The sequence below is a fragment of the Salminus brasiliensis genome, chromosome 8 (genome assembly GCF_030463535.1).
Source record: "Salminus brasiliensis chromosome 8, fSalBra1.hap2, whole genome shotgun sequence".
NCBI lineage: Eukaryota > Metazoa > Chordata > Actinopteri > Characiformes > Bryconidae > Salminus > Salminus brasiliensis.
Window position 1 is genome coordinate 41,167,022 of NC_132885.1, and position 71,930 is coordinate 41,238,951.

Here is a 71,930-nt window from a genome sequence, read left to right on the forward strand (position 1 = left end):
TTCATAAATAAAGTACATAATAAATAAAATAAAAAAATAATTGCTTGGCTTGAGTGACGTTGTTTGAGCTTTTGGAGCAACCTGGAAGCAAAAGAGGCAAAAAAATAAAATAAAAAAGAGCTTCTTTTAGATTTTTATTAGATGTTTATTTATTTCGATTATTTAGATGTTAGCTCTAAATCATACCACCTAGCACATACCACCACTAGGTCCGGAATTCCACACTACCAGAACCATTTTAAGATCATCCCATCCAACCTGCTCATGGGTGGAACGTGGGCTAGGTGGGTTCCAGGTGGGTTCCAGGTGTGTTCCAGGTGGGTTCCAGGTGGGCATGGGCTCTTAATGGGTTTGTACTTGTGCTTTTTACTGGGATCCAGTTAGGCTTCCCAAATGGGTCCCATCGTTACAGCCCACCTTTATCTTACACAGGTCCCATCTAGGCCCATCCCACATCACTGACCCTGGTGGGCATCCATATGTGGGGCCAACATGGAATGTGGGGTACTCCTGGAACCCCTGTACACAACGTTCTGGATCCCAGTTGGGCATGCTAGCTGGAATTCTGACCCTTTGAGGTCTGCATGGTGAATTATAGAATAACCCAGAACAAATAAACATTTTTATCACTAGAAAACATGAGTTTTGTCAGGAAAGATCTGTTCATCCTCCAAATTCACATTTTTTTACACCTCAGGCACTAAATCCTGATCAACATTATCCATTTTTTTCAGTCATGGGAGCGTGACAGGGTGGTAAATCTCACACAGTTCTTCATGTGGTAGAATTTCTAACCTAGCAAATATGCTTATCAATTTAATTAATATATAATTTTCTTTGCATTAAAAGAAGAAAAAAAAGAAGCACATTTCCCTTTGTATTTTTGCGTGACGGGGTGGTTGGGTTAAGCTGGAGCTAACGTCTAAATAATCTAAATAAATAAACAATCTAAAAGAAGCTCTTTTTTGTTTTCTTTTTTGCCTCTTTTGCTTTCAGGTTGCTTCCAATGATGTCACATACTCTTTATGATGTCATTTCAAGCCAAGCAATTATTTTATTATTTTATTTATTACGTACTTTATTTATAAACAAACAAAAAAAGTTGGTAAGTCAGACTAAGAGATGCACACACACCATTAAAAAACACTTTTTTTGCTGATTTTGAATAAATATATCTTAAATATATCACAATATGTTATATAATAAATAAATATATAATAAATATATCTTAACCAAACAGGGACACACTTCTAAGTCAAACGCTGCGTAGCGTACATGTGACATTCGGCCGTGGCGAACGATACCCGGATATGGTTCGACACGCCCATCTACAACCCTGTTATTTGGCTCCACAATAAAACAGGCTGTTGTTTCCTTTTACGGTGGGCTCATGAATATTTGACAAAATTTACCAAGCTCTGCTCTGATTGGTTGGTGCACAGCTAGGCACTGTGATGGACTCAAAGGATGGTGGGAAGTTCCAGAGCTGCCGATGTATTGAAGGTGTACCGAGAATGGACTCCGGTATGTTGAGCTCCTGCTGATGGCATGGCAGTGGTGGTCCATGGGAGGGGGGCGTTGATGACTCCGGCGAGTGGTACAGAGCAATCGAGGGTCCACTGTGGAGCAGCTAAGCTCTATAATGACCTCCACCACAGGAGGTCATTCCTACCTGTGGCCATCAAACTCATAACTCCTCCCCTAATGTGTGACACAGTGGTTCATCTGTCCAATAATGATAATAATTCTACCGTTCATTTGTGTAATAATTGCCTAAAAAAGCGTCTATATTTATGATCACACTTTATTATATTCACATTATTCATAAACATTGTTTCTCCTTTTCTTTGATATTTTATTTGATTTTATAGAGTGTTTATTCTAACATAAACAATTGCAACTGTAACAACTGCAATTTCACTCCTGGGATCAATATATCTGTTGATACAGACAAATTGATCTATTGATATTCTGATTCTGAACATCTTCCTTCGCCCATGCCACGACGTCCCGCTAGTGTCATCCGAGCTAACGGACGGTGGTGACTGTGTGTAATTTGCCATATATATGATTTATAAGTGGAAACCCACCACAGATGATTGTATAAAGCCACAACGGTTCCGGCTCTAGTGCTAATTAACCAAATAATCCATGCGGCTCTAGCTATGGCTGTACATTCTCACAGTTAAACACTGAACAGTGAGCCTATAGGGTTAAAGGAACGTGCATTATTCCTGCCAGGCCTTCCTGAAAGTGGTGCTGTGCTGTGTTTGTGAATTGGGAAGAAAAAAAAAAAACACGATCCTCATCACCTCTAAAAATAATTCTCATTCTAACACCCTTTTTGCACTCTCTCTCTCTCTCTCTCTCTCTCTCTCCCTCTCTCTCTCTCTTGTTTCTCTCTCAACACTCAACATGTGTGTGATAGATCTGCCACGTGCGACTTCGCGCTCTACCCTTGCGTTCCCGGAGCCGCGGGCACCCGCTGTGCGAAGCTTCTTAAAAGGATGCTGGAGACACCGAGTGTGAGCTAAGGTCACACAAAGCAGAGGGAGGGGGCAGGTCGCCGTGATGCCAGCAAGGCTGGGGCGGAGGAGCACTCTGAGGGGGGTATATGTGACGATATATGGCGTATATACACGTATATACACGTATATACATCTGGACAGGGATATCCCACCAGTGTTGCATAAGTTCGGACCTCAGAGTGGGCTTGGTGGAAAACGCTCAGCTCTGGAGAGTCAGCAGCAGTTTCCAGTGGTGGTGAATGGACCAGGCACCTGGACCAGGCTACTAGATCCCGCACAGAAACCTTTCCTGAGGCCTGAGACACTCATGAAAGAAGTTTACGGCCTAAAACATCAAGTTAAAGCCACTCATGGTGGAGGGATACATGTAGTCCCTAAAAAAATAGTCCCTAGACCCTTGTTCAGGTTTTCCATCCTCAGCAATGCATAGAAAATCTATGTAGGAGACAGGTGTAGGTGTGAGGATCGGTGGATTCGGATAGTGAATAAAATAGCTATATTCGAGTTGTAACCATGACGACTGACACCTGTTTCCAGACTTCTAGACGCCACTGTGTTTGTTAAATGTGGATATTCAGATCAGCTAAACTGATTACCAAGCCCATCCCTAGTAACAGGGCCTTCTGGGTCTTCAGGTAGGCCGGCTGGGGGAATAAGGCTTACGGTAGGGTTGGGGGGGTGGGGTGATGAGAGAGGCAGGAGTGGCGCCAGGCTGCCAGGCTTTTCCCCCTGTGTGAGGCGGTGGGGTGAGGCAGTGGTTGAACAATCCGGGCGCTGCCAGGGCTTGTGTCAACCCACCCCCCCGTCCTCAACTCTTGGTCCCACTGGGTGGATGAGGGAGCTAAGAGAGAGAGAGAGAGAGAGAGAGAGAGAGACATGTGTTTACCCAAACACATCAGTTACCATGGCTATTCATGCGAAAGCAGCATTCACAGGATGATGATGTCACCCTGGGCTCAACAACAACAACAAGCGGCTCGCGCGGCTAATTAAAGAGCACAATGCAGGATTACCTGCCGCGCTCGCCTCGAGCTGATTGCAGGTGATGCTTCGTCTCTAGGCCCTTTGTGCAGCTCCTTTGCGTCTTAGCATTCGGGCTAATCTTATTGACATCTGCGGGATAATCATTAGCAGCAAGGCCAGAGTCGGCCAGGTTAGCCCCTTCGGCCTTTCCTCTGTGCCAGCGTCCTCGTCCTCGTCTGGGCCTCTTCTCATTGATTAGCACTGCCTTTGAAAAAGCCTATTTCTCATCATAATGCTAACCGTACAGGCATCTGGCCCACCCTCCACCAAACCGAAGACCCTCCCGGGCTGAGAGCAGGGCCCACACTGTATTTCAGACCTGCACACGTTTTGGGAGACATTGAGCGAGACAGACCTAGTGAGTGACAGATGTAGCAAAGGTGTGACACAGAGGGCATCCTGATATAAATGGCACCACCCTCCCATGTCCCCACCCCTCATCTTTTTTTTTTAGGATTTTATGATTTACTAGGCCCTCATCATGAAGGCCGTCAATAGAGCAGCACAGCTAGCCGCTACTATATCTAACAGCAGTTATACCAATGAAAGAATAACACCTGTAGTGGAAATCCCGCCCACAGAGAGCACTGATAGGTCTACTGAGCACCAGGACAGACCAATCAGGTTGCCCTTTGTGCCACACTCCCGTTACACCTGTCACTCACTCACTCGATTAGCCAGCGGTAGCCTTTCAGCTCCGATACACCAGCTATACTGGGAGAGATGTGGGGACGAGGAGGTGGCATCAACCCACCAACCCCTGAGAGAGCAAGGCCAGTTGTGCTCTCCCTGACAACGGCTGCTGATGGCAAGCAGCATCACCAGCTGCTTGGCTATATTTTCCCTCATAGGCGTTGATCCTTTTCATGTTCAGATCTTTAGACTCCCGCTTTTGTGCCGGCAGGGAAAGGTGTTCAGGTGACTATTAGCTTCTCGAGCTACATTAGCATTGTAAGCACAGGATTTCTATTTAGCAAAGCTAATTTAGCCATTCTTTTCCGGCTCCAGCTAAAGCTTCGGCCTTGAGGCTCTCAAGGACACCACTGGCACCGTTTATGAGAAAAGGAACTGCTCTGTCATGTTGTCATGGCAATGTCAGAAAATTCTGAAATTAGGAAATTGAATATAATCAGAATTAGCATATTTGTTTTTGTACCGAACCGCTAATTTCTGCAATTAATGCCCGAAGATCAGCACTGAGGAGCTGCACACTATGAATCACATATGCGTATAAGTGTGTGTGTGTGTGTGTGTGTGTGTGTATGTGTGTATGCTCTGTCCATGGCCCACTTTGCTAGGTCCAGGGTCCAGCCAGGCCAGGGCCCGGCGCGGCGAGGCCCAGCTGTTCCGGACACGGTGGGACAGAGGGTTAGCAGTGGGAGACGAAGCAGAGGTAACCATCCAGCTGTGGCGCACTCGCACCTGCCCTTAACCTGCCGTGCTGCACGGACACACACACACACACACACACACATACAAACACACATACACTCATAAAAACACACACACACACACACGCACCTGCCTCCCACCATCCCGTTGCGTACTTCCTCCTCAGCCAGCAAAGCTGAAGCTAGACGCAGCTGCATCTCCCACGACATCTGAACCCCCTCCGAGTGTGTGTGTGTGTGTCGAAAAAGCCCACGGCTACAAGCGCCCAGCTGCAAACAGCTGGTATCTTCTAATGCACGTTTCTGTCAGAGAGAGCGAGAGAGAGAGAGAGAGAGAGAGAGAGAGAGAGAATAGCTAGGACAGCCAGGATGAACAATACACCCCCACAATACACACACACACACTCTCTCCCCATTCTGTCCACTACCAACCCCCACTCCGGCTAATTCTCACTGGCAGAAAGACCTGTAAAAATCAATAGGGAAAATGTCCTGAAACAGCCAATCTAGCAACCATCTGCCCCCGGACTCCGCTGAGACAAAGCCCCGCGTCCCCCGGGAGGACGGAGCGAGAGAGAGGAAGCACAACACACATACAAACTCAATTACTCGCCACCACTAAAACACTCCATCCTGCTGCAAAGTCGAAGCTCCTTTTTTGCAGGCAGCCACTTTATCATAATGGGGCACTAATTAAAAGACGGTTAAATTCACATTTGGTCACGTCTCTCTTTTTGTGAGGGTGCGCGCCGCCCCGGTTATATATTACAGCCAAACATAAAGGTAAATGCAAATGTAGGAGAGGTCATTCATCACTGTGAGAACAGCCAGCGACCACGTTCTCCACAACTGCACTGGAGTATTGGCTTTCGGCAGGAAGCTGCCCAGCGGAATCTACAGTAATGCACCGTGTTCAGACCAGCATAACACTTGCAGCGTGAGGTACGGCCCTGTACCGCCGTCCAAGCTCAACTCTGGGAAAACACTGACAGGCAGAACTTATCCAGCCAGAAGCCAGAAAATACAGCATGGGACAGACATTCTCTCCTGAGGTCATGGACTCATTTGTTTTGGTCATATACATCTTTACAGGCGTGGACTGGCTATTGGGAAGGTTGGATCTTGTTGGAAGGTTGGTTCGTTGGTCGTTTATCCCAAACACAGCAGTTTATTACATATGCATATGTCCCAATACTTTTGTCCATTTATATACTGTATGTATGAGCAGGGGTCCCAATACTTTTGTCCATTTATATACTAAATATATTACATGAGCAGGTGTCCCAATACTTTTGTCCATTTATATACTGTATGTATGAGCAGGTGTCCCAATACTTTTGTCCATTTATATACTGTATGTATGAGCAGGTGTCCCAGTACTTTTGTCCATTTCTATGCTGTATGTATGAGCAGGTGTTCCAAAACTTTTGTCCATTTATATACTGTATGTATGAGCAGGTGTCCCAATACTTTTCTCTATTTATATACCATATAAATATATATAAATATAATATATATATATGGACACAAATAATGAGACACCTGCTCAAACATATACACTATATATGGTATATAAATGACAAAAGTATTGGGACACCTGCTCATACATACACTATATATGGTACATAAATGACAAAAGTATTGGGACACTAGCTTATTGTTCATTGTTTTTTCTGAAATCAAGGATATTAAAAGAGCTGATCCTGCTTTTGTTGGAGTAACTGTCTCTACTGTCCAGGGAAGAAACCTTTCTACTAGATTTTGAAGGAGCACTGCTGTGAGGATTTGATTGCATTCGGCAACAATAAAAGTCTTAGTGAGGTCAGGATGTCGGATGATCACCACCCCACCCCTCCATCATCCCCAATTCTCCAACTAGTAGGTCGTCATTGTCACTCTGTGATGATGTCATAGGGTTGCACAGGCAGCTGAATAATATAATTGAGTTACATTAGATATATAGTGCAGTGGGCGAGAGAGCGAGAGAGAGAGAGAGAGAGAGAGAGAGAGAGAGAGAGAGAGAGAGAGAGTGAGAGAGAGAGAGAGAGAGAGAGAGCGAGGGAGAGAGAGAGAGAGAGAGAGTGAGAGAGAGAGAGCGAGAGAGAGTGTGTTTATGTGAGTATAGTATGTATGTATATATGTAGTGAGTGTGTATATAGTGTGCGTATAGTGTATGTATAATGTGTGTGTATAGTGTGTGTGTATATATATTGTATGTATGAGGTGTGTGTGTATAGTGTGTGTACAATGTGTGTATAATGAGATCCTTTCCTGACACAGATGTGCAAATGCACACACACACACACACAAAGCTTGTCTGGTCCCTGTATAGAAGTACTGCCAATAGAATAGGACTCCCTTAAGCAGATCAACATGAGACGTGGGCTAGAGGGGTATAAAGCCCCCCCAGCATTAAGGAGCTGTGGAGCAGCGGAGGAACTGTGTTCTCTGGAATGATGGATGGTGGTGGAGCTCCATCCAGTCCTTTTGGGATGAGTCATGGTGTTGGGGATGGGATGGGTGAGGTGGGGTGGTGATCATCATCCCAACATCCTGACCTCACTAATGCTCTTTTTTTTAAATACCCTTGACTTCAGAAGAAACAACGACCGATCAGGTGTCCCGATACTTTTGTCTTTCAATAGAGGCTGAATATGATAGAGGCTGAGCGATTAGCAGCTGTCAGCTAAAGTGATTGAACATAACATTTCCGCCGCTGATCAAAACAGTCGGCCAATTAAAGGACAGATGCTTTCTTACCTCCACCGCCCGTAGGCAGTATTAATGGCTTTGCCCTATACTGCTAATGGATATAAGGGCTGAAGTAACAATGAGCGACACCAGGCCTGGGCGGCGGCGGCCGAGGGGTCATTTCTCTCGTTCTGATTCTGGCTGGGCTGTATAATACACATTGTTGGCTGCGGTTACTGAGAGATTATAGAGTTTACAGTGGTTTAAAGAGAGAGAGAGAGATAGAGAGAGAGAGCTTGGCCTAGTTTTACTGAATGTCTCGATCTGTTAGTCAGTTTGAAGTGAGATACGTGGCAAGGCCTAACAACACCCTGATGCGTATATACGCCTGGCCTATATAGTCACGCAGGCATGCGCAAAGCTGAGGACTGGCTTGAAAGCCCACCGTGTCACTTTTTTTCCCTTTTTTTTCGTAGGCAACATATCTTGACAAGACATTCAACACGTACCCTTGCTTTGTGTGTTTTGTAAACACGGAACTCTAAAAACCTTCCTATTTTTGATTTGATGGCGTGTGACAGTAGGACTGGGCAACACAGGCATCCGCAATGTGAAATGTTTCACCTAGAAAAGAAGCTGTGGATACACCCTCGGAATTCGACACCGTGTAAAAGTCTCAGCCAGTCACGAATCCGGCTCTAAACTCCGCAGAGGAGCCTCGAAAAGGCTATATAACAACAAACCGTATAACAATAAACAATAAAAATTCATCGTAATTAAATTCGGTTTAAAAAAATACGCTTAATTAAACGGTTAATACAAAGTCAACATTCGACTGGGTTTGGTGGGTGACTGGCTCATAGTGGTGGTGAACGGAACTACGCCTCATAAATGCACAGTCTGATGCTGGAGACCCCAGGTTTTATGGTAAAACGTGGCCTAAGACGACTTATATCCCCGCATACAAGTCGTGGCGGAGGGATACATCAGCGTGACGCCCCACAAAATAGTCCCAAAACTTTCTTATAACTTAAAGATTTTCCATTATTTCACCAAACCATCAACACCTCATATATATATATATATATATATATATATATATATATATATATATATATATATATATATATACATATATGAAACGGGCCCCGAGCGGTCCAGCAGACCAAGGCACTGGACTGCCAAACCCCTGGTCCCATGCTCTTTAGCCGGAGTCAGAGAGAGCACAACTGGCCTTGTCCACATGTCCAGTCTTAACCCGCTTTTGCAACAGCCTGAGACTTTGACCCGGTGTCAGATTTAACGTGTGTATCCACAGCTTCTTCGGGATGGTCGGCACAGGTGCTTTGGGAGTTGCGTTTTCTTTCCGAGGGCGCTAGCTACTTAGCAAAGCAGCATCAGCGGCAGGCTGGCTTCGCATGGGGTGCTGGTGTCTTCACCCTCGTAGTGTTGGAGGCATTGCTAGCGATAGGTGGGAGGTTCACATGAACTGGGTAGGTTCACATGTAGGCGGGATTGGATAGTGAATAAAATGTCTATATTTGTGTTGTCGCCATGGCGACCACCGTCTGGTTCAATTCGACATTTACACTGAAAGCGTTTAGCAGACGCTCTTCTCCAGAGCGACTTCTAAAGCTGCAGAAAAGACCCTTAGCTAGTTATCTGTATCGGCCAGGATCTAATACTCGGGACTCTGGATCTTCAGTCTACCGTTCGGACACCCAGAGGAAGTTCCAGCCAGGCCAGAAAAAAGCCTGGACGCTGGTCTTCCGTGGATCTTAAAGGATGGCGGGTCGAGCCGAGCCGTACTCGAAGCTGGAAGGGCTCTCGGTGCAGATCAGGCCCCATCTTGGCCCCATTTTGACCATCACCATCAAGTACGGAGGGGCCGGCTGGTCCAGTCAGTCTTGGCGTTGTAGGCCAGCGTCAGGGGTTTGAATCTGATGACCTGGGCAGCAGCTACAGGAAGCTACAGTGAAGAGAGAGCGCAGCAGCAGAAGAGGAGGAGGAGGAGCAGCTGAACATGGCTGAACTTAATGGTGAGTGAAGGGAGACCAGCCAGTGACGAGAGACTGAACATATGAGCACCTGGGTGGCCTCTCTACAGAGGAAGGGTCAAAACTCGCCGCAGCGCAGTGCTGTAGGCTGACAAACGCAACCCTCATCGTGGCCGTGCGCTTCGGACAAAGTCGTTAAAGTTTAGGATATATTGATTCCCGGATGTATTGTGGCCTACGGGTGTGGTGGCTTTGGAATTGTCCATTACAAACCAATAACCGGATCAATGTGATAGATCAATACGAGCGATTATGCAACACTGACTTAATGAAGCCATATGTGCTTGCAGTGCCACCGCCCAGCCACGGCAGCATTGTGCTCGGGTCCATGGCCACAATTTCTGCCTCCATTCCCATCCCTCCGTCTCCAAAAAAGCCCTGACTTCTCATCGCAGAGAGAGAGAGAGAACCTCACGGATGCAACCCTCTCCTCAATAATGCCCATAACTGGGAGAAGCAACTTTCCCTCTCCCTCTCCCTCTTCCTCTCCCTCTCCTCCACCTCCTCCTTCTTCTTCTCTGCCTTCCCTCAGCCCGTGTGTCCGAGTCCAGCGAGTCGAGCCTGTTTTATACCCCTCTAAAAATAGCTCACCTTTCACTGCCATGTACGGCCGGATTGGCAGGCGCGCCCGGCCAATGGCTGCGCCGCGCCCGGCCCCTCGCCCTGCCCACCCGGCCACTCTAGCGCCGCCTTAATTGGACGCCAGTGAGCTCATCAACCCTATTCGCCTTATATGGTCACGCACGGAATTGACTGACAGCTGGCTCCGCCCTCTCCACCCACCCCTTGAGAGTCCCCCCTCAGCTCGCGAGCCCCCCGCCCCTTCCTCCCTCCCTCCCTCTCTCCCTCCCTCTCTCCCTCCCTCTCTCTCTCTCTCTCTCTCTCTCTCTTCTTCGCTCGCGCTCTCGCTTCTTTCCCCCAATCCAAACCAAGTCGATGTGCAGAGAGAGGCTCAGCAGAGAGAGAGAGAGAGAGACGGAGGGAGAGACTGTACCTGGATTTACGCACGCACGCACGCACGGAGAGAGAGAGAGAGACTGAAAGCGAGAGAGAGAGAGAGAGAGAGAGAGAGACAAGCAGATGAGGATATAGGTGGCTGCTTCTCGTCGCCACTCTTTTTTTGCATCCTGAGCGCGGGACTGCAATTAAAGTGAGGCTCAACATTTTTTTTTTTGGGAAACAATCACCTCCCCCCCCTCCCTCCTCTCCTCTACTCCTCTCTTCCCAGCACATACATCGCCCCCCCACCCCCTGTGATCTGCATCACTACTACTACACTTCCAGGAGCAACGGATCTGAAGAGTTGCTGTTCTTCCTCTTCCTCCTCCTCCTCCTCCTCCTCCTCTTCCTCCTCTGGTTTTTTTGGTTCTTACTGGGGTGCTTTTCTTCTATTGCTCGTTTTTACGCACGTTTTTACGCACGTTTTTACGCCGAAACCAAAACAACCCCTCTGGTTCGCGAGCCTCAGGATGGACGTGTTGGCGAATTACAGTATCTTTCAGGAACTTCAGCTCGTCCACGACACCGGCTACTTCTCTGCGCTCCCGTCGCTGGAGGAAAACTGGCAGCAGGTGAGTTTCTGGCTCTGGGCTTTTTTTTTGGAGGGCTTGGCTGGGCTTGGAACGGATGGAGTGTGAGAGAGAGAGAGACAGAGAGAGAGAGAGAGAGAGCACTGAAAGTGGACCGAAGTGCACCGAGAAGGAGTTCAGCAGAAGCAGCACGCGCGTCTCTGCCTGTCCAGGCCAGTGGTCAGCAGTCCAGCCTCACTCGTGTCATTATTAGTAACTGGTTATTGAGTTGGATGGATGGATGGATGGACGGAGGCAGGCAGGAGAAGGGCTGGTGAGCGCTTGCTGGCTGGCTGGCTGGCTGGTGGTGGTGGTCCAGGCTGGCTGGTGGTTTGGATGCTGGTGCTGTTCTGTAGTCTTGACTACCACCGTGTAGGTTGGATGGATGCAGGCAGGGGATGAGCTGGTTGTCCAGGCTGACAGGGGTTCTGGATGCTGGTGCTGTTCTGTAGTCTTGACTACCACCGTGTGGGTTGGATGGATGCAGGCAGGGGATGAGCTGGTGGTCCAGGCTGACTGGGGGTTCTGGATGCTGGTGCTGTTCTGTAGTCTTGACTACCACCGTGTGGGTTGGATGGATGCAGGCAGGAGAAGGGCTGGTGAGCACTGGCTGGCTGGCTGGTGGTGGTGGTCCAGGCTGGCTGGGGGGTTCTGGATGCTGGTGCTGTTCTGTAGTCTTGACTACCACCGTGTGGGTTGGATGGATGCAGGCAGGGGATGGGCTGGTGGTGGTCCAGGCTGGCTGGAGGTTCTGGATGCTGGTGCTGTCACCAGTGATTAGTTGGCTAGGTTGTCGCTATATTTACGTTGCACTCCTGCACCCTGCTCCTGTTAACGATTGCGCTTTGGATTTGATTGCATCCAGCAAACTAATCCTGGTGTTTATTTTGTTTATTTATTTCTTTGTATTTGTTTCATTCTCTCTGGTTGTTGTTGGGCTTCTGATGTGCCTGACTGAGCCCAGTTTGGCTAATTCAGGCGTGCGTTTGACTAATAACGAGAGACTCGTCATTAAATAATGTATCTGCAGCTGTCAGCCTTGCTGGGTTGTGTTTTTTTTTTTTTTTTTGCAGCCCCGTCGGCACGAGGAGAGGAGAGAGCAGCTCCCGCTCCTCTAATGCATAATGCATTAGCCTTAGCTATCTCCACCAGGAGGAAGGAGGAGAGGAAGAGGAGGATGGGGATGAGGAGGAGAAGGTTAGGCTAGCTGTGGTCAAATGGACTCTGCTCGGGCTCTGCAAAACGATAATTGCGCCCCTCTCGCGCGCTGCACTTCGTGTTCATTCATTCACTAAGTCACTCACTCACCGGCCACGCAAAGCACGCGCATGGCTGGCTGGAGCGAGTGCCTCCTCTGACTGGGGGGACGTGCTCGGGTGATTGTGGAAAAGGGGGGGCGGGGGGGGGGGGCAGTTGTTTTGATCCATTTTCAGGTTACTATGCGCGCGAGCTTCTGTAGTAGAACACAGGATTGCTTGCATGCATGTGCGTGTTTTTTGCACGCACGCATGTATGTATGCATGCACGCACGCATGTATGTATGCATGCATGCATGCACGCACGCACGCACGCACGCACGCCTGCACGCGCACGCACATGTCTGCCTGGACTGTCTGGATGTCTTCCATGTGCTTCTGCAGGAGTGCTGGACAAACGTCACTGTGAACATATCACATGCTAAATGCTGTAATGAGACAATAGGTTTGTGTATGTGTAAGTGTGTGTAAGTGTGTGTGAGTGTGTGTATGCATGCGGTGAAGTCAATTAGCTGCACAAGCACACATGGGATCCCAGTCTTTGCCTGCTGCTTTGCATCCGTTTGAACATAAGGCCATCGCCGGTGTGGGTATGTGCGGTATGAGCTACACCGCAGATACCCCTTCTGAATCTCTGGTTGGGTGTAGTTAGATGATGGGGTTAGTTACAGGTTAAATCCCAAAGACTGTCAAGCATAAAGGTCACATCTTGTGCAGTACCTGGTGCCTCGCAGCGCCAGAGGCTGGTGGGGCAAAGGGGATCGCACCTTGCGGCCTTGCGAAGCCTGCCAGGGACAGGTTCGGCTGTTGTCTCACTGACTGCCTCATCCGACCTCAGAGGGGAAGAGGGAAGCGGGAAGTGTTGTTTTGAGAACTGCGAACAATAAAAGAGACATTTAATAGCGTGGGAGAGCGAAAGGGGAGGAAAGCAAGCGAGGCCTTGCCGGGCTGACAGGTGAATAAAAGAGAGAGTGGCGACAGAACGGCAGCGCTGTTAAAAGTCCGCTGCTTTTACTGGCAGCGATGGTTTGATAGTGTAGCCCCGGATCTGCCCAAGGAAGGGAAACGACGGCACCCTTCATCCTGCGGGACAAGATGGATGGGCACTCTCGGGCCTGAGCGAGCAGCGCATGAATCAGAGCTTAATGGACGCGATATGGGGCGAATTGTGTTTCGGCTCTCCGGCTGGGGCCGGGGGGCTGAGCGGCGGGGTGGGGGGGACAAAAAGAAAGAGAAGGCAGGACGAAGCGAAACCGGGACGGGAGACCGGGAGGGTTTCGTCACCCAGCCGTAATGAAGTTCTCCCAGGGCCTGCTGGCACCATTCTGGCACCCCCACCCGTCCTCTTCTTTGAACAAAGACACCATCTCTCACTGCCAGGAGGAGGCAGAGAGGAGAAGAGGCCGTGAAAGACTTGGGTTGGTGTAATTACAGCAGGCCGACGTCCTTTTTTTTTGCTTCGCAGAGAAGGGATGGATTATTTCGGCAGTGACCCACGAGGAAGGTTAATTCAGAGAGCGGCTGTTTGTGCAACAAGGGGGCCCCTGTTGTCTCGCGTTCCCCTCCCTTAGTAGCACCACCCAGAGAGGCCCTCTGAGCTCCACGCTAGAGGCGGTCGGAGCAGGTGGAGAAGCCTGGGGAATCGGTCTGCGCTGGTAAACAACACCATTAGAAGCGAGTGATGTAGCCGAGCCAATTAGCAAAGATCACCTGAGAGACTGATTGTGTGTGTGTGGAGCTGAAAGGGAGGGGGGGGGGGGTGTTTGTTAGTGTCTGTCCATCTGTCCCCCCAAAGATCCAAGGCAGCGCCACGTGCACCTCTGTTACTTCGTCTGAGGCCTGTCTTCCTCAGATGACCAGCCTTTTATTTCGTTGTTGTTCCTCCTCGCCGGCCGCCGGGAAAATGGGTCACTCTGTGTCTCTTTGTCTACCATGCCTGGCAGACCTGTCTCTCAAATTTGCTTTGTTGTTTCTCCTCCCCTTGTTTCTGTTCAGAAAGTGTCTATTTCGGGACAGGCTAGGATTTGAAGCCCCCTCCGTATCGGCTTGGGATATTTCTGGCTCAGAATCTGAGCTTTTTCGCTGTGCTCTTTGCAAGACCCCAGTGACGGCAAGGGGCCATCAAAGGCCAGCAGACCTGTTTGTCCTGAAAATCCCTGAAAGACTTTAGTGATAGACTCGAAACCTGGTGGCTCCTCTGGTTTGACCGCCTGTTCCATTAACACCTTTCGTAGGTGTGCCTCAGAGGGACCTGATCTGGTTGAGGGGGGGGTTTCAGTGTGTCCGAGTGTGAAGCCTTCAGAGGAAGCTTCTCAGAAAGTCTTCCAACAGTGCAGCTGCAACAGTCCAGCCACGTTCCATGGCCTGTGGAACGGGGGGGTGAGGGGTGGCATCACGGACCAGGGTCGGGTAACCCCGAGAGAAAGGCCGCAGGCATCCATGCGAGGTGACGGCAGCTCCAGCTCTCATCCAGGGAGCTCTGCCTGTCCCAGAGTAGCCAAGTTTGACAAGATAATGAATCACACTGCATGCATATTCTGCGCTGCAGTTTTTCACATTTCACAGCCCAGTAACTTTCAGAACGGCGGCAGTGGCAGCAGGGGGGGTGGGGTGGGAGTGCGAGAGCACCCGATACCATTAAAAATGGATTCAGATGGAGTTGTGATGGAGACTACGGCTCTGTTTCTGAAGGCTTGCCGAAAACCCCTGCCCATCCCAGAGCATCCCCCTCCTCGGCCTCCCACCGGCCTGCTTTACATTCCGTCCCAGGCTTTTTTCCTCCACTGGCCGCCGCGTCGAGCTCCATCCAGCTGAAGACGCTCCCGTTATGCAGCCGAAATGCACGTTACGTAATTCTCAGAGGAGCGCAGCTGCTTTCTCACAGAGTATCCGCCAAGGGCATGGAGAATGCTCGGGCCCAATCTCTCAACTGGCCCAAGGCCTACTACTCTGCCACTGGAAAGGCTCCAGGATTACAGCCAGATAGAGCTGCCAGGCTTGCGAGCCGGAGGCCCTGGGAAAAAAGCCTTGCCGAATCCCTCTGCATTAGTGATGGAGGTGTGGAAAGAGTGGGAACACCTGGCTGGTTTAGAGCTGGAGATGTTGCTGTCCTTCCACGGACCTCAGTTGAGTAAATTTGCATTACGAGTGGGGGGTGGGGGTGGGGGGTTGGGGTTGCTACACTCACACAGCCTCCAACCGGTCGAACTTGTCCACTTAAAGCGTGACTTGATGGCCAGGTATGTAGAGAAACGTGAAGACCTGCACACCTTTGAGGTTCAGCCTGATAAATCCACTGTCCACTGGCAGTCAGTCAGTGCGTCTTGGTGAGCAGTCAGCAGGCCTTACTGCCCTCTAACCTCCACCACTACAGTTGTGACCTCGATAGCAATGGAAAGATAGCATGGATCATGGACAGTGCAGTAGTGACTGTTCCGAAGATTTATCACCTGCATACTTCTCAATTTTGAAACCGGACAAACCCAACCGCATGCAAAAAGCTCTGGTCAGGGTTCCTGAACTCTGTCAGGCGTGTTTTTTTGGAGGTTGAGTATGTGCTCCAGTAGTGTTGGTAGGTTAAGGTGTGTGTTTCAACCGGCACACTTCTGCACGGAGAGCAGACAGAGAAATCTGTGCTGGTATTTTGACTCCTGATTAGTGAGCTTTGCAACTTTGCACTGAATTGATCCCTTATCTCCCCATGTGCTATCAGCTCCTCTGTTGAGTTGAATGGGTTACCAGGAATCAGCATGAGCCAGACAGCACTGAGTCACCCACTGGGATTTATCAGTGTGACATCAGAAAGCCAAGCCATTGTAGTAAGCATTTCCTGGATGCTGTCTCCGCCACAGAGCAGAAAGGGCAAAATCAACACAGTCTGGGTGGAGCGTAGCCTCCTCTCCGTGACTCACGGGCTGGGATTAAAACAGACACGGGCATCAAGCGCTCCTCCCCAGCTGTTTCTGCTCTTGTGACTCTGGGTACAGTAGAGGGTACAGTACAGGACAGACGCTGAGAATCTCTCTGCCTTCTCAGTATCTCTCTGAGACCCAACCCGAGCAGATCACTCAGCCCCCAGACAGCTGACAGTAATTAGACTCTGGCATGAGCCAGCAAGGTCTTTCATGTGCATGGCTGAACCAGGTCTCCTTTGAAGTGAGGGGGACCTTCTACTTGCGCGCCCATGTTGTTTTCCAGCAAACTGCAAGCTGCTTACACACGCTACTTCTCGCACAAGCATGCAATTTTGTGTCGACGTGGAGAATTCCTCCAATTTGGGGAGGATGGGGAGGGTTGGACAACTTCAGATTGAATTAGCTTTGGAAATCCATTTGGTCTCCGGTTGCTCTCGATCAGAATTTTGCTATTCAGTGGTGTGAAATTGCTTCCACGATGCTGTGCTGTGCGAGTCCTGAAGCCGACACTGAGACCCGACCCGTCGCATAGGCTGATTGAAAGCTGTTTACCAAATCTCTGTCGCCATGAAATCTGGCTATTGCTCTATAATTTATTCCCTCCGCTAGAGGTAGATCAAAGTGGGCTGCAAATTGGCAGGGTGTAGGTTTTGGAACATGAGAAACTCATTAGAATTAGGTATTTTGCGTGCTGAGAAAGGAACTGGGATTTAAGAATTGTAAATGGTCTTAATTAGTAACATTACGACTAATTGAAGATTTGTAATAATGTCTTAAATCCTAAAAAGAAAAAAAAATTCATAAGAACAGGAGTGTAGTTACTAAGCCTTCCCTGGTCCTGTTATTGTACGAATCAGGGGCCATAGCATACAATAACCTGCTGACTACAACCTGACCATTTGAAGGTGCAGGTCAGTTGTTGAGGTGGGCTGGCGAAACAAGTGCTATTTAAGCGGTAAAGAAAAGGTGGCGCACTTGAGTCCAGTTGTCCTCCTCGATTTTAGATGAATAGCCAGTTACCCGACCCACTTGTCAGTACTCTCCCCCATCACTTGTACAGCTCCCAACACCGGGAAGGTGAGGACTGACACATGCCTGCTGCTGATGCGACGTCACCAGGCAACCAACCAACCCTATCAGAGGAAAGCACCAGGTGCCCAGCTCTGATGCGTCGGCCAGCATCCCACTGAGGTGATGTGGGGAGAGAGGAAGCCATGTACCCACCCGGAGAGAGCAAGGCCAGCTGTGCTCTCTCAGGCTCCGGCTGCTGATGGCAGGCAGCAGGATTGCTGGTTCCAATTCTGGGTCATGCTGCCTGCCATCAGCAGCTGGAGCCTGAGAGAGCACAGCTGGCCTTGCTCTCTGCCGTACCACTTGAAGACCACCAACATTTAAAAGATTGGACAAATCAGAACTGCTGAGCTGTTCATATTTCTGCCACGGATATGAACTGTTCGCCACCTATGAGCCTCGATCATAAGCGAGGCGACTGATGGGTGGGATTTGCTCACCTGCGAAAGAGGGGCGACGGAGGGTCAGAGTCCTCTGGCAATTAAGCCCTAAGCTAAACACACCTACCTTCGTCCACCCACTCGGGCTGCTGACGGCCTTATTATCCCCTCACCTGTTGGAGCGCTGATGGACGCGGCCTTGTTATCGAGGAGATCAAGAGCTTTTCAGGGCCTGCAATTGAGAAGGAGGTGGACGGAGGAGTGGGGGGGTCATTTGTCTGCCCACTTCTCAAGTGTCTGTTGGCCTGTGGAGAGGAGGGATGTAGGCAGTGAGCGAGAAGTAGTGAGTGAGAGAGAGAGAGAGGAGAAATAAACAGAGAAAGATGAGAATACGGCAGGCATCTTTATGCATGAGGCCCGCCGTCCCCTTAGCCCGATGGAGAGGCAGCTTAGCCACTCAAGTGTTTGATTAACAGCCTGTGAGGAACCAGGCATTTTTCTCTAAGTGCAAGTGCCCACACACACTGCTTAACACACACACATACACACATACAAATACACTCAATCTGAGTGACAGCTTGATGGCATATTTTGCCTCCCTTTTAAACATGGCACGCAAATTCACGCAGCACAAACGAGGGCTTTCGCCATCCCGCCAGGCTTTCCCAGCCTTTTCCAGCATTTTCCAGCAAGCCCACCTCTCTGTATTCCAGTCTAGCATGTTTAACATAGGCTAGGAGAGAGTTGCTGATGAATAATAGATAATGATATTTTTGGTATTCCTAACCAGCTATAAGTAGCACCACAGACTGTCAAAACAGCTGAAGAAAAGAGGCAGCGGGGAAACGAAAAGCAGAGAGGAGGGAGACAGAGAGGAGTCATGTGAAGATGTGAAGGGCATCTCAGCATGGAGCAGAGCTTATGTTTATTCAACTGCTCCTAAGGTTGGGGAGGGGTGGGGGCAGAACCTCCCACGCCATTCCTTGCTTTCGCTCTCGACCCGCTGGAAATTCCCTCCTCGCGTCCAAACGAGTGTTCCGAGAACCAGACCCGGGGCTGTGATCACATTCGCGGCTGCTCGTTTTCCACAGGCGGTAATGGCTCGGCTTGAACATTGGGAAAGCACCAGAGGGACAACACTTTCCTTTTGTTTTTGGTTTCTCTTAAATGAAGCCTAATCTAATATCTGACCGTATTGTATTTTTGATATTATTGTATAATATCACAAGATTAAGAAACGTATTTCTTATATATTTTGAGTGATTTCATCTAATAAAGTGTCCGAGTGTCAAGCCGTGCCGCTTTGCCATCAGCAGCCGGAGTCTGAGAGAGCACAACTGGCCATGCTCTCTCTCCGGGTGGGTAGATGGTGGGTGCTCTCTTCCCTCATGACTCTTAAGCTATGTTGGCCGGCACGGGCGTTGGTTAGCTGGTGGGCAGCTAGGGACCCAGCTTGGGATGATCTCGGCTGCCCAATGATGCCGCATCGGCTGCAGTTCGGTATCAGATGTGTCGGAGGAGGCCCGTGTTAAGTCCTTACCCTACTAGTGTCGGGAGCATTGGTAGTGCTAGGGCGATCTATGAAAGGGTGGGTTAATTGGAAGTATCAAACCCGGAGAAAAAGGGGGAAATTTGATAACAATTTTTAGTTAAAAAAATAAATAAATAAAAATAATAATAATAATAATCTTACATCAGAGATTTAGATCTACGCTACTTTTAAGAGCATTTCATTTTTTGTAGCCAATAAAAATCTGCCACCCCTGCTTCTCCTCCTCCTTCTCTCCCAAACTCATGTACTCTGTCTATATTCGGCAAATAGGGGGTCTGGCTTCACTTCTCACCACCTGAAGCTGCTCAGAACTCCCTGTCCCGTCCTTGTCTCAGCACACAGTGAGCATGCACCTCACTTCTGCAAAGGTGCAGTGGTGGCTCTTAGTAGTCATAGTGCTGGGTTATTGATCACATGGTTGTGGGTTCGATACCCGGGTGCACTAAAATGCCAATATTGGGGCTTGGAGCAAGGCCCAAGATGTGCTGTAGCATGGCTGAACCTGCGGTCAGGCCCTGGCTTCCTACGCTGGGCTATATAAAGATATATAAATATAAATATATATTAAGGTATTAATTATGTTTTATATGAAATATTATAATAGAGGACCAGAGTTAGGGCTCTAGGCCTCATAAGGGTTAATCAAGACTGTCTTTCGAGAGGACTGGAAAATACAAACGTTGCATAAGCCCAAGCCTGAATCAGATTCTGGAAACAAAACCTGAAGGCCTTTCTGAATCTGTGTGTGTGTGAGAGGGTGTGTGTGTGTGTGTGTGTGTATGTGTTTGTTTGAGTGAGCACACATGTGCTAAAAGGACAGCAGCTCCGGCCTGGATCACCAAACGCCTGTTGTGTGGCTGCCAGGCAGGAGCAGTGAGCTCATCTGTTTGTTTTGGTAGCAGCGAGGTATGATGAATAGGCATTAGACACAACACTGCCCGTACGCTCAAACACAGGCACCCGGGGAACAACAGGTACTTTTCCATCAAGGGTGAAAGTGCCTTTGGGGCTGCTCCCGTGGCCTAGAATAGAGCCTGAAAGCGAAAGAGAAACCGAACAGAGAGGCACTGCCTGGCTGTAAGCACAACACACACACACACACACACACACACACGCATAGACACACGTGCGAGACTGTTTGCTGATTCTATAATACAGGGAAGCAGACCTGTCCTGCAGCAGTAAACCAGTAGAAAATAACTGGCATGTTCGTTTCCCCGGGTTTTGAAAAGCTCCTGTGTGTGTGTGCGGTGTGTGTGTGTGTGTGTGTGTGATCATTTGTTTGTACTGGCGTGCGGGTGTGTATTTGCATATGCTCTGCGTCTGTGTCTCTGGTGGCCGCGTGACCTGGCTACTCTCCATACTCCCATTGTGTCGGAGCTGGGTTGCGCTCGGCTTGCTCCTTTCCACTCCTTTCCACTCCTTTCTGCCTCTCTCGCCCTTTCTCTCTCTCTCTTTCTCTCTTCCCGCTGCTGCTGCTGCAGGCAAGGTTGGCATGCATCGGCCCTTCGCTGAGCTCTCTGCCGAACTCTAACAGCTCTACCCACTAAAGGGATGGAGTGAAAATAAAAAGGGCAGATGCCCCCTTGGCACCAGGTCCCAGAGTTCTCGCTTCCCGTCTCCAACCCAGCGCTGGCTTAGCAGAATGCTGTACACACACAGAAACACACACACACACACACACTCTAGCATGCAAAGCGAGGTCCCACATGATGATGCAGGTCCAGGTTTTCATGTTTGTAAACCAAGGACATGCCTTTGAGTGCAGTTCTGGAGGCGGGACTTCCCCGTAATCGAGTGCAGGCCTAAAAACACCAGTGACAGGAAGCTCGGGCGGTTGAGGTGGTTCCTGACTTGCTTGGTTAAGGAGGTTCCTCGCTTTCTAGAACAGCACAGGACAGCTAAGCCCTTGGGGATCTCCCACTGTAGCACCACGCTCACTCTCAGGGTTGCTAAGCTAATGGTTAAGCTAACTGATATGTCCTAACAGACAGCTGCAAGGTGTCTGTTGTCCCACACTTGTCCCGAATATTCTAGTCCGCGTCCAGGGGCTCATTGTCACTGGTTTGCTTTCTCTAGGATGATCTAGGATTGTTTTACCTTATCTTCTAGAGTCAGGGCAGTTCACCATGCAAGACTCTTTGTGGGGGATAGCTTAGTCCCTAGAACCACCGATTTCATCAGCTCTCTGGGCCGTTTCCCAGGCCCGAAAACAGCTTCCACACTTACCAGGCACTGGAATAGCAGGACTGCACTGTAGGTTTAAGGATATCCAGCCTTATGAATAGTTGTAAGGCCTAATACCAGCACAGCCTGATCAATTCACTCCATTCCCCTCATCCTACCCAGCCAAAAATTCCACCCCTACCACACGGACAGCCTCCAGCTTACTCGCCATTTATCATCCATCCTGCTGCTCTGTGGTTGCAGCCCCCAGCCACGGCCACGGGCACGAAGCACCTTGTTGTATTGGGGTATTTTTTACATTCTCTGCATGTGCCTGTGCTCTTTATTTTAAGCGCTCCCTAGCTTGTCGCATTCTGGGCTGTGCCAGGTGGCGTACTGTATGCCCGATATAGCTCTGGCTACGGATTCACCAGCGCTGCTGTCTCCCCTCGGAGCGTCTGCGTGCCGACGTTCCGCTGCGAGACCCACCTGTTCTCCTCTGATCCACTTTGCCAGGGAAGAAGGAAAAAAAAAAGACAAACGAGAGAGGAGCTCTGCATCCTCCTCTCTGACCTCGTGCCTCACGTCTGAAACAAAAGCTCGGCCGCGTGCCAGGAGATTTTTCCTGTTTGACATTAACGTCCCACAGATGGGCCGTTCGTAAGGGACGTGCGGTACGAAAAAGGAAAGAAGTGTGTTTAAGCTGAGCTGTAAAAATTAATGAAAAGGTCTGGAGTGAAGGCCTTCCCAAAGCTTCTTTTACGTTTATGGCCACAGAAGAGATTTAGGCGGTTAACAGAAGCTGAACGTTTGCCGGGGATGTTTTTGGAGCAGCAGGCTGTGCCAGTGACCCCCTAACCCCTTAAGAAGCTCCCCAGACAGATTCCTGGGCACATGTCCGCACTCTCTGGCTAGCCTGTCTTTCCTGAAGGTTATGTACCAGGAAGGCTGTAAAGTGCCTTTTTTTTTTCTGGTGCTCGGGAGGAACAAGCATGTACCACTCAGCCATTAGGGCTTGTGGGCTCGTGGGCTTGTGTATGGCACTGTTAAATGGGTCACATGCAGAGTCTCAGCGACCTTGGGAATTTGTCCTGCTCGTCGAGACACTCGGCTTCTCCTCTTTGTTTTGCACAAAGGCCGAGTTTCCTCGCTCGAGGAAGAGGGGCGAAATTCAAAAACCAGCAAGTCTTTCAGATAGTTGATGCATTGGCTTGCAGAAGGGTCTGCGAGGAGACGGGTTAGCCGTCCTGCCCGGGCAGTTTCTCTTAGCCCGTCCTGCTCCGGTCACCTGTCTGGAAGACGCTTGAAGACGGTGTTTACGGCACCATCTGGCGGGATTGCTTTCGGAAGGGAATTATGACCAGGAAGGTATGGGCGGCGCGTTGGTGGCGGTGCAGGGAGTGCAGAGTCTGTCTCCTCTGAAGGGGAGGCTGAGCCGGTGTGGAGCTATGTGGGTCGTCAGCTATTTTAATCTGCGATGTTGCCGGGAATACCTGAGGGAATGGCCAGGCTCTGTCGGAATGGGGGCTGTCGGTGTGCAAGTGCCAGTGTGTGTCTGGGTGGGTGGATATGTGTGTGTGTGTGTGTGTGTTTGCAAGATCAAGTATGTGCACACAGGCATGCGAGTTGCGTGTATACTCCAGAAAGGTTTGGAGTGAGGAAAGTGAGAGAGAGAGAGAGAGCGAGCGAGAGAGCATTGCACTTTGAGGGATGAGTATTGAGTACTTTTCCCCTTTCTTGGGTTCACTGGAGCAAGTGGTGTACATGTGCATGTGTGTGTGTGTGTATGTGCACACACACATACACACACTCTCTCTCGCTCTCTCTTAGGCTATCCACAGGCGGGTCAACAGCTTCATTCTCCACAGAGAGCACCAGTGACTCATCTCCATTCTTCTGCGTCTGTATGCAGGATGAGATCACTGCCTCTAACTTTAGGCTTTAGGAGCATTAAGAGTTACTGCACGCCGCCACCGTCCCGCCATCCACGATGTAGATTCCTGTAAAAAAAAAAATGATGAGGTAATCCCTCCTTCCACCTAGATCTGGTTTGCATTCTTCCTAGTAACCATTCCGTCATCGCCTTGCCTCGCCTTGCCTCGTCTCATCTCCGTGACCTCCGTGTGGTGCACTGGAGAAGTGTAGGGAAACGAGAATTGGGCGGAGTTTCAGGAAGGAGCGCAAGAGCGCAGCCCGCTTCGCCCCCGCCTGCACCCCCTGCGGTGCGGACAGGTGTGATGGCAGCAGGGGCACCTGCCGCGTCGTCCCTGTCCTGATGGGGAGCGCGGCGGCTTCAAAAAGCTCCGCTCCCAGCCGGGTGTTATTTATACACTAAACAGGTTGGGCCGCCTCGGGTGAGCACGCCGATGCTGGAGGGGCTAAAAAAAAAGCCCAAAAAAACAACAGGACGGAGTTCCACATGGCCGGCCGCGGAAACATCACAGGCTCCCGTGGCCTACCTTTGCGGCGCGCTCTTGGCAAAGGTCTGCTTTTCCACGGCTTCTATTGTAGTCAGGAATTAATGGACTGCAAAGGCATTCATCAAGTCCCAGTTAGGTTCCCTTTTATGTCACTGTAGCGGCCGTGTCAGACGCTGGTAATTGGGTTCAAAGTGCCATCGCTGTAAAAGGCTGCGTGGGAGTGAGTCAGAGGGAGGGTGGGGCCCTTGCCGTCTCAGGTGACCTCACTCCCAGCCAGGCTGCTCTGTGCGTCGGGTAGGGTGGGGAGGCGGGGGATGGGGGGTGAGGTCATCCTTTCGTCGAAAGTCTGCTGAGGGGCCTGTGTAGCGACGTAGGTGTGAGTGTATGCATGAGGGATTCATGGCTCGTCTTGGGCATCACCTTAAAACCCCTTAAGGTTAAAACGATTGTCCAAACTCTCTGGTTGCGCTTTGAGGTTTTAAGCCTTGGTGAAACTTTGCCTTGGTGTAATTCTCATGAAAGCCATTTCCCTCCGCCCACCAGACTCACCCCGGCTCCCACCCACTTAGTGCCGACTGCTGTCTGAGTGGCAGGGCATTGTGTCTGGTGTTTGAGAGATGAGATAGGCTGATATCACGGGAGAGGAAAGGACAGCATGCACAGATTGAGACGTCACAACAAAGCTGCACCTCCCAGTTTGCAGTTTGGCATTGCAGGCACGTAGCGAGAGCAGGGTCGGATCAGAAGAGGCATTTCTGAGACGGCTGTCTACTCCGCGCCGTGTGTGTGTGAGCTCTTTTTTGTATGAAAAGGTCTTAAATGTTTAGTGAGATTTGCGTCGTTTCTCAAATGTGGTCAGCGTGACTTTTTAAAGATTGCTTCCCCACCGCAAATGGTCGAGGAAATGGCAATTGTAGAGTGCAATATGTGAAATTGCCTGTGCTGTTTTGCGTTAGTTGTCAAAACCCAATTACGCTCTCCAATCCTCGCTATTTATGACAGACAACAGCCCCATCGCTCCTGCTAATATGTTAGCCAAATCATCTAACAGCAAGAGATGGGTCGCCTTTTCGTAAATAGCCCCTGCGCCAGGTTTTCAAGGGCTTAATTTATCCCAAAGTGCCCCCGTGTTTACCCATTCTTTGACGTAAGCACAGGAGGGGGAAAATAGAGCCCAGGAACGAGCGAAGGAGTTTGTTGTCCCATAAAATACCGGCTGAGCTCGCTCTGTGTAATTACCACTCTGCAAGATAATTATAAAGAGGACAGAGTCAGGGATGAAAAAGCCATTTACGTGTCCTTAAGTGAGCGACGGCAATTAACTGGGTTGCCTAACCTGGTGCTGAGAAATTGGGCTGGGCCGGCATCGCGTGCGGTTATCACACAAAACAGAACCCGCCAGCCTCCCCCTATCTCTTGGAGGTGAGCCCTTGAAAGGGGCCCTGCGCAAGTTGTTTAATTTTTTTAAGCGGCTTTGCGAAATCGCCGTTCTTCGTTTTGTTTTGGGAGCCTTTCGTGCGTGAAAAATCCCCACAGCACAAAGGCTTTTGGCGCTTGTGCTGCAGGATTGGATGTGGGCCCAAACACAGGAGGGATGGAGGAGGAGGTGGGCCAGAATTCCTGTTATCTTAACTGCCTTTGTCCATTACTGTTGGTTTATCCAAAGTCTTAAATGGAGATTGCACAAGGTGACGTAGGCATCCATGCCCCCCTCACCAGCATACCCGCTGTGGTCCAGAGTGACCCTGGCCTGGAATGTGCCTCTGTGTGTGATCGTGGCTCTTATCAGGAGGACTGCAATCCATGCGTGGAGGCCAAGGAGCATTGCGTAACCTGTTTGCTAAGCTCCAAAACAAGGCACGGACATGGCATCCGCAGTCAGCCATTTACGCCGGCATCCTACCTGGCCGATTTCCTGTCCCGTTTCCTGCTGGCCAGGCCAGACGGAATCGCTGAGGTCTTTGGTCGGATGGGACAGGAAACAAGCTCACATCCATGGAATGTGTTTCCTCTCTGCTCGGGCCTCTATGTCACTGCCGTCCCACTGTCTCAGCTGGTCACATCCTGTGGGCCGGGTACAAAGCCGGGATCACCCGGAGTTATATTTAGCGGAAGGCGACACCGATGACACGCTGGGTAGGGTGAAATCATCTCAAGAAAATTTCTCTGCGTTTGCGGAGAAAGCCTCCGTTGTTCCCTTCCTTGCGGTTAAGGCAGTGCTGGGAATAATGGCAAGAGCCAGTACAAGAGCAGTGTGCTCATCTGGCTCAGTGGCTGTTGAGTAAGATGGGTCCCTTCAGTTTGCCCCTGCTGCGCCGTTGTTGGCTGTGCGGTCCCTGTGGTGTCATGATACACAGGCCTATTGTGCTTGCCTTGGGTAGGGACAAGGGAGAGCAGGAGTCCTTAACTGATGGGAGGGTATTCCTGGCACAAACCAGGCAGGCGAGTTGCCCTGAGTCGGCAGGGCTCTTGCGCTGCCGTGACATAACTCAGAACAAGGTAGCTCTACCACCTCACCCTCATCCTTCTGTAATTTTAGCCCCTCTCTCCATGTGGCTTCCCACTCGGAACGCAAAAGTGCAGAGGTGTGCTTTGGACAGGAGCCCAGAGGCAGCAAAAGAGGTAAAGAAGAGACAGAAGGACAGAATTGGGACCCTCGGTTTTCAGCAAGGCTTCCATTGAAAAGGGAACGGCAATAGTTGGTGACCAAAAGGTCACCTCTAAGTTTCCATAGAAGTCCTAGCAATGGACACAACCCGCTGTCCACCAGCTAATGTCTCCCAGGAGTAGCGGCCTGGGTTCGACCTTGTGATGTAGTTGAAACTGACTCCCCCTGAACAACTTGGCCGGTTAGTCAGATCTCTTGCTTGCTCGCACCCCTGTGCATGTAACTGGAGCTCTCCACACAAGGCCCAGAGGACCATGCATCTTATGAGACAAAAAGCCCCTCTGTCAGCCCCCCGCCTCCGGCTCTCTTTGTTGCCCATCTCCCTTTGTCTCTGCACACTCTCCACTCTTGTTCCCTTTTGTCTTCCGGTGTTGTATCCCCTGCCTGAGCTCCAATCTCTTGGCATTGTATAATGAAGATTATCCTGTAGTGTGCCACAATAGGACCCACCCACCCCCCACCCCCCCAGCCAACACACACACACACAGTATCCCTCACTTAGTCTCCCCAATCTTATAACAAGCTGTTAACCCCATTTAAAAGTGTCCCCTTTCAATCGGCTTGTGACGGGGAATAATCCCGCTTGAGCGATTTAATGTAAATCGCTGTATCCTGATTAGATTACCCCAGTGCCGGCAGCCGGCAGCCATTAGCCGACCCGTACACAGATAAACAGCAGCTCGTTCCCCAAATCCAGTTAAAGGAAGACAGGGATCCCTTCTCCAGGGCTCAGCCCGGCTCTTCTCAGCCCGCTGTCTCGCTGCCTTTGTTGGTGGGATTACCCCACATTTGGCGTGTCTTCGGCGCCGAGCAAACCTCCTCCTTCTCCTTACCCGCAGCACTCAGCTCCAGCTCTTACTGGGCATACTGGGCATTTGTCGCACTACAGTTTATTTCATTGGCTTTCCCAATGGTCATTATGCTAATTCTTAGCTATTCTTTGTTTCTCATCGGCATTCAGATGTTTGGGCTAGTGTATATCCCTGAATGGCATTTGTTTATCTCCTAAATCACCCACTGTTCCACTGCAGGGCCTCAGAGGCAGGAGTAAACACAGGGTAATCTCTGTCCCCTCTCCCTAAAAACAAGCTTATCTATGGCCCTGTCCGCCCTCCCAAAGTCGAGAGTGTTTGACTGGATTTAGGGCGAGGGTTAATGGGACCTGTGTTGGTTGGGGACTCGATCAAGAGGTGCATTGTCTGTTTTAACAAACATTTGCCGAAAATAAAAAAAAGAAAAGAAAATGAGGGTGGGGGGGGGGGGGGGGGGTGCAGGGGGTGCCGCCATGCCTTTCTCTCCCCTCACAGCCCTTTTGTCCCCGCCATGACCTCCGCCATACAAATTTGGCATCGTTCTGAGAGCTAACCCAGCGCCGGGCCCCGAAGAAATCAGTGCTCAGTAGCCGCACACAAGTGCACCCAAAGGCTGATTGGCACACGGTCCGCCTCCTCCTCCTTTAAATGGATGTATTCATTAGCTGCAGCTGCACAATGTCAAGCTTAAAGTCTCCTTGTGTGTCTGGATACAGATGGTGAGGTTGGCAGACGCGGCACTCCAGTGGCAGAGCCAAATAGGCGAAGGTGTCCCTTAGAAAAGCAAGCCATCGCTACCCGCCGTCTCCTCGGTTCTTCGGTTAAGATGTAATAAGCCATAATAGTGATCAGCAGTGCCGAGGCTTTCTAGGCAGGGACTGTGACATTTACTCATGGAGGCTCGCTGGATCTACAGAGTCATGCAAATCGCATTTAAGCCTAACTCGGATCATCAGCTCGTTTGCTCAGAGCCTGTAAACAGGGAGTTGCTGCTCCACTGACCGCTTACTGGCCCCTAGCTGGAACGCAGCCTCCTATCAAACTATTGACTCTCTGCTGTGAAAATAAGGTTATCACAGGGCACGACTCCACTGGGGTAGAAATCAACAGCGCTCAGGCCTATACTTTTCCAGATCTGCGAGTGTAGTTCCCTTCCAAGGTCACCGACCGCTTGATCTTGGTAGTAGCTAACATACATACACTCTGGCAGTAATCCCTACCACCAAGGGTGTGCGGTCCAGATAACACCCGCTAATTACCATGCATGGTCAGCATCGCTCCTCGTTCCCTTCCTCGTTACATGTACGTCCGCCGAACACATGTAGAGAAATGGGTCGTGGGTCTACTGAGAAATAAGGCCTAATAGAGCCCTTCCAGGCTTGTTTATAATGACAGAGATGATTTTTTTTGGCCTGCTTTCCGTGTACAGAGCTGAGGCCAGGCGAGGAGTTTCCTCTACCATAGGTGGCCATCCTCAGCCTGGCTTGGGAGAACTGCTGTCATAATAAACCCGTCTCTCTTATGTCATGAACCTGAACGGAGCCCTAATGTTCTGTCAAGGGCTGTCAGCATGGATCAGCTCATGCACAACTTCTGCACCTCCATCTAATGAATGCTTTCCCATTTCCTCACTTTCGTTCCGGCCAAACGGCTCTGACAAAGGATGCTTTCTAAAGAAATCGCTCTTTCGCCGTAGTTTGCTCGATGGATGGCGCCCATCCCTAATTTGAAGCAATCAGAAAGGAATCATGACTGGGCGTTCGATATGAGGCACCAGAATGTCCCCCAGTTAACTCTCCCTAGCACTAGCAATGCTCCCCAAGGGTAAGGACTTAACACACGCCTCCTCCGCTACATGCAAAGCCAGCCAGGGATGTCCCTTTTTGAACAGCCACCGATACAACATTGGCATCCCCAAGGACCTGGTCCCCAGCTCCACCACACCAGCCAACAGATGCCCATGCCGGCCCACTTCGCTTTGAGAGTGACGAGGGAAGAGAGCACCAGAGAGGGCATGCCCAGTTGTGCTCTCTCAGATTCCGGCTGCTGATGGCAAAGCGGCAGAAATGCCCTTAATCCGGAGCAAGTATCCCCCAGACCCCCAGTTCTGGTCCTCAGCTTCAAGCAAAGCCTGCCTGTGTCTTGAGGTGAACCCCTATCAGAACACTTGTAGTTTTCCACAGCAAGTAGACTTGTCAGACTTGTTCGCCAGTTACAGCGAACTCCACGCTTGCTTGTGGCAAAAACAACAAAATCATGGAGAGAAAAAGTTCGCTTTGCCTCACGAAGAAAATTCACGAACAAAGAGCAGATCCAGCGCACTTAGATCTCCTCAATATTCGAAACCCAACAACGTGGCTGCCATGGAAACAGCTGCAGGGGCTGTTGTGCTCGTCTCTGGTCGAGACTCTATCTGTCTGTTTCCTCTCGGCTCCCAGAGGAGCTGGCCTGCACTCGCCAGCCAGAGACACAGAAAGGAAGAGGAAGAGAGAGAGCGAGCAAGAGAGGGAGAGAGAGAGAGACAGCGAGAGAGAGCTAGAGTTCAGCTGCTGCAGTGCCAGAGAGGCCCAATCTCACGGTGCAGCTTTAGGCACAAGAAAGCAGCACAATAGGAAATGGAGGGTAGCAGGCGCGGGACGACTGGAATAATGAATTTGTCGGAAGGCAGCAAATCGTATTACGCAATGAACATGTAATTAGCTTTGTGGAAGAGGGTAAATATTGATACACAGTAATGAGCGTGTCGAGTTCGCAATAATCTCAGACCCAAAGCTAGGCTTAGCCTTTTGTGGAGAGCGTTTAGACGGATCATGGGTACTCTGGGTTTCTAGGGTTGCTCGCCTATCTCGGTAACTTCCGCGTCAGCCCTGCCTTGAGGAGGAGCTGCTCCATTTCTCAATGCTTTGTGAATAGCTGTGCGAGTTATGCGAAGGAGCGTCAGGACAGTGGCAGCAGACGTTATCCTAATTGGCATGCCATTATTGACGATTGTGTACAGAATTGGATTAGAAAGGCCAGTGTCCTAAAATAAGTTTGGGAGAAGGACCAGGCCCAAACTCCTCCTCCTCCATTACTACATACACCTTCTTGTGGTGGAAATTCGCACCCCACCACAACCCCTGCTCCTCCTGATGGTCCAAATTATGCTCAACCTCTTGGCTGGCTTTGGGTCTGCCCCATCACCTGGAAGCCCTCCAGCCCAGATCTTTCGAGCTCCTCTTCCCTGCCTAGGCCAAGCAAGAGTAGTCCGCACTTTGCAAAATGGTAGTTTTCTAAGCTACAGGGAGGTAGGCCGCAAATTATGGTGGGAAACTCAACACTTCGATGGACCTCTAGTCGCTGAACCTCTACACAAACCAAGTTCACAGTCTAATTCTAATTTTAACCCTCCACCTGTAACACCTGTTATTATTAGCTTATTAGCTTGAATCTGGTCTTAAAATATCACCCCCTGTACCTCTTACAACCCTACACTAATGTTGCATGAATTTTAGCATGGCAAAGGAGGCTATAACAATGCCAAATGCTATTTTTAGGGGATCTCAGATCCCCTCGTTCTCAGATATGCCAGCAATCATCATTTTAAATTGTAAATATGATCAGAATTTGGATATTTTTCAAAAAATGTAAACATCTAAATGCTAAAATTAGGATTTTTAGCTCAGACATCGACTTAGAAACTTAGAAAGCTTAACCGTAGTGTATATGAGCTGAGAATCAGCTGTTGGATGATCGTGGTCATCAATCAGCTTATTATTACAGTGAAAATATATGACAAGCATAAGACAGACCCATTACGCTGCTAATTTCCGTCCTGTTACATCTATGCTAATGCTAAGACTTTAATGGCTAGCAACACAGGCCTTGTAATTCTGCATTGAGGCCCAGTTTAAGATGTTTACTGACTGAACTTTGGGGTCATGGGGTCATACTACCATTAACTGATTGGTGTATGGAGTTGAGCGCTCGAGTTCTGAAGCTGTTCATATTCATGATCGCTTCTGTTTCTTCAAACTTTAATTTTAATCAGTTTTGGCAACATGGTGCTGCAACTAGCGTCTCCCAGCCTGATTGAGGCTCGGTTACATCACTCTGCTTGATGTTAGCAGCAGTCTGTCTGTTTCGTTCTGCTCTGCAAAGCAAAGCAAAGCTGTTTTATTTACGAGAACATCGCATCATCTGTTAGATTAGCTGACGTCCAAACAGCCAGATCGCTCCATTGCGAGCCCAGAGCGCTCACCTTCCATCAGCCGACTACTTGCTGTTTCGTTCCTATTGGAGCGCTTATAATGTCTAGATTGGCGAACTGGCTCCTCCCATACGTGATGAGTCGCTCGTTCAGGACAGATTCGCCTGAATTGTCAGTGTAACGGAAGCATCAACTCTGATTGGTCAAAAAACTGGAGTCAAATTTGCGGCGTCGGACGAGAAATTCATCTCAGGGAAGGACGGAAACCTCGTCCCGGGTCTCTGTGTTGGTGTTGGGCCAGTGATTCAATTTCTCTTAAGTACATATTTGACCAAGGTCACACTGGGTGCACAGGTACTCCCTGACATCACAGTTTAAATTGCAGCCAGCATCTTCATATTAGGCGTGTTAGTCATTACATAACAGACGACTCAGACGCTCTCGCTCACAGGTTTGGCAGCCAGACAGCGTTCCATACGGGAAAAAAAGGAAAAGCGTGTTGGGAACATGAGACCTGCCGCATGTAAGCAGCTTGGCTGTGGAGACTAATGCATGGCCTGTATTGATTCCCTGCTTTCTGCAGAGCTGAGGATCAGGCTAAGACTGTTTCCATGCTCTGAAAAAAAAGCAACCTTACAGTGTCAGAAATATACAGGAGTGTGTTGTTTAGGAGATGTATCCCATATGGAAATCTGATGTGTAGCAAAATATAGAATATATTAGAATACATGACTTCTAATTAACTTTAGTTTTAACTGACTTTTCACATTTGTTTGTTTACCTTTTATCTTTTTTTCTATCTTTTCATCTTCTGTTGTCTTCTTTTATCTTGTATCTTAATTGATCTTAAATGTTTTCTTTTCATTTTGATATTTTTTCATTTCATTTTTATCTTTTTTTATTATGTATGTTATTTATTCTCTTTTATTATTTTTATTTTTTTATATTTCTATCTTGTTTTGGTCTTATCTTTTTATCTTCTATTATCTTTTATATTTTCTTTTCTTTTTTGTATATGTTTAGCTTTTTATTCTTTATATTTTCTTAATTGTTTAAATATTATATTATATAATATAATATTATATATTATAGAATATTATACATTATTTTAATATATATCTTCTTTTATCTCATTTTACCTTTCATTATTTTATTTTTAGTGGCTGCTGTTGTAGCTTTTGTTTTTTTAGCTTTTGCCACTCTTTAATTATTTTTATTTATACCTGTATTTATTAACTTATTTACTACTTTTTTTAGCTATAATTTTATTATGCTATCTCAATTTGACTTGACTTATTAATAGTTTTGCATTTTTATGGTTCGATTTAAATGAGATTTCTAGATGTAATTAGATTAGATTCTAGATTTCTTAATTTAAGTTATTATAAATTATGATTTTGTTTTGTGTCTAATATGTTTTTTAAGATAATATATACATATTTCTCAATCCATGGTTTATGTATCAGCTCGGCTATAAGTGAGTAAGTGAGTAAGTTGATTGACTGATTTCAGTGTCGATTTTGTTTTAATATGGGACACATATTGATAACATAAACAACATAAACTAATATATTTAACAAAATATGATAACTGAATTATTTAATCTCCAAAACAGCAGCTGTACTTTTTAACAATTATTTTTAAATATTTGATTACTAAAAAACTTTTTAATTTTAATAGAAGCCCATGGAAAAATATTGAATGCCAGGCAGTTCTATTGGTCCAATCATCATGACATTTGTTATGGACAACAGCCAGATTCACATCATGCCAAAATGTATGTTACATAATTACATAATTATACATTATATAAATACTACATATATGTACTGTAACTGATATGTATTTATATATTTGAAGTATTACACTATATATATATATATGAGATCCATGTATTATGCATATGTCCAATATATACAGTATATACAATCCTATATCCACACTCATCATTTATGTGCATATATGGCCATAAATTTAATTTCCATATGGGGCTTCAGACTGAACACCTCTGTGCGCGGTAGTGTCTTGACTTTCAGAGCTTTTAATTACAAGTCTACGAACAGTTCAAGGTCATATTCTGTGGCACTGTAAGCCCCCTGAAATCCAGTTTCCAGTTTGTGTCGGCTGCCTGGCTTTTGTGAGTTGCTTTTGCAGATAGACACAAGGGATTTAACTATCGCCCGGTAACCAGGCAACCGCAACAATAATGAAACACGTATGTAAATGCAGGACTGGAATGGTGTACAGTCGGCCTCTTTTCCCTCCCCTCGGAGAAATCAGGTGCAGAGTTTCCGCTGGTGGAGAGATGCTGCGAAAAATCTGGCGCAGAGGATGCCGAGGCAACAGGGCAGGGACGGCCCGAGGGCTGTCTGCGGTCGCCCATCAGTCACTGTGTGTCTGGGCCAGCCAACTTGCTAATAGGGATCTGTCCTCTGTGAGCAATTGGCCTTTTGTTTCTCTTCTCCACAATCTCAGTGCCGTCGACTCCCAGCTATGAATCCGGCCCCGGATTTAACTCTTATCTTGCGCTGACCCATCCGGATACGCTCGGAGAGCCCGGAGCATTCTCGTTGCATGAGGTCGTGGTGGCAGAAGCGGGATACTGATGCTCCTTCAGAATAGGGTCTTTCCTCGGGGGTTCGTGTTTGCCTTTTTACCACTGAGAACTTCGCCAGTTTCAGAGTACACATCTCGTCCGGCAGGAAACAGGGTAGGGATCTGTGACAGGCAGTCATTAGCATGTCACCCTAGGAACCACTAATGGAACGAGGCCTGATTCTTATCATGAGGCTTTAACAGTATCTTGTGTTGCCCGTTTTCCCTTCACTTCGCTTCTCCGCCATCTTCTCGGCCTTGTAATTTTTTCCTTTCTCCCCTCCAAACGAACGCCACGTCAGAGGGCAAGACCCAGGACTTGACAAAAGACCCAGCGAGTCCATGTGTGGCAGCTCCGCCAAGCTCGGTGGCCAGGGGCCAAAGGACACGGGATTAAATTATCCTCCCAAATTAAAAGTGCATATCCGTCCTGTCTCTGCTAACAGCTGTTAGCATTTTCCTCCGCATGGATCTCCTCTATTCATTTGTTTTATAACCCCGCGGGTGCACGTGAAGGCCGGAGTGGGGTAGACGAGGGAGTGTGGGTAGTGCCCCTGTGCCAGTTCACAATGCCATGCTGTGCTATTGTGTGTACACATGTGTGTAAGTCCATTGTTGGGCCATAAAGGGTGGGAGAGAGTAGGACTACTGTACCGACGGCCAGGGAGGAGGTGTGGGGGGGGGGGGGGTGGGGGGTGACACAGGTGCAGAGCCAGGCAGAGAAGAGGGCTATTACACAGCGGGAGAGTCTGAGTGGACTCACTCCATCATAGGCTGCTGATTAAAATTTTATAGGAGGGGGCCGAGGGGCTGGAGGCTGCGGCACGACGCCCAAACTGAACTGCAGGGAGAGTCAGCTTAGGATGTGGAGGGATGTCCAGTCTGATAGATCGGTCTCAGAGCCCATCAAGACTTATTAAGCGGTCCTACTGTGCTCTGTTTACGCCACAACTGTCGAGGTGACATAAATAAACGGACATAAATATTACTCTGCAACAGTGAGGCATGTTTGGAAGCCAAAAAGTGGAGTAAAGGAAAGCTACACCCTCGAAAATGAAGGTGGCTTTTTGAGGGATGCCATCGGCAGCCGGAGTCGGAGAGAGCACAACCGGCCGAGCTCTCTCCAGGTGGGTAGATGGCGCCCTCATCTCCTCTCATCACTCTTAAGCAACGTTAGCCGGCACAGGCGTCGGATGGAGCCGTGGGCCCGGCGCTTTCCTCCGAGCATGTCGGCTACCTGGCAATTGGGAAAAGAGGGTGTGTATCAGGACTTGAGCGCTCATCAGCCCTGGAACTAAGCATGCTCAGTTCACGAGGGTTCCCGACATGTCCTGGAGAACGGGGAGCTCTGTTAGGAGTGGTAGGAGTGGCTCGTCTCCCCCTGAGCCATTTGTTGTTCAAACGTTGCAGTTTAGCGATAGTGACGGCTCGTGGAGAAAGAGCGGGGTGATGAAGGCGTCCTCGGCCTCACAAAAAGGTGGCGAAATCTCCTTTGTGAGAACATTGCTTCAGATAGAGGGAGTCTTTCATTTCCAGGCCTTTTCCTTTGATGAAGAGAACCGCGAGCGAGATCAAAGGGAGCCGGCTCTGGCCACGGAGCGCTGCCGATGCGAGCTGATGCGTGTTGACTGTTCACATAAGTGCCTTTCTATTTATTGTCCATTAACCGTTTTATTGGGGCGCGTTCTCATGCTTTTGTTGGGTCTTTTGTTAGGAAATCCCGCCTGTTAGAAACTCCACTTCATTGGTTTTACGACCGCTTTTTCAATTGGCCCGCCGAAAAGACACACACACACACACACACACACACTTGCCAAAATAAACACACACAAGCACACTCCTCACACACTGCACAGAAGCGCACAGTAAATCACCAAAAAGTGTGCTCTGCTTCATGCTGTAACTGTATCCTCGAAATGTCAGGAACCCTGGGGCCTGGATATTGAGAGGGGGAGGAGGAGGATGGGCAGATGACAGTGGATGGAGTGAGGGAGCTCAGGTCTCAGAGGGTGTATGTGGTGCATGTGTGTGTGTGTGTGTGTGTGTGTGTGTGTCAGCTGTTGTCTCAGACTCAACCCCCAGCAGCCTTCCCTGCATTACTCACTGCCACACTCCGAACAGCAGGCCAAAAGTGACAGTCCTTCTCTCTGGGCCCTGGGAGAGAGGGGAGCGGGCCCAGGGTGCGGACGGCGAGCTGAAAAGGCGAGCAAATCCGTGAAATCCTATCCATGCCGGCGTGGGCCTCAGATGACTCTGATGTTCATCCTGCTGTGATGACGGTTTAAATGTCATTGGGACAGATAGGATCTACCTCTGACTGAGAGCTTGTCTCTCTCTCGCTGGGAGGGGGAGCGGGCAGGGAGCGGGCAGGGAGCGGGGGGTGGAGGTTTGAAATGCTTCCTGGGGTTGACGGTAAGCGCCTGTCACTTGGCGCGATGGTTCTCCCAGGGTTCCTCGGTAATTGTGAAGTCGTTACAGAGCTAATGGTGCAGCGGCAGCAGCCACCATTGACTCCATGGCCAAAAAAAACTGGCGGAGAAGAGGCGGAGGGGCGAGTCCAAACAAGGGGAAAAGCCGAAAAACCCTTCCCTGAGATGCATCAAGGACAGAGTCCCAATTTTTGCCAATTTTACGGCGCGATGGTTATGAGCAGTAATGGCTGTGGCGGATGGACGGCACCATGGGTTATTGTTATGGGCACCACAGGGGAGGGGAGTGGGGGGGGGGTTGGTAGACGTCAAGTTATCTCATGGCAGAGATCACCTCCCTCCTGGCTCATGGAGAACGGCCGTAGCCGGCACCGTTTCCGGAGAATCGCAGCAGAATCGCTGCAGAATTGCTGGAAGCCCTCGCTGGGCCTTGGGGAAGCCTTCTTGGAGTGCATAGCAGACACCCCCCCCCCAATAAGAGAAATAAGGAGTGGAAAAACGGCCATGGAGAACTGGGTGGAGGTGGGGGGGGGGGGGGGGGGGGGTGGCTGTTAGTTACCGTTCTGTTTTACCCACGCAAACACGTAGGCAATGCGAGCGTACACACGCTTAAGGCTTCCCATCAGCAAATTAGCTGAATAAAGAGCCTCTCTTTGCTGGGTCGTTTGAGTGGCTAATTAGTCATCAACGCATGCTGTGTAGGGAGAGAGAGCGAGAGCGAGAGGGGGAGAGAGAGTGGAGTGAGTGGGGAGAAAGATCATTTTTTCAGCGCGAGGTAGAGCTTCAAACGGCATCTGATGAAAGCCAAAAACGCTTTAATTAAAATCTATTTGTATGTGCGGGAGAGTTTTAGCCCAAAAATAGAGGGAGTGAGGGAAGGAGGGAGGACGGGAATTTTGCTGGATGCGGGCGGAGATATAAACGCATTAGTTTAGATAATGTTCCGACTTTATTATCCACGCTGGGAGCCGAGACGGAGACAGAGGAACCGACCCTGAGATTGGCGCTAATTTTCCCTTTGTGTCTAGTTTTTTGGACCCGGGCCGCATTCACTAATAACAGTTTTGCCATGCTCTCTCTGTCTCTCTCTCTCTCTCTCTCTCTCTCTCTCTCTTACTTTCTATCCCTTCCTTTGTCTGACATCGCTTTTTAGCGCTACTTACAACCCCAAACCCCACCACCACCATCACCACCACCCCCCGGCCCTGCATCTATTATTGATGGTGCTCAGTGTAGTGCGCAGTACATGCGGAGAGTCAGGGGGCTCGCTTTTAGCAGCAGTCCGTACGAAGGCAGGTAGACGGACTGACATGACTTGGAACATCGTTACAGCAACCTGCACAAATCACGTAATCGTGTAAATTCCGAAGATTTTTTTACGAAAAAAAAGCACAGTTTAGTTTACGTGCTTGATTAGCTGCTCTGATTGGTTGGTCTGATTGGTTACTGGAGCTACAAAGCTAGCCCTTAACAACCATGTGAATTAGGGAGAGGATGCGTCAGTCTGACAGGTTGCAATACACCACAGGAACTGTTGGGGGCGCACATTGGTTGCACTGCTTAATTGCGCCATTAAAAAAAGAAAGCGCTAATAGCTAAGAAATTAGCTGTACAAGAATGACACTCTAGAATTTCCATGTTGCAATTTTTTTATACCTTTCCTAAATTTTCCTAAATTTTCCATTTTTTATACATTTCCGAAATTGTCATCAATTTCCCAAATTTTTTTACAGTTCCTAAAATCAATTTTCGAATTTTTTCTCAACATCAAAGAAATGTTTATCATCCAATAAAACTTTACTTTCCCGGCCTAAAATCCTTATTAACATTAGCATTCTGGTTCAGACATGGGAGTCATATTCATATTCATAAAATGTGACGGGGTGGTAAATTTCATTCTAAAATGGCCAGAGATCTTAATGTTTAGATCAGTTTAAAATACCGTTTAGTTTACATTAGTTATGTAGCTGCTTTAAAGAGCAACAGTTTTCCCTCTGTTTCGCGTGACGGGGTGTTGTTGGGTTGAGCTTGACGGACCCTAATGTGTCTAAAGTGTAAAAATAGCTTAGTCCTGGACAGTGCATCATTCTTAATGGAGATTTTGCCCTGAAAGGAAACTTTAGTCCAGGACTAGGACTTAATCCGTGTCCCTGCTGTGTGTAGCTGAAGAAGATCAGTACTAGCCACAGTTCTCTGAACTGTAAACCATAGGAGGGCCGTCCGGAGGCGTCCACCGAGCAGCCGAGCGGAGCTGATTTGGCTAAGCCTCCAGCCTCTGGGAGTCGCTGGGATAAATATATGCTGTTCCCGGCTTTGTCTTACGACCGCACTGCTTGTTACAGGAAGCTGTTCCAGTATCAGGTATTCACAATCTCCTCGTGTTCTCATCAGCGCCGACACGCCTGCGTCCTTGAAGCTTCTGCGAACGCAACAAGGGCCTACAAAATGCATAGGCAAAGAGGAGCTCCTCCGGCGCCGGGCTGCCGTCTGCCGCAGAGTGCCTTGCTCTGAACCGCACAGATAAAAGACTGCTTATCCTCGGTCCACATGGATAATTCATGCACCTGCCAGGTAGTACGAACACAGCCTCGTACAGCCCCGTCCCAAAACGCTCCAGCTTCGCTTCACATCGCTGTGTGGTTTCGTGATCCGCAGGACGGTTAGATGGTTAGAAGAGGCCGACTTGTGAAGTGGAGCGGGTGTGTTTTCGCACAGTGAGGCCTGGTCCGGGCCCGTGGCCGTTACAGGTTTATGGTTTCTGTAGTGCACCAACATTTTGAGTAACGTGAGACTGTCCCTGCGGCACAAACTGCAGCATTTCTGGAGAACGGAAAAGGAACTGCCCTACCAGACCAGACTACCTGACAGTGTTGGGTCGTACCCGCGGTTCTGCTTTAGGACGTCCTTTTCTTAACGAACATGTTTGATGTTTTATTGCAAAAACCTGTGACTTAAAGACACGTCGAGTCCTATCAATAGCATGGACAAGAGGCTAGCCAAAGGCCTGTCTCCTGCACTGCACAACTGCACGCATGGCAAAAGACTTTGTTCAGCAGTGTTTTATTATTTGAGCAGCTTATCAGCGGGTTCGGTTTGAAACAGTCACCTCGAAGAAAACCCTTTGATTTATGTTCATATGCAAATGTTTCCCTATTGGGGAAAAAAAAACACATTCCCCTTTTTTTAACAAAATGAAAAGTGCAGCTTATCGGCATGCCGCAGACACTGGGGACAATTTGCGGAGACCCCTTATTTATTTGTGCTGTGGTTAAAGCAACAGAATAGGGGACAGGACTGAGCGTTAGCTGCGGACGCGAGAATGGACTCGCTGTCGCTGTAATTTGCACCGGCGACGTGAAGGAATGAGCCAGAAGGGTCCAGCCAGCAACCCCCGACTACTCTCCCCCCACCCCCCTTCCAGAGTTACTCCAATTTCCGGGAGCTCCGGGAGAAATCACGTAATCATGTAAAATCCGAAGAATTCGTACAAAAAATCGCACAGTTTAGTTTGATGCCAAGAAGCTGTATACAGGTTTACGTGCTTGATGATTAGCTGCTCTGATTGGTTACTGGGGCTACGAGAGCTCTTAAGCTAGCTGTGTGAATTAGGGAGAGGATGTGTCATTCTGACATGTTGCAATACACCACAGGAACCTTTGGGGGCGCACATCGGTAGCACTGCTTAATTGAAGAATTCGAAGAACCGAAGAATTCGAAGAATCGAAGAATTCGTACAAAAAATCGTACAGTTTAGTTTGATGGCAAGAAGCTGTAGACAGGTTTAACTACTTGATGATTAGCTGCTCTGATTAGTTGGTCTGATTGGTTACTGGGGCTACAAGAGCCAAAAGCTGGCCATGTGAATTAGGAAAAAGATTTGTCATTCTGACATATTGCAATACACTACAGGGACCATTTGGGGCGCACATCGGTTGCACTGCTTAATTGGGTCATTAAAAACAGAAAGTGCTTAGTTGCTAATAGCTAAAAAGCTAGCTGGGGAAAATTTGCGGAGACCCCTTATTTATTTGTGCTGTGGTTAAAGCAACGGAATTGGGGACGTGCCTGAGCATTAGCTGCGGACGAGAGAATGGACTCGCGGCCGGTGTAATTTGCACCGGCGACGAGAAGGAAAGAGCCAGAAGGGTCCAGCCAGAAACCCCTCGACTCCCCACCCTCCACCCTCAACCCCCCCCCTCTTTCCAACACTCCTGCGACCTCGCTGCCAAAGTGCTTTTACTGCAACATGCGGAACGGAACGCTCTAATATCCAAACTGGCCACTGTGACTGGAGAACAATATTGTTAGACCGTTAGAAAAGAAACTGCTGAATAGGCAGTCAGTGAGCCATAGACGCTCTCTCTCTCTCGCTCTCTCTCGCTCTCTCTCTCTCTCTCTCCACTGAGTTATTTCTCACTTTAATGAATCCCCCTGCACAAAAGAAGGCTAAAGGTTTATTTTCTTAAGCAAGGAGCTCGTTTCTAGCGCAATAGCGTGGAGCATAACCGGCACGGGCGAATACCTTCCCCTCGCACTTAGCAAGAGTCATGAAAATTCCTGGGATGTTTTATTTCTCTCCCAGAGAGACGCTCGGCTCGGTAGAAGCCGCCCCTGCAGCTGTGATCGATCACTCGCCGCGCCGACCTCTCTTTCGGCAGGTGTACTTGTTGACACCCCGGTGAAGCCAAATGCACCGACACGAGCTAGTTTGACAGGCAAGGTGTTAATGTGCCAGCCGGCTTTACAGCGGCTTCAGCTGTGGCCGCTGATACTTCTTTAGGCTATTACTCTACTTCTCCATTGACTGCGTCCAGCCAGCTCACAGCTTTGGCTTCCACAAATGAAAACCAGTCGAAGCACGAGTGGGATTAGGAGAGGAAGTTGTTTGACTAATGACAAATGGGTATTGTCTTCAGAGGAGGCTAACAGGTGATAACTAAAGCCGAGCCGAGTTTTCTTTTCCTGTCCAGTGTCGGTTGCCAAAATGGGCTCGCTACCATTTGTTCACTGAATAAGCAAGCAAGCTTTTAAGGCATTAGAATTTCTTCCCCTTATACTTTCTATCTACAAAGCAGGAGTTCACCCGCTCGTAGCTCCCCCTAGCACTAGCAATGCTCCCGATGCTAAGAGAGTAAGGACTGAACACAGGTTTCCTCCGATATATGCAAAGCCAGCCATCGCCATCACCAGGCAGCTAACATGCTCAGAGGAAAACGCTGGGTCCCCAGCTCCACCGCACCAGCTGCCAACATCGCTTAAGGGTAATGAGGCCAATGGAGGCCAATTGTGCTCACTCAGACTCCGGCTGTTGATGGCAAAGCAGCATGGCTCGGGATTCGACCTCATGACCACCAGGCTACAGTGGCAGCTCACTATAGCCACTCAAGCAGAGCCCAAAGCAGGTGTTCTTAGCTTGGGTTCTCTGAACCTAATGCTTTTTCGACATCAGGTTTTGATGAGTGGTTATGGGCTAAACCAGGTTTAGAACAGCTGGATCATGGTTGGGGTAAGAAACTACCATTAGGACTACCCAAGGACTACCTCCTGTGTCATTAGATGTGAGATTGCCTTGTGGTTCATCGGTCTAAAGATGGCTAATTAAGTTTGTCAGTTATGGATAAATAAATCCATGGTAACTGTAGTTCGCTGTGTTTGACCATATGCTTATAACCTCTTCTCTTTCCCACAGACATGTCTGGAGCTGGAGCGGTACCTTCAGACGGAGCCCAAGAGGCTCTCCGACCTCTTCGATGAGGAGCTGGACTGCCTCCTGACGCCGGCATTCATGAAAGGGGACAGCGACGAGGACCTGATGGACCCATTGCTGTCCGGCCTAGCCAACCAACCTAGTCCCCCGCCACCGCTGCTTGTGTCCCTGCCCAAGAGCCTTCACATCCCTGCCAATGGAAAGCCAGCAGAGGTGGTAGGGAAAGAAGGCAGCGGAGGTGTGAACCCGGCACAGCTGAGTGCCGTCACCTCCCTCACGCCGCCCTCCTCGCCCGAGCTGGGCCGGCACCTGGTCAAGCCCACGCAGACTCTGAGCGCCACGGCCGACGGCACGCTCACGCTCAAGCTGGTGGCCAAGAAAGTGGGGTTGGGGGCGGCCAAACTCGTGGCGACACACTCGCTACCCTCGCCACCCAGCCGGGGAGCACAGAGCGACGGAGAGGGAGGCGTGGGGACGGTGGGAGTCAGCGACATCCCGGAGAACAAGAAGAGGGTCCACCGCTGCCAGTTCAATGGCTGCAGGAAGGTTTACACGAAGAGCTCCCACTTGAAGGCACACCAGAGGACACACACAGGTGAGACTGGTGTTTCCATGCAAACCATCAAGGGACAGAAGGTTACCCCATCCGGTTGCCCCACCCCCATGTTGGAGTTGAATTGTTTCCTAGTGATACAGCTTAGCTTTGAAGATATATATATATATCAACATATATATCCAAATTCCTCTTCGGGGGTCTAACGCAGCAGGGTCCGGCTCAGCCCAGCTCTGCCCAGAATACCACATTCTTCTCACACCTCAGTCTCCAGCATCAACAAGTTCAGCAACACCATTCGAAACCTGTCAGCACGCTCAGTAATTGCAAGATGATTGATAGAGCGGCTGGGCTAAATCTCGTTTCCCGGCTAATTCAGCCATGTCCACCTCTGGAGCCGCTGCCGTTGCCCTCTTGCTGAACCCTGAGAGAGTGAGTTGCACTCCATTGTGGCCACGGGTCCCGCTGCGATGATGGCCTCGCTGCGGCTAATCTGGCTCCCGGGGCCGGCTGTTGACTCGGCAGGTTCCCCGCGAGCAGTAGCGATGCTAATCACTCGCGCATTGATGCTAGTGCACAGGCAGCAGTCTTGCTTTTGAAGAGTGACTGAGAAAGAGAGAGAGTGTGTGTGTGTGTGTGGGAAAGACGGCAAACAAGTAATGATGGGGGGAGTAAAAAAGCCTGAAGACACGTTGCTGCGTTGCTAGCTCAGCAGACGATATGTTCATTACGAGCTGGATTCGGTGATGTAATTAGCCTAATCCTCTTTTTTCGCTTATTATTTCAATAGATTACTGACACAGAGAGATTACGATTACTGCAGGACTTACTGTGGGGGAGCCTACGCGGAGATGGCAAGGCCCCGTTCGGCTTTGTCAACAACGCTACAGCGGGAATTGAACGAATTATCGGCCCGAATAGAATACGAGGGGCAGGGTGGTGGTGGTGGTGGTGGTGGTGGGTTGCAGTCTAGAGGACCGGGGCTGAGATGCAGCACGAGGGAGCAGGAACAGCAGGCCCTGTAATTGGATCGCTGCTTAAATTCGAACCTCAGAGATCATAGCAGCTCACTCTCTCTATCTCCAGTTGACTGAAGAAATGTAATTAACTGTGGCATATGCACCTAGGCCACTGGTGGGAGTTCGGCAGGGGGGCTGCTGATTGGGAGGGGGTAAGTTGCTAGGAAACCGTTATCGGGGGCAGAAGAAAGCCACTAATAGGCTGATTATTTGCAGCTCCGGACACCGGTTAATGGCGACAGCGTGCCAGTCCAAGCAGTGTGTCCTCCAGCCAAGGGTCCAGCTTCAGCCTGCAGCCCACCCCCACTCCCCTCTGTAGGTTTGGGTTGCCAGGCAACTACATCACACTCATCTAAAGCGAACAATAATTGGCTGGTGCTGCGGTAGAGAGTGTCCCTCCGTTGCATACTGCAACTGCACAGCTCCCCCTCAACCTTACTTTCCTCAGTCTCTCTCTCGCTCTCTCTCTCTCTCTCTCTCTCTCTGTCTCTTTGACCGGTTGCTAGGCGACTCCATCATGCATCCGTGCCTCCCCAAGTTATAATTGGCTGGCGTTGCCGTTGCCGTGGTTGCAGGTCCAAGCCTGCCTTGCTGCTGTCTAAAAGAGAGAGAGAGAGAGAGAGAGCGAGGGAGGACGGGATGGGCCATGGCAGAAGGAGGGAGAGGAGAGGGCGCCTGTTTGTGTGTGTGTGTGGAGTAGGCTGGTGTACAGGGGGTGTAAAGGGGGGTGGAGGGTCTCTGGCCAATTACCCAGAGTGCAGTGTGAAACGTTTGCTGTCTCGCACCTGCGGCCCCACCACTTTTGCAAATGACAGAGCAAGGGAGGGTTCCTGTCCTGTTCTGCCCATTTGCGTAGATATAAGAGCACACGTTGGGGATATTATTTACCGCTGATTTCATAAACCGGGGGAGCTCAAGGACAGGCAAATCCAATAAAAGCGCAAGCCGAAAAACGCTCGGACCTGCTGTTGGAGAAAGCGACCAGCGAGAGATGCCGCGCTCTGTTTACTGCATGCCCTATTCTCCCAGGAGCGCGAGGACGAGCGCAGACAGTTTAGTGGAAATAATGGGAGGATGGTCTTCTCGCTTTGTTGCTCCTAATCCTCAAAGAGAAATATGGACGGAGGGACGGGAAGTGCAGAGGGTGGCAGGAGTTACATCACGCCGCTTGCCTTTGTCGTCCGTGCTGTGTCATCCTTTACCTTCTGTTTCATCATCGCAGACTTCCATGACTGGAAGACGAGGCAAATCCCAAGTATTCCCGCAGATTATGTAAAGCCTGGTCGTTTTTTTTACCTCGCATTGCATCACCAGCCCCTTAGGACCGAATCAGGAAGTACACAATTGGTGGATATCTCAAAGATGGCTCAGCCAGGCGTCCTTTGGACGTCTCAATGGTTCCGCCAAAGAAATACCCAGTCAAACACTGGGAGCAGCGTAGTGGCTAACAACACTGCCTTCCCAGAACAGGGCAGAATAGGGTTCGGCTCCTTGGCCCAACCAAGAAGGGTCCTTGGGCAAGACTCCCCCATGCTACGTTCTCCTGCTTGTGGAACATAACCCACAAATGCCAGTCCCTCCGGATACAAGTGTCAGCCAGGTCCAAAGAGGTCCTGCTTGGAATTGGCTACTACTACAATGCTAGTGTTAGCATCACACTCTCGCCCGAAACTTCAGGCCATGGGAACAAGCCAGGCTGAGTTCTCCAGCTGGATATGGGGGTGGTTTCTCCTCGGGGTGGTCGACATTCATAGCTGAGGTGTCTTTAAGCAAGGCTCACTGCTCCTGGCCACTAGAGTCTAAATTCTGCTGTACTGCTGGGCAGTGGCCAGTGCTTGCATGGTTTCCGACACTGTATGACACACATCTATCTATAAACGTCAACAAACGTACGTCAGCTAGGTAAGGACAGTCCCCCTGTAGCCTGAGTTTTGGCGAAACCACCATTTTAAGCCGAAAATAAAGAAGTCGTCTAATCGCTAATCCCCCGCAGACAGCCATTTGGTCACTGCCGGTCTTCATTAGCCGGCGCTAGTCAGCGTCCTCAGGCCGTGCATGAGCTCTGCTTGCGGTGCGTCAGGCCATTCCTCTACTGTACTGTCACCCGCAATCTGGAGAAGTGTGCTTCTCCGATCGAGCGGCTTGAATTTCACTTTAAAAGGCACTTTAGTCTAGTTAGGGAGATTGGTGGACGAGGCGAGAAGCGGCGATGCTGGCAGCTGGCTGACTGTGAGTGCGGCATTACTCCCCATTAAGCGTCATTAAGACCCCAATTATCCTTACCACCCCTGGATCTGAATCAGCAACGCCGACACCCCTCCAGTTCCTCCTCCAGGCCTGGAAGCCTTGGGCCTGATCCAGCCGTCTGCTCCCCAGGAACGGTAGCTCGAGGCTGGGGTAGAAGTGTGACCATGGAGGACCCCCCCCCCCTCCCTCTCCCCACCACCACCACCCCCTATCCCTTTAAGCTAGATAGATAGATAACTACACCCTGTTGAACAATGGGGATCTCCTCTACCATCTGCTTTAACTTCATCTGAAATTCACGCGGCTCGTCAGGGGGTGAGGGAACAGTTAATGGAAATGTTTTCCCGTGTTCGGAGCAACGTGACTCTGGATTATGAATTAATGTGGAGGCGGTGAGGGAGTCGCTTTAGGCAGGACAGGTCCAGCTTCCCAATTCATTTATTTACTTTAAACAGAACTGGGTGAAAAAACAGGAGCATGAACTGAGTGTTTGAGAGAGAGAGATAATGAGAGAGAGAGAGAGAGAGAGAGAGAGAGAGAGAGGTTGAGAGTAAGTTCAGAGCATACAGCAGGAGAGAGAGCCATAGGAGAAAGGTGGGTAGAGAGTGAGTTTGGAGGCTTATAGTGAGAGAGAGAAAGAAAGAGAGAGAGATAGTTTAGGAGCTTATAGCAAGAGAGAGAGAGAGAGAGAGAGAACTAGGAAGCACGAGAGAGGGAGAGAGATAGTGAGAGAGAGGCCTAGAGGGACAGGCAGATAGAGAGGGGGGGGGAGTGAGTTTGGGAGATTACAGTGAAAGAGAGAGAGAGAGAGAGAGAAAGAGAGAGAGAGAGAGTTTGAGAGAGAGAGGGAAAAGAAGGTAGAGAGAGGCTGGGAGTAAGTTCAGGACATACAGCAGGAGAGAGCGCCATAGGAGAAAGGTGGGAGGGTTAGTGAACAAGAAAGGCCTAGAAAAAGGTAGAGAGAGAGAGAGAGAGAGAGAGAGAGAGAGAGAGAGTTCAGAAGCTGAGAGATGGAGATGGAGAGAGGTAGACGGTGAGTTTTAGGGACACAGTGAGAGAGAGACCCAGAGAGACAGCAAGGGAGAGGGAGACAGAGAGACTGACTGAGAGAGAGAGAGAGAGAGAGAGAGACTGACAGAGAGAGAGAGAGAGAAAGAGAGAGAGAGACTGACTGAGAGAGAGAGAGAGAGAGACTGACTGAGAGAGAGAAAGAGAGAGAGAGAGAGAGAGAGACTGACTGAGAGAGAGAGAGAGAGAGAGAGAGAGAGAGAGACCGACTGAGAGAGAGAAAGAGAGAGAGAGAGAGAGAGAGACTGACTGAGAGAGAGAGAGAGAGAGAGAGAGACTGACTGAGAGAGAGAAAGAGAGAGACTGACTGAGAGAGAGAGAGAGAGACCGACTGAGAGAGAGAGAGAGACCGACTGAGAGAGAGAGAGAGACTGACTGAGAGAGAGAGAGAGAGAGAGAGGGGAGTGAGAGAGAGACTCTGACGTGGAGCAGTGTGTAATAAAGGCTTATTATTACCGATTGTTTTAATGTGTGTTTAGATTGTTCTGCGTGAGCTTAATTAAAACACGTGTTAACGAGCATGTGAGCACGGACAGGCGGACTAAAGTGGAGTGTGTGTGTGTGTGTGTGTGTGTGTGTGTGTGTGTGTGTGTGCAGGTGAGAAACCGTACAAATGCTCCTGGGAAGGCTGTGAGTGGCGCTTCGCCCGCAGCGATGAGCTGACTAGGCACTACCGCAAACACACCGGCGCCAAGCCCTTCAAGTGCAACCACTGCGACAGGTAAGACACACACACACACACACACACACACACACACACTGGGCCTTTTTCATACAGACTGTATGATTAGAAAGCACTATCTCTCTCTCTCTCTCTCTCTCTCTCTCTCACGCCCACACTTTTCTCTCTGCACCTGTCTGTCTCTGTCTGTCAAACCCGCCCGCCCGCAATCCTCCCTCTCTCCCTCATATACACACACACACACACACACAAACACACACACACACACACACAAACACACACAAACACACAAACACATAAATAAAACCCTCTCAGCTGGGATTCCACAACACACACTAAACTGTGCTGCTCAGATCTACTACTCTCCCTCTCTCTCTCACACACACACACACACACACACACTGCGTCTCCCTCTCTCGCTCTCGCTCTCACTTTAGACCACTGGAGAAGTGACTGACCCTACAGATGGTCCGACCATATACTGTATGTCCGAAAGTTTGTGGACACCCACTGCTGAACGCATTCAGCTACTTTAGGTTGCACCTGTTGCTGACACAGATGTGCAAATGCACACACACACACACACACACTCACACACAGCTTGTCTAGTCCCTGTAGAGAAGAAGTACTGCCAATAGAATAGGACTCTCTGGAGCAGATCAACATCATGACCCTATTGGCTCCATGCTGCCTAATAATGCCAGGCATGGGCTATAGAGGGGTATAATAAAGCCCCCCAGCATTGAGGAGCTGTGGAGCAGTGGAAGTGCTGTGCTCTCTGGAATGATGGATAGATGACAAGTTGAGGAGTTGGGGATGAGGTGAGGGTGGGCTGTAACGAAGGGCCACATTTCATTGCTAGGCGGTTGTTTTTGGTGTTCCAGTTGAATGCTAACATGCTGCTAAGTAGATAGACATAGTTGCTATTGTATCTGATGGTTGCTATGGTGTTGCTAGGCAATTTCTATGGCAACCCAATTTCTATGGCGGCCAAGGTGTTGTTCGTTGGTTGTCTGGTGGCTGCTATGGTGTTGCTCGGCAGTTACTATGGTAAGTGCATGACACTGTGTTGCCAAGCAGATAGACGGGTAGCGGGACGGACAGATGATGTCATAATGGCTCATTCCACGTCTATGAGACCATTTTTAATATTTTTTCGTGAATATTTTTTTAGTACGTAGGAAATGGTGACGAACCGTAGTCGGTTCTACGTCAGGTGGTTCTTGAGTTGTTGATCCTGGAGGAAGAAGAAGTAGTGGAAGAAGCAAAAGGAGATCAGTAAAGTGCTTAGCTTTGCTAGACTAATGAGGTATATTCATATGTATGTATATATATATATATATATATATACACACACATTTGAATATACCTCATTAGTATATATATATATATACCTCATTAGTCATTAAATTTGCCATAATTTATAATATAATAATTTTATAATAATTTGCCCTAACATTTCATAAACCATGGACAACATTTCCCCCAAATTCCAAATAAAAATATTTGCGATTTAGAGCATTTATTTATTATACAGAAATGACAACTGCTCAAATAATGTCAATAAATGATTATAATAATTATAATGTAAAGAAGTTATTATTCAGATTTAAACACAGTTCTAATATCTGAACTTTGAGAGCAGTCAGAAATCACTATGGTGAAATAATAACCTCGACTGACCAATCACAGCCCTGATTGCCCGGCCGGCTCTCCACTAGTCTTTCACATCGCTGTTGGGACTTTATGCCGTTCATAGTCTGCAGATTCAGGCAACTCAGCTCTGTTTGATGAAATGACTGGAATAGAGAGCTGCTGCCAGACACGTAGAGATGCAGATTTAATAAAAAATATTAAGTGGTCTGTTATTTTTTTTCCAGAGCTGAATAAATATACATATATATATATATATATATACTGTATATATATACTGTATGTATGTCTATAGCTCTCTCTGTCTCATAACTCTGCCCTCCCTGTTGACTGTGTGTGCCGCCAACACTTTGGCTGGGAAGCAACAAAGGAGAAAAAGGAAAAAGAGAGAGAGAGTGAGTGAGAGAGAGAGAGAGAGAGAGAGAGAGAGAGAGAGTAAGAGAGAGAGAGAGGAGATAAAATAAAGCTCTGTGTTTTAAAGCTCGCGAGTTACATAATGCGAGTAAGAGGAACTTGGAGGAAGGCGCAGTGAGACGAGCGCGTCGAACATTCTGGAGATCGTGGAAAGACAAGCCTGCAGTGACGCAGGTCCAGTTACCGCCCGCCTCGTCCCGTCCCATCCCGTCTGTTATTGATTATCAAAGCACGCAGGGGCGTTAAAGGGCCCACAACCTGGAACACCCTTCCTAAAGTCCTGCTCAGCTCCCCAGTCCACGTGTCGGCACTACGCTGCACAAACAGGCCGCTTTAGTGACGTCACAACAAACAAGCCCCGCCCAGTCACACGCCAGACTGTCTCGCCTGGGCTGCTTTTTCTTTTTTCTTTTGTGACGGAGCCAATCAAAGCCGCCGAGATCCACAACAAGGTTATATCTAGAACCAGTGATACCTCTAGGGATGGGATTAAATTGACCTGATTAAAAAGTTCTTGGAGAAATAATATGGTTCTTTAAAGTTTTTTTATGGTTCTATCTAGCACCAAAAAGGGTTCCACTGTTGTTACAAGATCTGGAACCTTTTTTGCTTTAAGTGCAAATCAGTCCGACCATTTTCCAGCCTCTCTTTTCTTTTTTTTACCTCTCAAAATATACAGGTTTGTTACCACCCCTTTAAGACCTTTTTTCAGATTTATGTAAATGAGCCATGCTCTGGTTGGCCACTCTGGTTGTGCTTCTGTGCTTTGTCAAGAAAGCCTGAAATCTGAACAGCTGAAACACTCCTGAGTGAGTATGACCTGCATAACCTAAGCATAAATGGGCGGGGCTAAGCTGCTGTAGGCCGAACAGGCGGATATACTGCATGGGCTACAGATATGCTGGTTTTTGTGACATCACAGAAACTGTGCACTGAAATTGGGCCGTTTCTGAAGCCCCTGGAAAAGGAAAGGGTGTATTTACGCGCTAGCTCCAGCCCTTGTTTTGTTTTCTTGGTATCGGCCCTTTAATGGCACTTTGCTTTAAGGGCAAATCACCTTGTTTTGCTCGAAAGGTTAAAGACAGGCCATGAAAAGGTCATGTCAGAGTGAAGGACGGCCCAAAACAGCTCAACAGCCGCCCGAGAGTGACATTAATGCACCTGGAAAATGTTGGGTATTGTCCCTTTAAGTGTCCCATCCCCTCCCATCCCGTCCCGTCCCTTCTTCTCTATGCAGCACTTCTTTAGCTAGAACACAGGCAATTTGCACTTAAGTAAAGCTGTTCACAGCATTATTATGCTCAGAGTGAGAGATGAGCACCTACACACATAACTCTCTCTCTCACACACACACACACACACACACACATGCCCGCATACGGCTCATAGAAACATTGTCATTACATCCCACAGTCCTGTCAGAAACAAAGGCTCTCTTTGTCTTTAAGTGACGTGACAGTGATGGGCTTTGGGAGGACTGATTGAGTGTGTGTGTCTGTGTGTGTGTGTGTGTGTGTGTGTGTGTGTGTGACAAAGCGAGAGTGTGTGTTTCCGAGAGAGAAAAAAGGAGTGTGAGCGAGGTTTCCGTGCACGCGGGGGTAGCTTTGAGTGATAGCCTGTCAGGTGACAATAGCGGGATGCTGTCACTCGGCCCGGACGATCGGCGCCAATTACACGCCGGCGTCCGCGTGCGCTCCGCTCCAGGTGGAAGCGCTAATAGCCACGGCGGCTGCAGCACCAGGCTGACCGGCCCGCACCCCATCCCGACCATCCACCTCCACTGCTCTCTTCAGTGGAGGCTGGCAGCAATCAGCCGTAACATTAAAACCACCTGACCGTCAATGCATGGACTCCACAAGTCCTGTCTAGGACTGATGGCAGCAGCTGGGCGGAGCCTCCAGTGAGCAGTACTGCCCACCTCACAACTTCTTACAGGATCTGCTGCTAATGTTGGTCTTGGTACCAGATCACCAGTTCAGAAGTCCTGAGGAGTCCATGGCAGGCGGTACGAGGGGGGTCCACACAATATCAGGCAGGTGGTTTTAATGTTATGGCTCTATCGTGGCTCGTGGGGCTGTGTTTGCTCCAGCACCCACTGCTAAATGCACAGCAGCACTGATGGCGTGAAAAGGGGCATCCTGGGGGGGTGGGGGGGCGGCATGTGGAAACCGAATGCTGCGTTTATAATTGACTCCCCATGATGCCAAGGTTGTGACAGAGCTGTAAGACCCAGCCCCCCTCCCATCAGGCCCCCTCCCATCAGGCCCCCTCCCATCAGCCCCTTGGGGAGCTTTTTAAATTGGACCCTCCTGGTTCCTGTGTTGTTGTTTTTTTTAGCTCTTGGATTGGGCCTAGTGTTAACCCCTGTGGAACCTCTCTGGAGTTGGCTAATCTGTTTGAAGTGGATGCTAGAAAGCATGTCCACACACACACTCTCTCACACACACACACACACTATACCTTTGATAGCACCTTCAGTTCATCACATCTCTGACTTAGTTAAAGGGCCCATACCCTGAAATTTAGTGCCGTCCAATCACCAATCAGACTGAGGAGGGAAAAAAATAGGGTTTCAGTCAGGTCTGCTGGGGAGGGGGGCGGGGCTACCATCTTTAGCCCCCCTACTGGACCCTCCTGGTTCCTGTTTTCTTAGTTGCTCCAGATTGGGCCCAGTATTAACCCCTGTGGAATCTCAGAAGTTTAGCCCCGCCCAATTACACTGAGCTTAGCAGCATTTCAGTTGGGCCTGCTTTTTCTTCTTCTTTTTGATGTAGCACAGCCAATCAGAACAAAAGAGGGCCAGGGGGTGTTCTAGCGGGGTTCTTTACTATATCAGAGGATATTATCTAGAACCTTGATAACTCAAAGAAGGTTCTTTACCAGGTTAAATGGTGCCAAGGCATTGGCAGAGCAGTAAGGCCTAGTCCTTCTCATCAGCCCCCCTCCCATTAGCCCCATGGGGAGCTTTTTACATTGGACCCTCCTGGTTCCTGTTTATCTTAGTTGTTTTGGATTGGGCCTAGAATTAACCCCTGAGGAACCCCACTGGAGTTGGCTAAGCTGTTTGAAGGGGTTGCTAGAAAGCACGTTTGCTGGTGGACACATCCATCCATCCACTTTTAAAAAGGAAGGTGCTACAGAGGGTTCCCTCGAGTGATGCCATAGGTGATGCCATAGAAGAACCACTTTTGGTTCCCTGAAGAACCAAAGAAGAAATGCGAGATATTAAAGTATTAAATTGTAGTTCTAAGTACTGCCCACATGGTTTATAGGACAGTTAATGGAAGCTAGCACCCGCTTAAAAGTAGTGTGTCATTAGCACCCAAGCTAACTGGTAGGCCATAGACTTCCATTCACTGTTAGCAACATTAGCATTTGGGACCGGCTTATGGAAATGACTTCTAAAGAGCCTTAACTCATCCTTAGCTTAGCCTGAATAGCCACTTACATGCTTTTAATGTCTCAAAAGTGATGCGCTGGCAAGTCGTCAGCTGGTTCTCTCGGTTCTCTCCATGAGGCATTCCTTGGGGGAATTCATCAGTGGGTGTGTGTGTGCATGTGCATGTGTGTGTGTGTGTCCCACATTACCATCAGAATGGGATGTGAAGAGCAGCAGCCGTGGAAAGTTTAACAGCAAATACAGTCAGCTAACACACACACACACACACACACTCACTCACAGCTCATCATTAATCCTGCCTAATCAAGCCCAGCCCCCCTGTTGGGTATGGAGTGGGGCTGAGTGAGGGTGAGGATAGGGGGGTTATGGGTGTGCCAGCTGGTGTGGCGGCCAGTGTCACAGGGCCATCTGTCCAGCAGGCCCTAATACCCCCCCCATACACACACACACACACACACACACCTCTGCTTTGTCAACCTTAGATTCCTCACAGCAACATGAAGAGGAGTGGTTTGATGGCCTTCAGAGCAGCTTGTCTCCTGTGTTTGGACGGAGGGTGAACGGTGGTCCTGGCTAATTGGATTTATCTGAACTGAACTGATTCTTGATGTCGTATATTTTTTAATGTGGCCTATCAAACTCAAAAAAACTTATATATAAAATATAGTGAATAAATCTCGTATTATTCCTTTGGAGGTTGTTTTTAATATATTATAAGTAAAATAAAATAATGTATTTTAACATTTTGAAATCATTTCTGGACAAATTTAATTGTTTTAAGCCATTGAATCAGATTAGAATCAGGATTTAATGGTTAAGTAAGTTTCTGCATACAAGTTAGACCATTTGTTGACATTGTACCTTAGTGTGACTGTAGCTCAGAGTGACACTGTAGCTTTGTGTGACTGTAACTCAGAGTGACGCTGTAGCTTTGTGTGACTGTAACTCAGAGTGACGCTGTAGCTTAGTGTGACTGTAGCTCAGAGTGACCCTGATGGTTAGTGTGCCTGTAGCTCAGAGTGACCCTGATGGTTAGTGTGACTGTAGCTCAGAGTGACACTGTAGCTTTGTGTGACTGTAGCTCAGAGTGACACTGTAGCTTAGTGTGCCTGTAGCTCAGAGTGACACTGTAGCTTTGTGTGACTGTAGCTCAGCGTGACACTGTAGCTTTGTGTGACTGTAGCTCAGAGTGACCCTGATGGTTAGTGTGCCTGTAGCTCAGAGTGACCCTGATGGTTAGTGTGCCTGTAGCTCAGAGTGACCCTGATGGTTAGTGTGACTGTAGCTCAGAGTGACACTGTAGCTTTGTGTGACTGTAGCTCAGAGTGACACTGTAGCTTAGTGTGCCTGTAGCGCAGAGTGACACTGTAGCTTTGTGTGACTGTAGCTCAGAGTGACACTGTAGCTTTGTGTGACTGTAACTCAGAGTGACGCTGTAGCTTAGTGTGACTGTAGCTCAGAGTGACCCTGATGGTTAGTGTGACTGTAGCTCAGAGTGACACTAGCTTTGTGTGACTGTAGCTCAGAGTGACGCTGATGGTTAGTGTGACTGTAGCTCAGAGTGACATTGATGATTAGTTTGACTGTAGCTCACAGTGCTTTTGCAGCTTTGAGTGACATTGTAGCTTAGTGTGACTGTAGCTCCCAGTGCTATTGTAGCTCACAGTACTATTGTATTGCCTGTAGCTCAGAGTGACACTGATGGTTAGTGTGACTGTAGTTCACAGTGCTATTGTAGTACAGAGTGACACTGTAGCTTAGTGTGACTGTAGCTCAGAGTGACATTGACGATTAGTTTGACTGTAGCTCAGAGTGACACAGTAGCTTAGTGTGACTGTAGCTCAGAGTGACACTGTAGCTTAGTGTGACTGTAGCTCAGAGTGACACTGTAGCTTAGTGTGACTGTAGCTTAGTGTGACTGTAGCTCACAGTGCTATTGTAGCTCCCAGTGTTATTGTAGCTCTGAGTGACACTGTAGCTTAGTGTGACTGTAGCTCAGAGTGACACTGTAGCTTAGTGTGACTGTAGCTCACAGTGCTATTGTAGCTCTGAGTGACACTGTAGCGTAGTGTGACTGTAGCTCAGAGTGACACTGATGGTTAGTGTGACTGTAGCTCAGAGTGACACTGATGGTTATTGTGACTGTAGCTCTGAGTGACACTGTAGCTTAGTGTGACTGTAGCTCTGAGTGACACTGTAGCTTAGTGTGACTGTAGCTCCTAGTGTTTTTGTAGCTCCCAGTGTTATTGTAGCTCAGAGTGACACTGTAGCTTAGAGTGCTATTGTACATATCACCAGGGTTACGATGCAGTACATTGTATTATATTGGGATAATGAAATTTATGATATTTGTAGATTTATTGTAAAATTAGGGAAACCGTCAGTATTTTAGTTTTGATGGTTTTGAGGAAGCAGTGATGATGATGTGCAGGGTGCAGATGGCCAACATTCACGACACACTTCACCCAAAGCTTCAACACCCAGACGCAGTTCTGTCCACCTGTGCGTCTTCTCTCCCGCTATTCCTCTGGAAAAGCACCGCAGGATTTAGCGCTGTAGCTCTATGCTAATTAATAATGGATACAGCCACGGGCAAATTGAAACTTTAATTCTTCATTTCTCTTCCTCCCTTCTTTTTCCACTGCGTTCTTCATTCCAGCAGTGATTCATCTTTGACTGCATACGAATGTAATACACCAATCCCCATCGTCTGATAAATGTAAAGCAGATATGGCATCTCCAAGTAGCCTACAGATTTCCTCCGCCGCTGTTATTTATCGCGCCCACCACTCACAATTACTAGCAGTGAGCTTAATCGATGACGACAAAGAAGCCTCTGGCTCGATCCACATCTAACGGCCGCGAGCCGAGCGCTACATAAGTAATGCGGCCTCGCGATTCGTACAGTAGTTTCACCTCCAGCGTTGAAATCCACTCCCGAGTCTGGGAGAGAAAACCACACATACAGGACATGCTAAGCAGTTTCTCCAGCACAGTCACAGCTCTCCTCTCACAGCTTGTCCCAGTGAGCTGGCAAGACGACGGCTTTGAGACGATCTGTCGTTAACGAGAAAAATCGAATGCTTAAATATTCCGCTTTTTTTTTCTCCTCCTGAACACCAAATGTTGTTTCTTTCTGTTCTGACAAAGCCTGAAAGACTCCATCTGCAAAGCCTGCGCCGACTGTCATATGGTGCCCCGACGCCCCTCAAACCCCAGCCTGATCCATCAAACCCTGTTATGCAAGACGAGCGTCGAGGGCTCGTTTGATACAGCAGAGATTTTTAAACAGCCCCCCTCTCTCGGTCTCGAACGGGCTGTTTTTGTTACCGTACCTTTAAGACTGATATACACACACAATGATTAGCTGGCCTGTATCCAAAAAAGCAGTCCACGGCTGGGGGCGGTGGGGTGGGCTGCCGAGTGGCACAAATGTCTTGACCGAGCGCTGTCTCGGTCACATGTTCGATTTCTGGCGGTGCCACAGCCATCCGTCAGTCGGAGTGTTTAACTGTCCTCTCTGTCTCTGGGTGGGTGGGACGGTCCTCGGCCCTGACGGAACAGAATTAGCGGTTAGCGTTCTATGCTGTATTGTAGGTTTTAATAGCAATGTTTGATACAATGTCCTGATTTAATACATTAGCCACAAGCTAACATGATTGACATATTGGTCTAGGGTGAGCATATGTCCTCTTTTTCCTGGACATGTCCTCTTTTTGGGACGTGAAAAATGCAATTCAGAAATGGGGGAAATGTCACTATTTAGCATCCGTGACATAAAAATAGACATTTTTTAGTTTATTAATATTTTTATCAATATTTTTTGACATTGAAAATGTAAAAAAAAATTGAAAATGTATTTATTTATTTATTTATTTATTTATTAGTAATTTCATTACTTATTCCCATACACATGGTCCTACATGACATGGTCCTACAACTTAGGCCTTGTGTCCCCAGTATCCTCTTTTGCGGAAAACCAAAATATGAGCTGTGTCTCAATTCAAGGGCTGCATCCTTCAAAGGACACTGCATTCGAAGGTGTAGCCTTCGAAGGCTGCCTAGACCTCAAATGCAGAGGCCAAGCAGATTTCCCGCTTCTCCTGCCGTTACTGTTGTGTCATCAAACGCCGCTCCTGTCACCTAGCAACCTTGACGGCTAATATGCCGGCCGCAGGCTAACACAGTAGCCACAAGCTAACATGGTAGATACAACTACACTACATGACATGTCCTGCCAAGTTACCACTGTTTAATACTCTCTCTCTCTCTCTCTCTCTCTCTCTGCAGGTGTTTCTCCAGGTCTGACCATTTGGCTCTGCACATGAAGAGGCACATCTGAGGGAGCAGGGGAGACAGAGAGCGAGGAAGAGTGGGAGAGAGGGAAAGAGAAAATAGAGAGAGAGAGAGATAGAAAGAGTGAGAGAAAGAGAGGAAGAGAGAGAGAGAGAGAGAAGGGGAGAGCGAGGCTGGTTTGCTCTCGCCTCGTCCAGAGAAGAAGGCTGCCCCTGCGGAGAACTCAAAAACAAAACCGCTCGAGCTTCCTGAGAGGAACGGGGGAGGAGGCGAGGAGCTTCTGAGGGCGGAGCTTACTGGATTCATCACTTCCCCCGGACCATCCCACGCTATTGTCCCATGTTTTTAAAATTCCGGCCTTTTAATTGGCCTGAGCACTTCGCTCGGGAGCCAGACACTGCCAAACCGCCGCCGTTTCCGTTATTTTTTTTTTCCTTTGCTCTTCTCTGTACAGTCAGGTCAGATCCCAGCAACAGGTGCAGGGACGGCAAACGCGTGAACCGGCGAACACTTCCCGAATGCGTTCACGAATGCTTCTGCTGTAGAAATGTAAATGTCCTCTCAGAGTCCTGCTCTCCAACGCCTTCCAGGAAAAGTCCTCGACTTCGAGGTGGCGACGGCCGAGGTGGCGGTTCCCGCCACGTGCCGCAGTTTGCTCGCTGCTCTGGAAGACGGCGTTGCCAAAAAACGGAAATTTTTACAAACGGACTAAAAACCCTTCCGGACAGCGACCGGCGGAGCCGACGAGGCCCTGCTCTCAGCTTGCGAGTGCGCCTCCCTTCTCTCATTCTTTCGCGCCTGTCACCTCGCAGGCAACTGAAACAAATGCGCAGCGACACTTTCTTGCCTTTGTTTTTTTTTTGTAAGAGACAGTGTTACGAAAAAAAGAGAACGATTGTTTGAACTGAACATGTCTTAAAACTTCTCAGAAAACAACAACAAAAAAAGGACGTTTTTTTGCGAACACGAGCGTGAATGTGCACATACGGGCACGGGGATCGGGGTGGGTAGGGGTGGCTGGGATGGGTATTGGGGGCAAGGCAACGAAGTCAGAGTTGGACGAAGCGTCCCTTCCCTGAAAGCTTCAAATCAGCAGCAGCACCTATCTGACACGGACAGGAAGGAAGCACCCGACAAAGCCCGAAAGCATCCAGGACTCGACCAACTTGCAGCAGGGCGGGACAGGCGGGCCTTAGCGGGTCTGTTTTCCGCTTCGCTCCATTCCGAACAAAAATGAACGCAAACTCTCAACACTGGAAACGTTGGTTGGCTCTGTGCTGATACTGGCGCCCCCCTGTACTGGAGCTCAAGCCTCCCGCAGAGGGAAGGTAGGGCCGTAGGGACGTAAAGCGGGTGGGACGTTGTTTGTTTGTTTTTTTTTGGGGGGGGGTGGCAGGGGGAGGGGTGGAGGGACTCTTCTCGGACTGGAGACGCCTGCTGGCATCAGAATCCACAAAAAAGAACGAAAAAAAATGAGAACACAGTGGCATCAGGCCAGATGAACTTTTGCCTGTTTCGTATCCATTGTCTGCACTGACTTTTTTCAATGTTCTCTGTGCTTTTTTTTCCATACAGACAAAAAAATCGTAAAAAAAAAGACAAAAATACCAAAAGGAGACAAAAAAAATTCAGAAAACAATAAAAAAAAAAATACAAACAAATCTCTCTCACATAAACTCGCGCACGCAACAAGGAAACACACCACGGTTTCTTAGCTCATGGCTCTTTTTTCGGAGATAACGTTAAAAAAAAGGAAACGAAAAAAAAAACAAAGGGTTTAACGAGGTTAACGAGTTAGACACCAAACACTGCATGGCAGCCTCTCGCAAACATACACTCACACTTCAGCACACACACGCAGCAGATTGCTTCCCGGCCCTCTACTCCGGCCGATATCTTCGCAGTAGGGTTGGGTCTTTTCTTTCGTTTTTCTTTTTCTCCCTGTTCTTTTCGCCGTTGTTGTTTTGGAGGAGGATTCCTTTGCGCCTGAAGTCAAGCTTTGAAGTGTAAGCGCGAGAGCTCATTCGTATGTTCTTGCCGTCGCGCTAAACCGGGCCTAGGCTTAGCTCTAGCTTAACAGTCAGCTTCGGAATCTTTGGGGATCAGTCAACATGCGGCTGTTCCCAAGGTTTCTGCCAGCCAAGCCCGCCACGGGCCTACGGGCCTACTATCACCACTACTACTGCGACGCCGCCCTACCTTCTTCTACGTTAGGTGGTCGGTTTGCGAAAGCGAAGGTGAAGTGGGAGGGGAGGGGGGCGGGGATTTAAAGCCATCGAAACTAAATGGACCCAACACGGCCTTCAGGGGAACCTCACAACAACACGATCGATACCAAATACCCTCACTGCGTACAGCTGCCCGGGCGTCGCAGGCCAGGCGCTGCTTTCCGTACGGCAGCTGCTCCTCCTCCTAACAACACTAACACACACACTAACAAACTTACACAAACAAACACACACACTTACTTGTGCGTGCACACGTCTCTCACTCTTTTCGACCACAAGGACTGAACAATCTGCTCTAGGCAAACCTGGATTTTTTGCTATTCGCTTCGGTTTTCGGATTTGTATGCTCAAGACCTTTTTGTATTTTCCACTCTTGCTTCATGGGTTTTCCTTTTTGGTTGTTGTTGTTGTTCTTCTTCTTGTTGTTGTTGTTGATCTCCACTGAGATGCAAAGGATGCCAAATGAATCGAAGTGGAGGGATGACGATGTTTGACCCCTCCCACTCTCTTATGCGTACAATCAAACTTGGGGTTATTGTGCGGCACTTTTTCCGCTCCAGGCGGCTCGCGTTACGTGATGATTGTAGATGTAAAAGTCTCGTTCCATGAGGAATGCTGGTACAGTGTCATATTAGCGTTGGGAATAACACTACACGCCCCGTTGGAGGAGTTGTGGGACACCAGGGACAGTGGGCAGCCTTGCTGGATCCCAGCTCCGCATTCAATCCAGTCTCCCGCAACTCTCAGTCCCGCAAGGGTTCGATTCTCAATGCTAGCTAGCCACCGTACGAGAGTCAGCAGTAGGAATAAAGAAAAAAAACAGCGTCACATAGTTCCTTTCGCCCGAGGAACGTCAGAGGAACATGCAGATCTAAGATCCAAGATCCGACGACGTGCATCATCTGTTTCCGAACTGTACATTGCCACTGTAAATGCAAGAAGCTATTTTTTTGCAGAGGAAAATTATTATTAACGTTCCAGAACGTACCAAATAAATATGACGTAAATAGGCCAATCCAATAGAATAGCGATCAGCATGCTACAGACATCGCCTGCACTTGCTGAGGTTTGATCAACCCCCCCCAACTCCCAATCCCAATCCCAGCCCCTAACCCCAAACCCCAAACGCCATTCCCACCTCGCCTCTCTCCTCTCTCCTCCCTCCACACTGCTCTACTCTACTGACAGCAGCAATCAATGCACAATCAACTGCAGGAACATCGTCAGATACATGCTAACACTCTGCCCAAAGATTCACGTGTCTGCTGGGTGTCGGAAAGCGAGAGTACGAGGGTCATTTCTTCGTTTGCAACTTTTTCCCGAGCCCGTTCCCGAGTTTCTTCCCTAATTTCTTTCTTTTCTTTTCTTTTCTTTTCTTTTACTGAGCATCAGTGTGTGTGTATGTGTGTGTGTGTGTGACCATCCTCATGGTCGTTGGGTATGCGTGCGCTTTGTAATATAGTCATACTGGTTTGTTCGCCAAGCCGAGGGTGATTTATTTGATTCCTTTTCAGAGTAGCAGTGCAGCCGCAGCAGCCGCAGCAGCGAAGTAGTCGCACTGGTTTTTAGTACACTGCATATATTACAGTGGAGTTGAGTCTTTCTGAAGGATGCTGAAGGTAGAACGAGTCTTCGGAAGGTCAGAATTGCCTGTCGGAAAAAGTCCTGGCGAAATTCTCCATTTGGTTCTCGAAGCGAATTCGCTATCATTCAGCCCGGGTTTCAAGCCCCGATTGGCTTTCGGCTTTTTTGTTTATCTTATCAGAAAAAGAAGGAACAGTTAAGTCGCCATCCGTTTCGGTAAATCCCCAGCTGTTCCATTCTGGCTTAAGTGGAGGCACTTTTTTTCCGGGCCACTTTCCTTAACTGAACGACGAACCGGAGGGATTTTTTCGGAACACAGGCAAACCGGTCTCGGTTGACTCCAACACCTCTTGCTCACAGATTGTAGGTGTTCGGTTCTTTAGTTGAAACAGAACTTTAAACAGAACCATTTTCGATGCATACCATAACGCACTTTGTGTACCGCTAGCTTAGCCTGTCAGTCCGCACCACCGTCCAGCGTCCACTCGTCTACACGATTGGCTGTTAAGGTGTACCTGTCACAGAACGAGAGCGTGACCTCGGGGAACAGAGCAGAGCATTTTGGGCTTCTGTTTGGAAGAGACCAGTAAAACCATGCCAAACTGGAACACTTTGGGATCATGGAGCTTTTAGGATTACCTAGCTTGACCCAGAGGTCGCTGGCCTTTGTCTGCAAAGGCAGACGCCACCAAAAAAAAGATATGTAGATATGTAAATCAATACCTGGCTTCAATGCTTCTGCTCGATTGGGTTAAAAGCTTGCAGCCACACCGGCCTTTTGTGACCCCTGCGCTAATCTCATGTCAAGGGTCAGTGATCAGCACGGTAAATGACCTCGGCTCCTGGTGGCGGTGTCGCTACTGTCATGGCAAAACCTCTCAGTATCTCTCAGTATCTCTTTGGTAATGTTAGTTAAAGTAACAGGGTTGTATTCTGAGGAACTTTGGACCAACCCACTTGGCTCGTTCCTGAGGGGCAGCTGTCATTTACCAATGGTCAATGTAAAGAATGAAATAGAACAGCCAACAATGGTGATACAAGGTTTTGGCATGACAGAATTGGACCACATACAATCAAAAAGGTGGATCTTCAAGGGTTCTTCACTTAAGTTACTTAATGGCTCTGTATAAGAACCCTGACCATTCGAAGAACCATCTGGATCCTTGAGGGGTCTTCAAACCCAAGGAAAACCTCCTGTACAAGGGAAGCTCATTTAACCCTTGGGAAGTTCACTTTGGCGGGTTGGAGCTCAAGCCCTGGTTCCTGCTGGGTTCAGATGGTCTACACTGGTCTTTGATGGCCAAGGTGGCTGAAAAGCTCCTGGTCATCCAGGCCAAAACCTACCCTATGCCGGTTACCCGGTTTAACTCTTGACCAAAACACAACATGGTGGTTTTCATTGAGTTTGATGGACATGACCAAGCAGGTTGTCAAGTTGGTCATACTGGTTTGGCAGTTTTGGCCAAGCTGGTCAAAGTGGTGACCTGCGCGGTCAGGCCGTCATGCTAGTCCAGGCCAATATCAGCCAGGCTATACCGAGGTGGATGTATACGTGGAAGCCCTTAGGCTACTCCTCAGACTCGCCTCCAGACCTTTAGGTCTGGTTATCCTGGAGCATCCCTGTCTCGATTAGGCCCAGCTTCTCAAACCAAGATTTCTTTACTTAATGCTTCTACCAAACGTAGCCGGCAAACGTAGTCGGCATTGGTTTTACTGTGTCTGATTTCACGAAACCCCAAATCACAGCCTGTCATCCGGGGGTCCGGTCCCTAGGCTCACGCTCCGTACTGCAGGGTGCATCTCAGAGTCAGTCTCTGTCTGCTGTGCTTCTCCAATAACTCGATATGTCAGTATATACATAGATATACATATACACAGGACTTCACCACACCTTTCCTTTCTCTACGTCTTTCTCACCACCCCCATCCTCTCTCCCTCACACACCTGCCTCACCCTGTCTCATCGGCGGGACCACCGCCTGATCGGCTCCTAGAAACCCCAGAACCCTGGAGTGACCTTCAGTCACAGTTACCATGCCGTCGCTTTTGTAAAGAGAGAGAGAGTGAGCGAGCTTGCCGTGCGCGTGTCCAGAGGCCGCGACCTTTTACTTGTGAACGTCCTAGGCAGGCAGTCCACTATCCAGGGAGCAACTTAACCCAACAACAGACCTCAGCTGAAAACGCTTCGACCGCTTTTTTATTTCTCGAACAGGTGCTTCTCGCTTCGGCCACTCTCCTTCCTCCACCGCCGCCACTCGCCCCCCTTTTTACCCCGGTGGTTGTTGGGCGTGGGGGGGTTGTAGGTTCTGGCGGTCGACGGTCAGCGCGGGTTTTGTCGGATAACAAAAGGGAGTTCAGTAAATGCCATCAAACACACATTTGTACAGGTTGTAGGTTCTAGCTAGAGCAGGGCCACCTTAATCCATCATCGGCACCATATCATGGTCACCGCCGTCATCATCATCATCATCGTCCCTACTTACCTAGCTGTCCACTATCCACACCACTATCACCCTTCACGCTTCACACTTCCTCTGCGTTGGTTTTTCATTTGAACGATTCTTTGTTTGATTTGTTTCCTTGTTTTATTTTTGTTTACGTTTTTTTTCTGTTCTTCTCCTTTTTAATTTGCTGTATAAAGTGTTTAAAATATTATTATTATTTGTATGATATAATGTTAGTATGGTAATGTTCTTTATTAAGGAAGAAGATAAAAATTTATTTTTGTTACTGGTCTGTTTCATAATTCTTTTTTAAATTGGTATTGTAAGATATCTATGCAAGAACTGTTCAGTGGAGCATTTTTATTTAAGAATGTAATATGTGTAATAAATGGTAGAATCTGAAGACTCGAGGTGTGATTGCTTGATTCCTTGCTGGGAAAGTCTTTGGTACGGGAGCGGCGGGGTAGAAGTATCTCCTAGCGAAAAGAGAACCCATGGCGGCGACGGCTCCCTCTATAGGTCCTATTCATTTTTATGACTGAAACTATCCACAATAAGGTTCTTCAGGAAACCAGAGGAGCTCCACAATTTAGTGGGAAAACAACAAGAATGTCCAGTGGAAAGATCTAAGTGGAATAAGGCCTTCTAATGTTTGGACAGGAAGCTGACCTAAGAAAAAGGTGGATCTTCGCTTAAGTTAATGGCTCTGTATAAAAACCATCTGGATCCTTGAATGGTTCTTTGCCTGGTCAAAGGGTTCTTCAAACCCATGGAAAACCTCCTGTACAAGGGAAGCTCATTTAACCCTTGGGAAGTTCACTTTGGCGGGTTGGAGCTCAAGCCCTGGTTCCTGCTGGTTTCGGGTGGTCTACACTGGTCTTTGGTGGCCAAGGTGGCTGAAAAGCTCCTGGTCATCCAGGCCAAAATCTACCTGGCTTAGCTCTCAACCAAAACACAACATGGTGGTTTTCATTGAGTTTGATTGACATGACCAAGCAGGTTGTCAAGTTGGTCATACTGGTTTGGCAGTTTTGGCCAAGCTGGTCATAGTGGTGACCTGCACGGTCAGGCCGTCATGCTAGTCAACCAGCACGGCCATGGTGGCAATGCTGGTTGACTTTTTTTGGCTGACCTACGCCATGCCAGTTTCTCCAGAACTGACCAGTGCCAGCTTCTAGTGAGCTTTGACAAACCAATACATTCCAAGATAGCCCCTATTGATTTCTCTTTGCTAGTGCGGACCACACACTGAGGTGGGCCAGGAGGGCGGACTCGGAAGTGTCTGAGGCCTGGTGTCCGGGTCGGCTTTTCTGTGTTAGAGGGGTGGTCTAAAGAAGAGGGAGGAACTGGGAAGGAGGGGGGCGCAATGTTTGTTAGACTGGGGATAGACCGGGGATGAAGACCTGGAGAAGTAGGGGTTAAGGGCGTGGTCCTTCTCCCAAAATATCAAAGAACTGAAGACTGACCACCCTTCTTACAAGAAAATGTCTATGCCCCCCCCGTCGCCGTCGCCGCCACCGCCTCCCCCCCCCAGCCTCTAATTAGACCCGTACCCAGTTCACCAGTCGACTACGCCACCGTTTCCAAAACCCACGCCCATGACTCCCAGATTAAACAGGGTAATCGAATAACTAATGGATAATTAAAGAGTAATTATGAGGAAGAAATGGGAATTCCACAGCACTCCAGTCCTGTTAATGTCTTCCCCCCAAGACATCCACCCCCCACCACCACCGCCACCACCACCTCAGCTGCAAGTCATAGTTGCTTATGGTCGTAATTGAAATTCACACTGTCACTGTCAAGCTCCGACAGTGACTCAGAGGCTCGGTTCTCGGCTCAGTTTGGAAAATGAAATCCCTCACTTGAGTGTACAGAAGGCAGCCCTGTTTATAAAGAGCTGGGCCTGCTTATTCCACACACTCTTAGAAAATGAAGGGCTCTTTGGAGTGACGCCGTAGAGGAGCTCCTTTAAGTTCCGTAAGGAACCTTTTTAACATAGACTATCCGAGATAAGGTTCTTTAGGGAACCAAAAGTGGCAGTGCTCCATATTTCCCCACAATTTAGAGGGAAAACAACATGAAAACCAAGTGGAAAGATCTCATTGGGGAACAAGGCCTCCAAAACTGACCAGTGCCAGAACTTCTAGAGCTGTAGAGCTTTGCTGATCTGCACAGGGACTTCATAACACATGCATAAGCACTGGACAACACATGTAGGAAGCTATGACAATACATTGATTATTTATGATAGCTCACAATATGCCCACAATTCCAAGATGGTGTGAGATGCTTTATGAAGTAACTGATCATTTGCATTAGACTAACCTGATGGTCCATTTATAACACTGTCATAAGGCATCGTATCAATGCCAGAGCTCTAGTTATGAACACCGTAGATCTGTGGTATGGATGCCCCAACACTAAACAGACCTTTCATACATTTTTCCTTGAAAACTGTCAACTAACTCGTGGTACATGCTGTTCTTAAATAGGCCTCTAGAAGTTCAACAGCCCAATTATGAAGCTTCATAACAGTGTTATATGCGCACAGATATTTGGAAAGGGGTGTTCTGTCAATACAGTGTCCTGAAACTTCATAAAACCTCATGAAACTTGATGCCAACATATGCACATATCCTTAAATCTGTCCAGTGTTGCTTTTAAAGTATGCTATGCAATGCTTATAGCATGTGCTATAAAGCTCCTATGTAGACAGGCTTCCACTAAGGTGTTGCTCATTCGTTTGTCTGCAGTGTAATTCCATTTTACTTGGCAGTTTACCTCGGTGCCTTTGCCAACCACTGATTGGTTTCCTTTTGCTGCTTGTCATGCAACCAGCCTCCACACAGCTTATTATTGTTGTTAGCTAAGGCCAATTTCCTTAGCTAATTATTCCAGTGTCAATTGTCCCTCTTCTGTGGCAAAAGATAGTCCGGTAGAGTCCAATAGGGCTTGTATGAGGTGGAGAAATGCCCAATGTTGAATGAGGACACCAAACATTGGCTAATGGTTGAACACGGCTCACTGAAAGGAAGCAAGGTTTCATGTGTGAGTATGTCAACACTCATAAGCCAGCTGAAATCCATCATTATAGCTCTAATACCACCTAGCATAATAGCACCTCTTTTGTGTTGTACAAACTATTAGGTGGGTGATTTTTTAATTAGGGGAACTTTTATGCACCCAGGTTAAAAATTCCAGTTAGAAATACCTGTATTAACTCTTTAACAGTCATACTAAGATATACATTAACAAAACATGTATATATTAATTGGTAAAATTGTGTTCTGGATCGATTGAGGAAGCATAAACACTTGTTAACCAGCCGGTTGACTTGCCCAGTTAGGGTAATTCTAGGCATGAACGTACCAGCACTATAGAACAGTCACCGGTAATACAACAGAACTAGAATACAATCAAGTTCACGGTACTAAATAAAACATGGACAGATATGTCCATCCCTAAAGTAAAATGTGTTTATAGCTACCTACTGATCTAGATAGCTGGAGCTATAGCTATCCAATGCACAGTCTTCTTCAATGAGGCTCAGCTACTACTAGCTCACGTCTGAATATGTTAAGACTAGATTTCTTTAAGAATTTGCCAATCTGAAGGTAAAACACATACAATTGAGGCAAGCAAGGAAAATTGTGTTCTAATCTTGTTTAGTGTTTGTGCTGAGGGTCTATTTAGCGTCTCATTCAATTTACCCTAACTGGGCACGTCAACCGAGCGGTCACACATGTTTTGGGGTAACACAGAGATCAATTTGACTGTCACGTTTCTGCCATTCAACAAAAATATCATTGTTAGGGGGTGTAGAACAAAATGTCAACATATGAAAGAATTATTTAAAGTTTGCTTGTTTATGTCGTAACCATGGAAACAAAGAGCGACAGGGAAGCACATGGAAAAAGAGTCTTGATGTCATTTCATCACATATTCCTCTGGATCATGGCATTATACAGTGTCATTACAGTGTCATTACTGTTCATACCGCTATGGCAATAAGAAATCCATGACCCGGCGTCTATTATTTTACCTGAAAATATGAAAATTATCATTACCGCAACACATCATTACCAACAGAAATTTTGATGTGATGGTAATGACACTTGGTAATGGTAATGACAGGTTTTCTAGTTATACCATCAATAGATTTTTAACTGTTTAGCAATTAAAGTAGATGCAAACTGAACTTCCTAAGACTGATTTTGTACTGTTTTGGAATCAGTATGGCCGTAAGACATCGGTAGAGGGATCTAGAGAATATAGAAAAAAGTAAAGGGTGAAAAAGTAAAGCACTCTTCAAAATTATCTGGATTTCTGCACTAAAATATATTACATTCATTATATTATTAAATATATGAATTATAAATATTATATTAGAAATATATTATATTAATAAAAAAGATATTTTAATCCAATTGAAGCTCAGTTTTGGCCATCATTAGGCATGTAAACGCAGACTTGACCAAATTACAACACAATCATCGCAAATTTTAACATTTCCAAAGTTAAGATCATAAAAAAGAGCCCGCAAGGATTCACTATGACTGTACCCAGGTGAGATAGGCTGACTGAAAAACAGGACAATTGAGGCCCAAAGTCAAGTTGGTTTGACATTTCCCTGTCTGGAAGTGTCCAAGAACAAAAGCCAACCCTCCCACCCACGGACACAGAGCGTTCATCAGCGTGAAGCGCATGCTCGTGCTCTAGCACTCAGACAATTGCGCCGAAAATTAGCGCCTTGATTAAAAGGACGCTGATGTGATTATTGGTGTAATGGGGCTACGATACCCCCTCCCCCTGTAACCGAGGCTCGCTAACAAAAGGTCATTTAATTAAGCAGGTGATGGCTGAAGATGTAGGGTGTAATTTACAGAGAGTCGCTGCAACACACGCGAGAGATGCGCGCGAGAGTGTCTCGTGAGACCGGCTATAAAAACTACAAAACCATTCGGCTGAAATAAAAATGTGGGGGAGGAGGAGGCATATGACTAGGACTGGCTCATACAGGGAGAATTCCATGGTGTATGAATGGAAAATAAGCTGCAAGTGGTGTCATCTCCAAACCCAGCACATTTACATAAACATGGGTAATTTATCACATAGTTGTGGGTTCAATACCCACAGCCGCTTAGCCTTTTGTGCCTTGGCCACTGTTGAGGCTTGAGCCTCTTTGCTCAAGGCCCAAATAGTGGTTAAGGGCACACTGTTGCTTAAGGTACCAAACATCATAGCAGCTGTGGGTATTGATCCCACAACCTTGTGATCAACAACCCAGTGCTCAGAGGTACCACTGCATGCATGACACTAACGTTCCAAGCTGGGACACAACATAAAAAAGAAGGGCAGTAATGACTCAGCGGTTAGAGGCTGGGCTTATTGATCACAAGATTGTGGGTTCATAACCCACAACTGCTAAAAAATATGGGCAACATTAGGCCCTGCCCCACTGTGGAGGCCTTGAGCCTCTTGGCTCTTTGCTCAACATTGATCAGGGGGCTACTATTGATAAAGGCACTAACAGTGGCACAGGTATTGAACCCACAACCTTGTGATCAATAAACCAGAGCTCAGGGGTGCCATAGCATGTCTGACACCGATTTGTCAAGCTGATATGTGCCTTATAAAAGAAAGGCAGTGATGGCTGAGGTGTTAGAGCACATGGCTATTGGTCACAAGGTTGTGGGTTCTATACCCACAGCTGCTAAGCTGTTGGTGCTTTGAGTTCTCTTAATCTAGGGGTGCCATAGCATATCTGACACTGACTTATCAAGCTGGGATACAACATAAAAACGGAAGAGAGTGGTGCTCCAGTGGTTAGGAGGTTGTGGGTTTGATACCCATGGCTGTTTAAACCTACATAAACATCATATGTACAACATAGTGTAACAGCTTACTTGTAACAAACATGATTAAATAAAATCAAACATTTAAATGCATTAAAATGCACATTTCCAGACAGATGCTGCCACATTGAGAACCTCATAATTCCACTGCTGGTTTGTTTAAACCCTGAACCTGTGCTGTTTGAATACAGTAAGCGTGTGCTGTAAACACTGGGAGAGTGGTCAGTACTAAACAGAGGAAGAGTCAGGGGGAAAATATTTACTACAGCGGCGACCAAGGCCTCAGCAGGGGGGCAGGGATAAAGTGCACAGGCCCAGAGCAGGAAATGCTCTCCTTCCTGGTGAACCGGAAACAGGAAGTGAGTGGAAACAGGGTAATTAAAATAACACATGCTACACAGAGTGTGAGTATCCCAGCATAGACAGAACTACAGTGCTCCATAAGAGCTTTTCACTCACTCTAGCTTTAAACATAACCCAAATCCTAATCCTACACCTAAACCTAACACAAACTCCATCCCAACTTTAAACTTAAGCCCACACCTAATACTACACTAAAACCTAACGCTGTACCCTAAAAATTAACCTCACCCTAAAGACCAAAACTCTCAAAATCTAAACCTACACTTAAACCTACTAGACTACTTAAACCTACTAAACTAGACTAACCCTAAACTCTAATTAAAATTGTAAACCTACACTTAACCCTAAACCTAGCACTCATTCTATCATAACTGTAAACTCAAGCCTAACCCTAAACCCCTACACTTAAACCTAAACCTAATACCAATTTAGCCTAACTTGAACCTCAACCCAGAACCCATACCTACCTGTAGACCTAAACAGATCACTGACCTAAACCCTGAACTTAACCCAAATACCTAAACCTACACTAAACCCTAAACCTAACCTTAAACATAATCTAAAACTTAAGTCTCGCCTAAACCTTGAACTTAACCCAAATACCTAAACCTACACTAAACCCTAAACCTAACCTTAAACATAATCTAAAACTGAAATCCGACCTAAACCCTGAACTTAACCCAAAAACCTAAACCTACACTAAACCCTAAACCTAGATCTCACCCTATCCTAACCTTAAACTCACACCAAACACCTAAACCCAAAATTCAAATTAACTCTAGCCTAAACTTAATCCAAATTCTAAACCTAACCCTAATATTTTCACTATTTGATATACACTATACAGACAAAAGTATTGGGACACCTGCTTTTACATTGTTTCTTGTGAAATCAAGGGGATTAAGAAGAGCATATCCTGCTTCTGTTGGAGTAACTGTCTCTACTGTCCAGAGAAGAAGAAAGCTTTCTACTAGGCTTTGGAGGAAGAGCATTGCTGTGAGGATTTGATTGCATTCAGCGACAAGAGCATTAGTGAGGTCAAGATGTTGGATGGAAGATCAACTCCCCAACTCATCCCAAAAAAGTACTGGATGGAGCTCCAACCATCCTTCATTCCAGGGAACACACAGTTCCTCCACTGCTCCACAGCTCAATGCAGCATGGTGCCAATAGGCTCATGTTTATCTGGCGGTTCTTCTCTTGGGTATGGGTGCAACTTAAAGGAGCTGAATGCATCGTTAGAAAGGGTTTCCACGAACAATTGGACTCAGTGTATATTATGACTTGCTGACACAAAAAAAAAAAAAAAAGGCAAAAACTTTCTTTAAATTCCTTATTTTTTATTCTGGGAGACGCTTTTGAGAGAGTTGTGGTTTCTACAGCAGACAGGAAGGAGCAGGGAAGCATTCTCAAGACACACTGCAGCCTGCTGGAGAAGAAACAACGTCAAGCCATTATGTCCAGAGTTGTGACCTCTTTCCAAGAATAGCTGGAAGGAAACTCGAGTGCAGCTGTGTGGAGAGCACTGCTGAGCGCTACAGCTATCTACAGTAAATACTGAAGTAATGTTTCGAGGGGTTGGGGGGGGCGTCACTTAAGCATCCAGCAGGAAACGGACAAGACAGGGGGAAAAACAGGCGTGTTTGATAAATACTCGGGGGTTTGGAGAGTGGGTTGAGGATTATGGAAATGGATCGCCTTAAAC

The 71,930-nt window shown here is 48.2% G+C and overlaps 1 protein-coding gene across 1 annotated transcript; it reads left to right on the top strand.

The window, feature by feature from the left end:
• The first annotated feature begins 10,625 nt into the window (after positions 1-10,625).
• klf7b (Kruppel like factor 7b) lies at positions 10,626-59,125 on the top strand. The gene is made up of 4 exons (XM_072686617.1): positions 10,626-11,261; positions 42,400-43,012; positions 47,902-48,025; positions 57,744-59,125. Exons 1-4 carry the CDS (start codon positions 11,160-11,162, stop codon positions 57,793-57,795), a joined length of 891 nt encoding a protein of 296 aa, XP_072542718.1. The 5' UTR covers positions 10,626-11,159; the 3' UTR covers positions 57,796-59,125.
• The last annotated feature ends 12,805 nt before the right edge of the window (positions 59,126-71,930 follow it).

Excerpts from the sequence above, each read along its gene's own strand:
- klf7b (XM_072686617.1), top strand. The coding sequence starts at position 11,160 with ATGGACGTGTTGGCGAATTACAGTATCTTTCAGGAACTTCAGCTCGTC. Across the intron at positions 11,262-42,399 it reads TGGAGGAAAACTGGCAGCAG|ACATGTCTGGAGCTGGAGCG; the intron begins GTGAGTTTCTGG and ends TCTTTCCCACAG. Across the intron at positions 43,013-47,901 it reads ACACCAGAGGACACACACAG|GTGAGAAACCGTACAAATGC; the intron begins GTGAGACTGGTG and ends GTGTGTGTGCAG.